This window comes from Rousettus aegyptiacus, unplaced genomic scaffold (assembly GCF_014176215.1).
Source record: "Rousettus aegyptiacus isolate mRouAeg1 unplaced genomic scaffold, mRouAeg1.p scaffold_m13_p_9, whole genome shotgun sequence".
In the NCBI taxonomy this organism is placed as follows: domain Eukaryota; kingdom Metazoa; phylum Chordata; class Mammalia; order Chiroptera; family Pteropodidae; genus Rousettus; species Rousettus aegyptiacus.
Window position 1 is genome coordinate 13,192,778 of NW_023416312.1, and position 68,204 is coordinate 13,260,981.

The 68,204-nt window shown below is 40.1% G+C and overlaps 1 long non-coding RNA gene across 1 annotated transcript; it reads right to left on the bottom strand.

The window, feature by feature from the left end:
• Positions 1–14,337: 14,337 nt before the first annotated feature.
• On the bottom strand, positions 14,338–41,131 carry LOC118607829. Its single transcript, XR_004952868.1, has 4 exons — positions 40,922–41,131; positions 25,426–25,592; positions 21,664–22,809; positions 14,338–20,009 (listed from the first exon to the last, which is right to left on the bottom strand). It is a non-coding gene; the product is annotated as an uncharacterized LOC118607829 (long non-coding RNA).
• Between the last annotated feature and the right edge of the window lie 27,073 nt (positions 41,132–68,204).

A 68,204-nucleotide genomic window follows, 5' to 3' on the forward strand; every position in this document is an offset into this window, starting at 1 on the left:
GGATGTTGAGGGAGGAAGGTCTGTCTTCTGTAACTTCTTCAATGCTGAGATAGGGCCGCCGTCCCTGCCTACAGGGAATGAAAATCTCCGGAAGCCTGTTCTAAGGGCCCCGGAGGCGGAGAACAAACAGGAGGTCCTTCTAGCAGGGAGAAGCGGCGAGGAAGCCTCACGGCCTGGAACGCATGGATTTAGCAAAAAGGTTGAAAAGACAAAAGTCAAAATGTACAGTACAGGCAACTGACGACGGCGCTGCTTGTCCATGGTCGCGTGTGAATTCAGGGTAAAGATAGCTACTGACAGGAAATGCAATCCTTTGGAAGAGAGACTGGGGGCCGAGACGCCCGGCTAAAGGAATCAGTTATTCAGAAAAGTGTTTTTGATTCCCAGGGACAGCTGGACTTCTCCAGAGTCCGGAGGAAGAGCGGAAGATATTCCACGGCTTCACAAGATTGGTCACGCTTCCCAGTCTCTTTCCTGGTGGAGCCTGTAAAGACTCAGAGGAGACCGCTGTGGTTCGAGACAAACGGACCCAGCTGCCGTAGCCTTGCGATGCGACAGCGGTTGCGGGACCCAACCCAACTCTGCGGGGCCCTTTCTGTTTGCACCGAGGGCTGCCTTTCCATAGATCACAGGCAGGGAGCTGCTTGGCTCTGCTCTGCAGCACAGTGACCAAGAAACGGGTTACCTATGAACGGTCTAGGAGCCGTTCCACTTCAGACCACTGCAAGCAAACGAACAGTCAGCTCGGAGCAGTCTTGGGCCCCGTCTCACATCGCTCAGGCGTCCCCGAGCCAATCGAGAACTGAGGAGAGGACAGACAGGTTAAGAGACCAGCAAGGAGAGATCCGCAGAGCTGCTAGCGGGATCCCACCTCCTCCCCACGAGAGTAGCCCCTGGAGAGGGGAGGAAAGGAGAAAAAGCCCGAGGGGCGCGTGAGGTCGGGGAGTGAGCTCGGACTTCATTCCACAGCCCAATGATTCCGCTGTTGTGAGCGCCCGGGCCCAGACGAAAGTCAAGGGGTCAAGAGGAAGGAACACGGGAGACCCCGCGGAGGCTCACCCGTCCTCTGTTGGCCCAGAGGGGCTGTGCAGTCTTGTAACTTGGAGGTCGCACAGGGTCCCTCAGCAGGTCCTCTCTCCGACCCCGACGGTGACGCCAGGTCGAAGAACTTAGAGCAAGAGAAGCAGGAAGAGTGGACAGGACCGGCGGACTCCTGCTCGGGCAGAGAACAAGTCTCCCTGCGGTCCCGCGGAAATGGCGTCAGCCGTTTGCCCACGGCCGGCTCATGTGCATGGCGCCTGGAGATGAACCCTAGCCTATCGTAGATGAGAAAAGCCATGCGGACGTTGGGTGGGAAGAGGTCATGTCCTTCGGTCCCTTCCAGGCTCCAGAAAAGTTGATGCGGGACAGGACAAATCCCCACCCAGATATGGGGAGACCAAGCCCTGCGCCCAGAGAATACTACGGTCCTGTGGCGGAGAGTCAAGAAAGAATTCAACACACGTGCCGACGTCAGAGTTAAAAGGAAAGTTCACGAGAAAAGGGGGAACTCTCTAGGGACGGACGCTGTGGTTGCCTCTCAGAAGCAGTGAGAGACGGAGACTGTGAGAGCCAGAGCGAAGGTCATGACAGGGACCCTTAGCGTTCGCGGGACGGAAAAGGGATACAGGTTCTAGGTCCTTCTTTAGTTCCCATTTCCTTTGGTGTGGACCCCCTCCAGGGAGGAAGGGGAAGGTTGGGCCGCCTCCTTAAAAGGGAAGAGTATGCAGAGTGGAAGGCCTTCTGCCAGTTCCCAGCCTGTGAGCCACAGGCTCCCCAAGGTGATAGCCACGCGGAATGACTCCTGGTTCCCGTTTCCCCCCGCCCCCCTCACAGGTGTGGGGGAATGGGTTCTCAGTAATCCAGTAGCAGTTATCCTGTGTTCCTCAGGTGTCCTCCTGACCTGGCTGCACGGCTCATCAGTATACTGCAGGATCAGATTGTGAGGGCACTAACATTTCTCTTTTTTTGGCCTCCTCGGCTCATGTTACCCAGGCGCCCACAGAGCCCGGGCTAGAGGCCGCGCCACATGTCTGACCAAGGAGTTGTGGCTGGGAACCTCGTTCCCATGCTCCTGCTTCAACGTGCCCCTTGAAGAGACGGCATCGGAAATATCGCCAGGAGGGCAGCCACCGGGCACCAGCCCGCTAGCAGGGAGCGGGACTGTAAATGTAGGAGAGACATTTCAACAATAACACTTGAGAGAAGTTCCCAAAAATTGAAAATAGAGACGAAACGACAACACACTGCCGGCCCGCTTCGGACCACAGCAAGAAAACGAACATCGATTGCGGCCTGACATTTTTCCTTCCCTTGCCTCCTCCCTCCTGTATCTTCCCCTCAGAGAAGGTATTCCCTTATACTTTGGGGGATGTTGAGGGAGGAAGGTCTGTCTTCTGTACCTTCGTCAATGCTGAGATAGGGCCGCAGTCCCTGCCGACAGGGAATGAAAATCTCCGGAAGCCTGTTCTAAGGGCCCCGGAGGCGGAGAACAAACAGGAGGTCCTTCTAGCAGGGAGAAGCGGCGCGGAAGCCTCACGGCCTGGAACGCATGGATTTAGCAAAAAGGTTGAAAAGACAAAAGTCAAAATGTACAGTACAGGCAACTGACGACGGCGCTGCTTGTCCATGGTCGCGTGTGAATTCAGGGTAAAGATAGCTACTGACAGGAAATGCAATCCTTTGGAAGAGAGACTGGGGGCCGAGACGCCCGGCTAAAGGAATCAGTTATTCAGGAAAGTGTTTTTGATTCCCAGGGACAGCTGGACTTCTCCAGTGTCCCGAACAAGAGCTTAAGATCTTCCACGGGATCACAGGAATTGGTCACGCTTCCCAGGTTCTTTGCTGGTGGAACCTGTAGAGACTCAGAGGAGACCGCTGTGGTTCGAGATAAAAGCACCCAGCTGTTTTATCCTTGCCATGTGACAGCGGTTGCAGATCCCAACCCAACTCTGCGGGGGCCTTTCTGTTTGCACCGAGGGCTGCCTTTCTGTGGAGCGCGGGAAGGGAGGTGTTCTGCTCTGCTGTGCTCTGCAGCACACTGACCAGGAAACGGGTTACCTATGAACGGTCTAGGAGCCGTTCCACTTCAGACCACTGCAAGCAAAGTAACATCAGCTCGGAGCAGTCTGGGCCCCGTCTCACATCGCTCAGGCGTCCCAGAGCCAATCGAGAAATGAGGAGAGGACAGACAGGTTAAGAGACCAGCAAGGAGAGATCTGCAGAGCTGCTAGCGGGATCCCACCTCCTCCCCACGAGAGTAGCCCCTGGAGAGGGGAGGAAAGGAGAAAAAGCCCGAGGGGCGCGTGAGGTCGGGGAGTGAGCTCGGACTTCATTCCACAGCCCAATGATTCCGCTGTTGTGAGCGCCCGGGCCCAGACGAAAGTCAAGGGGTCAAGAGGAAGGAACACGGGAGACCCCGCGGAGGCTCACCCGTCCTCTGTTGGCCCAGAGGGGCTGTGCAGTCTTGTAACTTGGAGGTCGCACAGGGTCCCTCAGCAGGTCCTCTCTCCGACCCCGACGGTGACGCCAGGTCGAAGAACTTAGAGCAAGAGAAGCAGGAAGAGTGGACAGGACCGGCGGACTCCTGCTCGGGCAGAGAACAAGTCTCCCTGCGGTCCCGCGGAAATGGCGTCAGCCGTTTGCCCACGGCCGGCTCATGTGCATGGCGCCTGGAGATGAACCCTAGCCTATCGTAGATGAGAAAAGCCATGCGGACGTTGGGTGGGAAGAGGTCATGTCCTTCGGTCCCTTCCAGGCTCCAGAAAAGTTGATGCGGGACAGGACAAATCCCCACCCAGATATGGGGAGACCAAGCCCTGCGCCCAGAGAATACTACGGTCCTGTGGCGGAGAGTCAAGAAAGAATTCAACACACGTGCCGACATCAGAGTTAAAAGGAAAGTTCACGAGAAAAGGGGGAACTCTCTAGGCACGGACGCTGTGGTCGCCTCTCAGAAGCAGTGAGAGACGGAGACTGTGAGAGCCAGAGCGAAGGTCATGACAGGGACCCTTAGCGTTCGCGGGACGGAAAAGGGATACAGGTTCTAGGTCCTTCTTTAGTTCCCATTTCCTTTGGTGTGGACCCCCTCCAGGGAGGAAGGGGAAGGTTGGGCCGCCTCCTTAAAAGGGAAGAGTATGCAGAGTGGAAGGCCTTCTGCCAGTTCCCAGCCTGTGAGCCACAGGCTCCCCAAGGTGATAGCCACGCGGAATGACTCCTGGTTCCCGTTTCCCCCCGCCCCCCTCACAGGTGTGGGGGAATGGGTTCTCAGTAATCCAGTAGCAGTTATCCTGTGTTCCTCAGGTGTCCTCCTGACCTGGCTGCACGGCTCATCAGTATACTGCAGGATCAGATTGTGAGGGCACTAACATTTCTCTTTTTTTGGCCTCCTCGGCTCATGTTACCCAGGCGCCCACAGAGCCCGGGCTAGAGGCCGCGCCACATGTCTGACCAAGGAGTTGTGGCTGGGAACCTCGTTCCCATGCTCCTGCTTCAACGTGCCCCTTGAAGAGACGGCATCGGAAATATCGCCAGGAGGGCAGCCACCGGGCACCAGCCCGCTAGCAGGGAGCGGGACTGTAAATGTAGGAGAGACATTTCAACAATAACACTTGAGAGAAGTTCCCAAAAATTGAAAATAGAGACGAAACGACAACACACTGCCGGCCCGCTTCGGACCACAGCAAGAAAACGAACATCGATTGCGGCCTGACATTTTTCCTTCCCTTGCCTCCTCCCTCCTGTATCTTCCCCTCAGAGAAGGTATTCCCTTATACTTCGGGGGATGTTGAGGGAGGAAGGTCTGTCTTCTGTACCTTCGTCAATGCTGAGATAGGGCCGCCGTCCCTGCCGACAGGGAATGAAAATCTCCGGAAGCCTGTTCTAAGGGCCCCGGAGGCGGAGAACAAACAGGAGGTCCTTCTAGCAGGGAGAAGCGGCGCGGAAGCCTCACGGCCTGGAACGCATGGATTTAGCAAAAAGGTTGAAAAGACAAAAGTCAAAATGTACAGTACAGGCAACTGACGACGGCGCTGCTTGTCCATGGTCGCGTGTGAATTCAGGGTAAAGATAGCTACTGACAGGAAATGCAATCCTTTGGAAGAGAGACTGGGGGCCGAGACGCCCGGCTAAAGGAATCAGTTATTCAGTAAAGTGTTTCTGATTCCCAGGGACAGCTGGACTTCTCCAGTGTCCCGAACAAGAGCTTAAGATCTTCCACGGGATCACAGGAATTGGTCACGCTTCCCAGGTTCTTTGCTGGTGGAACCTGTAGAGACTCAGAGGAGACCGCTGTGGTTCGAGATAAAAGCACCCAGCTGTTTTATCCTTGCCATGTGACAGCGGTTGCAGATCCCAACCCAACTCTGTGGGGGCCTTTCTGTTTGCACCGAGGGCTGCCTTTCTGTAGGAGCGCGGGAAGGGAGGTGTTCTGCTCTGCTGTGCTCTGCAGCACACTGACCAGGAAACGGGTTACCTATGAACGGTCTAGGAGCCGTTCCACTTCAGACCACTGCAAGCAAAGTAACATCAGCTCGGAGCAGTCTGGGCCCCGTCTCACATCGCTCAGGCGTCCCCGAGCCAATCGAGAAATGAGGAGAGGACAGACAGGTTAAGAGACCAGCAAGGAGAGATCCGCAGAGCTGCTAGCGGGATCCCACCTCCTCCCCACGAGAGTAGCCCCTGGAGAGGGGAGGAAAGGAGAAAAAGCCCGAGGGGCGCGTGAGGTCGGGGAGTGAGCTCGGACTTCATTCCACAGCCCAATGATTCCGCTGTTGTGAGCGCCCGGGCCCAGACGAAAGTCAAGGGGTCAAGAGGAAGGAACACGGGAGACCCCGCGGAGGCTCACCCGTCCTCTGTTGGCCCAGAGGGGCTGTGCAGTCTTGTAACTTGGAGGTCGCACAGGGTCCCTCAGCAGGTCCTCTCTCCGACCCCGACGGTGACGCCAGGTCGAAGAACTTAGAGCAAGGGAAGCAGGAAGAGTGGACAGGACCGGCGGACTCCTGCTCGGGCAGAGAACAAGTCTCCCTGCGGTCCCGCGGAAATGGCGTCAGCCGTTTGCCCACGGCCGGCTCATGTGCATGGCGCGTGGAGATGAAGCCCAGCCTCTCTCAGATGAGAGAAGCCATCTCAGCACGGAAGCTGGATCCCGTGCTCCTGCTTCAACGTGTCCCTTTGAAAAGACGGCATCGGACATATCGCCAGGAGGGCAGTCGCCGGGCACCAGCCCGCTGGCGGGGAGCGGGACTGTACATGTAGGAGAGACATTTCAACAATAACACTCGAGAGAAGTTCGCAAAAATTGAAAATAGAGACGAAACGAGAACACCCTGCCGGCCCGCTTCTGACCACAGCAAGAAACGCAACATCGACTGCGGCCTGACATTTTTCGTTCTCTTGCCTCCTCCCTACTTTCTCCCCCCTCAGAGATTTTATTCCCTTATACTTCGGGGGATGTTGAGGGAGGAAGGTCTGTCTTCTGTAACTTCTTCAATGCTGAGATAGGGCCGCCGTCCCTGCCTACAGGGAATAAAAATCTCCGGAAGCCTGTTCTAAGGGCCCCGGAGGCGGAGAACAAACAGGAGGTCCTTCTAGCAGGGAGAAGCGGCGCGGAAGCCTCACGGCCTGGAACGCATGGATTTAGCAAAAAGGTTGAAAAGACAAAAGTCAAAATGTACAGTACAGGCAACTGACGACGGCGCTGCTTGTCCATGGTCGCGTGTGAATTCAGGGTAAAGATAGCTACTGACAGGAAATGCAATCCTTTGGAAGAGAGACTGGGGGCCGAGACGCCCGGCTAAAGGAATCAGTTATTCAGAAAAGTGTTTTTGATTCCCAGGGACAGCTGGACTTCTCCAGAGTCCGGAGGAAGAGCGGAAGATATTCCACGGCTTCACAGGAATTGGTCACGCTTCCCAGTCTCTTTCCTGGTGGAGCCTGTAAAGACTCAGAGGAGACCGCTGTGGTTCGAGACAAACGGACCCAGCTGCCGTAGCCTTGCGATGCGACAGCGGTTGCGGAACCCAACCCAACTCTGCGGGGCCCTTTCTGTTTGCACCGAGGGCTGCCTTTCCATAGATCACAGGCAGGGAGGTCTGCTTGGCTCTGCTCTGCAGCACAGTGACCAAGAAACGGGTTACCTATGAACGGTCTAGGAGCCGTTCCACTTCAGACCACTGCAAGCAAAGTAACATCAGCTCGGAGCAGTCTGGGCCCCGTCTCACATCGCTCAGGCGTCCCCGAGCCAATCGAGAAATGAGGAGAGGACAGACAGGTTAAGAGACCAGCAAGGAGAGATCCGCAGAGCTGCTAGCGGGATCCCACCTCCTCCCCACGAGAGTAGCCCCTGGAGAGGGGAGGAAAGGAGAAAAAGCCCGAGGGGCGCGTGAGGTCGGGGAGTGAGCTCGGACTTCATTCCACAGCCCAATGATTCCGCTGTTGTGAGCGCCCGGGCCCAGACGAAAGTCAAGGGGTCAAGAGGAAGGAACACGGGAGACCCCGCGGAGGCTCACCCGTCCTCTGTTGGCCCAGAGGGGCTGTGCAGTCTTGTAACTTGGAGGTCGCACAGGGTCCCTCAGCAGGTCCTCTCTCCGACCCCGACGGTGACGCCAGGTCGAAGAACTTAGAGCAAGAGAAGCAGGAAGAGTGGACAGGACCGGCGGACTCCTGCTCGGGCAGAGAACAAGTCTCCCTGCGGTCCCGCGGAAATGGCGTCAGCCGTTTGCCCACGGCCGGCTCATGTGCATGGCGCCTGGAGATGAACCCTAGCCTATCGTAGGATGAGAAAAGCCATGCGGACGTTGGGTGGGAAGAGGTCATGTCCTTCGGTCCCTTCCAGGCTCCAGAAAAGTTGATGCGGGACAGGACAAATCCCCACCCAGATATGGGGAGACCAAGCCCTGCGCCCAGAGAATACTACGGTCCTGTGGCGGAGAGTCAAGAAAGAATTCAACACACGTGCCGACGTCAGAGTTAAAAGGAAAGTTCACGAGAAAAGGGGGAACTCTCTAGGGACGGACGCTGTGGTTGCCTCTCAGAAGCAGTGAGAGACGGAGACTGTGAGAGCCAGAGCGAAGGTCATGACAGGGACCCTTAGCGTTCGCGGGACGGAAAAGGGATACAGGTTCTAGGTCCTTCTTTAGTTCCCATTTCCTTTGGTGTGGACCCCCTCCAGGGAGGAAGGGGAAGGTTGGGCCGCCTCCTTAAAAGGGAAGAGTATGCAGAGTGGAAGGCCTTCTGCCAGTTCCCAGCCTGTGAGCCACAGGCTCCCCAAGGTGATAGCCACGCGGAATGACTCCTGGTTCCCGTTTCCCCCCGCCCCCCTCACAGGTGTGGGGGAATGGGTTCTCAGTAATCCAGTAGCAGTTATCCTGTGTTCCTCAGGTGTCCTCCTGACCTGGCTGCACGGCTCATCAGTATACTGCAGGATCAGATTGTGAGGGCACTAACATTTCTCTTTTTTTGGCCTCCTCGGCTCATGTTACCCAGGCGCCCACAGAGCCCGGGCTAGAGGCCGCGCCACATGTCTGACCAAGGAGTTGTGGCTGGGAACCTCGTTCCCATGCTCCTGCTTCAACGTGCCCCTTGAAGAGACGGCATCGGAAATATCGCCAGGAGGGCAGCCACCGGGCACCAGCCCGCTAGCAGGGAGCGGGACTGTAAATGTAGGAGAGACATTTCAACAATAACACTTGAGAGAAGTTCCCAAAAATTGAAAATAGAGACGAAACGACAACACACTGCCGGCCCGCTTCGGACCACAGCAAGAAAACGAACATCGATTGCGGCCTGACATTTTTCCTTCCCTTGCCTCCTCCCTCCTGTATCTTCCCCTCAGAGAAGGTATTCCCTTATACTTCGGGGGATGTTGAGGGAGGAAGGTCTGTCTTCTGTACCTTCGTCAATGCTGAGATAGGGCCGCCGTCCCTGCCGACAGGGAATGAAAATCTCCGGAAGCCTGTTCTAAGGGCCCCGGAGGCGGAGAACAAACAGGAGGTCCTTCTAGCAGGGAGAAGCGGCGCGGAAGCCTCACGGCCTGGAACGCATGGATTTAGCAAAAAGGTTGAAAAGACAAAAGTCAAAATGTACAGTACAGGCAACTGACGACGGCGCTGCTTGTCCATGGTCGCGTGTGAATTCAGGGTAAAGATAGCTACTGACAGGAAATGCAATCCTTTGGAAGAGAGACTGGGGGCCGAGACGCCCGGCTAAAGGAATCAGTTATTCAGTAAAGTGTTTCTGATTCCCAGGGACAGCTGGACTTCTCCAGTGTCCCGAACAAGAGCTTAAGATCTTCCACGGGATCACAGGAATTGGTCACGCTTCCCAGGTTCTTTGCTGGTGGAACCTGTAGAGACTCAGAGGAGACCGCTGTGGTTCGAGATAAAAGCACCCAGCTGTTTTATCCTTGCCATGTGACAGCGGTTGCAGATCCCAACCCAACTCTGCGGGGGCCTTTCTGTTTGCACCGAGGGCTGCCTTTCTGTAGAGCGCGGGAAGGGAGGTGTTCTGCTCTGCTGTGCTCTGCAGCACACTGACCAGGAAACGGGTTACCTATGAACGGTCTAGGAGCCGTTCCACTTCAGACCACTGCAAGCAAAGTAACATCAGCTCGGAGCAGTCTGGGCCCCGTCTCACATCGCTCAGGCGTCCCCGAGCCAATCGAGAAATGAGGAGAGGACAGACAGGTTAAGAGACCAGCAAGGAGAGATCCGCAGAGCTGCTAGCGGGATCCCACCTCCTCCCCACGAGAGTAGCCCCTGGAGAGGGGAGGAAAGGAGAAAAAGCCCGAGGGGCGCGTGAGGTCGGGGAGTGAGCTCGGACTTCATTCCACAGCCCAATGATTCTGCTGTTGTGAGCGCCCGGGCCCAGACGAAAGTCAAGGGGTCAAGAGGAAGGAACACGGGAGACCCCGCGGAGGCTCACCCGTCCTCTGTTGGCCCAGAGGGGCTGTGCAGTCTTGTAACTTGGAGGTCGCACAGGGTCCCTCAGCAGGTCCTCTCTCCGACCCCGACGGTGACGCCAGGTCGAAGAACTTAGAGCAAGAGAAGCAGGAAGAGTGGACAGGACCGGCGGACTCCTGCTCGGGCAGAGAACAAGTCTCCCTACGGTCCCGCGGAAATGGCGTCAGCCGTTTGCCCACGGCCGGCTCATGTGCATGGCGCGTGGAGATGAAGCCCAGCCTCTCTCAGATGAGAGAAGCCATCTCAGCACGGAAGCTGGATCCCGTGCTCCTGCTTCAACGTGTCCCTTTGAAAAGACGGCATCGGACATATCGCCAGGAGGGCAGTCGCCGGGCACCAGCCCGCTGGCGGGGAGCGGGACTGTACATGTAGGAGAGACATTTCAACAATAACACTCGAGAGAAGTTCGCAAAAATTGAAAATAGAGACGAAACGAGAACACCCTGCCGGCCCGCTTCTGACCACAGCAAGAAACGCAACATCGACTGCGGCCTGACATTTTTCGTTCTCTTGCCTCCTCCCTACTTTCTCCCCCCTCAGAGATTTTATTCCCTTATACTTCGGGGGATGTTGAGGGAGGAAGGTCTGTCTTCTGTAACTTCTTCAATGCTGAGATAGGGCCGCCGTCCCTGCCTACAGGGAATAAAAATCTCCGGAAGCCTGTTCTAAGGGCCCCGGAGGCGGAGAACAAACAGGAGGTCCTTCTAGCAGGGAGAAGCGGCGCGGAAGCCTCACGGCCTGGAACGCATGGATTTAGCAAAAAGGTTGAAAAGACAAAAGTCAAAATGTACAGTACAGGCAACTGACGACGGCGCTGCTTGTCCATGGTCGCGTGTGAATTCAGGGTAAAGATAGCTACTGACAGGAAATGCAAGCCTTTGGAAGAGAGACTGGGGGCCGAGACGCCCGGCTAAAGGAATCAGTTATTCAGAAAAGTGTTTTTGATTCCCAGGGACAGCTGGACTTCTCCAGAGTCCGGAGGAAGAGCGGAAGATATTCCACGGCTTCACAGGAATTGGTCACGCTTCCCAGTCTCTTTCCTGGTGGAGCCTGTAAAGACTCAGAGGAGACCGCTGTGGTTCGAGACAAACGGACCCAGCTGCCGTAGCCTTGCGATGCGACAGCGGTTGCGGAACCCAACCCAACTCTGCGGGGCCCTTTCTGTTTGCACCGAGGGCTGCCTTTCCATAGATCACAGGCAGGGAGCTGCTTGGCTCTGCTCTGCAGCACAGTGACCAAGAAACGGGTTACCTACGAACGGTCTAGGTGCCGGTCCGCGTGAGACCACTGCCGGAAAACGAACGTCAGCTCGGAGCTCTTTGGGCCCCGTCTCACATCGCTCAGGCGTCCCAGAGCCAATCGAGAAATGAGGAGAGGACAGACAGGTTAAGAGACCAGCAAGGAGAGATCCGCAGAGCTGCTAGCGGGATCCCACCTCCTCCCCACGAGAGTAGCCCCTGGAGAGGGGAGGAAAGGAGAAAAAGCCCGAGGGGCGCGTGAGGTCGGGGAGTGAGCTCGGACTTCATTCCACAGCCCAATGATTCCGCTGTTGTGAGCGCCCGGGCCCAGACGAAAGTCAAGGGGTCAAGAGGAAGGAACACGGGAGACCCCGCGGAGGCTCACCCGTCCTCTGTTGGCCCAGAGGGGCTGTGCAGTCTTGTAACTTGGAGGTCGCACAGGGTCCCTCAGCAGGTCCTCTCTCCGACCCCGACGGTGACGCCAGGTCGAAGAACTTAGAGCAAGAGAAGCAGGAAGAGTGGACAGGACCGGCGGACTCCTGCTCGGGCAGAGAACAAGTCTCCCTGCGGTCCCGCGGAAATGGCGTCAGCCGTTTGCCCACGGCCGGCTCATGTGCATGGCGCCTGGAGATGAACCCTAGCCTATCGTAGATGAGAAAAGCCATGCGGACGTTGGGTGGGAAGAGGTCATGTCCTTCGGTCCCTTCCAGGCTCCAGAAAAGTTGATGCGGGACAGGACAAATCCCCACCCAGATATGGGGAGACCAAGCCCTGCGCCCAGAGAATACTACGGTCCTGTGGCGGAGAGTCAAGAAAGAATTCAACACACGTGCCGACGTCAGAGTTAAAAGGAAAGTTCACGAGAAAAGGGGGAACTCTCTAGGGACGGACGCTGTGGTCGCCTCTCAGAAGCAGTGAGAGTCGGAGACTGTGAGAGCCAGAGCGAAGGTCATGACAGGGACCCTTAGCGTTCGCGGGACGGAAAAGGGATACAGGTTCTAGGTCCTTCTTTAGTTCCCATTTCCTTTGGTGTGGACCCCCTCCAGGGAGGAAGGGGAAGGTTGGGCCGCCTCCTTAAAAGGGAAGAGTATGCAGAGTGGAAGGCCTTCTGCCAGTTCCCAGCCTGTGAGCCACAGGCTCCCCAAGGTGATAGCCACGCGGAATGACTCCTGGTTCCCGTTTCCCCCCGCCCCCCTCACAGGTGTGGGGGAATGGGTTCTCAGTAATCCAGTAGCAGTTATCCTGTGTTCCTCAGGTGTCCTCCTGACCTGGCTGCACGGCTCATCAGTATACTGCAGGATCAGATTGTGAGGGCACTAACATTTCTCTTTTTTTGGCCTCCTCGGCTCATGTTACCCAGGCGCCCACAGAGCCCGGGCTAGAGGCCGCGCCACATGTCTGACCAAGGAGTTGTGGCTGGGAACCTCGTTCCCATGCTCCTGCTTCAACGTGCCCCTTGAAGAGACGGCATCGGAAATATCGCCAGGAGGGCAGCCACCGGGCACCAGCCCGCTAGCAGGGAGCGGGACTGTAAATGTAGGAGAGACATTTCAACAATAACACTTGAGAGAAGTTCCCAAAAATTGAAAATAGAGACGAAACGACAACACACTGCCGGCCCGCTTCGGACCACAGCAAGAAAACGAACATCGATTGCGGCCTGACATTTTTCCTTCCCTTGCCTCCTCCCTCCTGTATCTTCCCCTCAGAGAAGGTATTCCCTTATACTTCGGGGGATGTTGAGGGAGGAAGGTCTGTCTTCTGTACCTTCGTCAATGCTGAGATAGGGCCGCAGTCCCTGCCGACAGGGAATGAAAATCTCCGGAAGCCTGTTCTAAGGGCCCCGGAGGCGGAGAACAAACAGGAGGTCCTTCTAGCAGGGAGAAGCGGCGCGGAAGCCTCACGGCCTGGAACGCATGGATTTAGCAAAAAGGTTGAAAAGACAAAAGTCAAAATGTACAGTACAGGCAACTGACGACGGCGCTGCTTGTCCATGGTCGCGTGTGAATTCAGGGTAAAGATAGCTACTGACAGGAAATGCAATCCTTTGGAAGAGAGACTGGGGGCCGAGACGCCCGGCTAAAGGAATCAGTTATTCAGTAAAGTGTTTCTGATTCCCAGGGACAGCTGGACTTCTCCAGTGTCCCGAACAAGAGCTTAAGATCTTCCACGGGATCACAGGAATTGGTCACGCTTCCCAGGTTCTTTGCTGGTGGAACCTGTAGAGACTCAGAGGAGACCGCTGTGGTTCGAGATAAAAGCACCCAGCTGTTTTATCCTTGCCATGTGACAGCGGTTGCAGATCCCAACCCAACTCTGCGGGGGCCTTTCTGTTTGCACCGAGGGCTGCCTTTCTGTAGGAGCGCGGGAAGGGAGGTGTTCTGCTCTGCTGTGCTCTGCAGCACACTGACCAGGAAACGGGTTACCTATGAACGGTCTAGGAGCCGTTCCACTTCAGACCACTGCAAGCAAAGTAACATCAGCTCGGAGCAGTCTGGGCCCCGTCTCACATCGCTCAGGCGTCCCCGAGCCAATCGAGAAATGAGGAGAGGACAGACAGGTTAAGAGACCAGCAAGGAGAGATCCGCAGAGCTGCTAGCGGGATCCCACCTCCTCCCCACGAGAGTAGCCCCTGGAGAGGGGAGGAAAGGAGAAAAAGCCCGAGGGGCGCGTGAGGTCGGGGAGTGAGCTCGGACTTCATTCCACAGCCCAATGATTCTGCTGTTGTGAGCGCCCGGGCCCAGACGAAAGTCAAGGGGTCAAGAGGAAGGAACACGGGAGACCCCGCGGAGGCTCACCCGTCCTCTGTTGGCCCAGAGGGGCTGTGCAGTCTTGTAACTTGGAGGTCGCACAGGGTCCCTCAGCAGGTCCTCTCTCCGACCCCGACAGTGACGCCAGGTCGAAGAACTTAGAGCAAGAGAAGCAGGAAGAGTGGACAGGACCGGCGGACTCCTGCTCGGGCAGAGAACAAGTCTCCCTGCGGTCCCGCGGAAATGGCGTCAGCCGTTTGCCCACGGCCGGCTCATGTGCATGGCGCGTGGAGATGAAGCCCAGCCTCTCTCAGATGAGAGAAGCCATCTCACCACGGAAGCTGGATCCCGTGCTCCTGCTTCAACGTGTCCCTTTGAAAAGACGGCATCGGACATATCGCCAGGAGGGCAGTCGCCGGGCACCAGCCCGCTGGCGGGGAGCGGGACTGTACATGTAGGAGAGACATTTCAACAATAACACTCGAGAGAAGTTCGCAAAAATTGAAAATAGAGACGAAACGAGAACACCCTGCCGGCCCGCTTCTGACCACAGCAAGAAACGCAACATCGACTGCGGCCTGACATTTTTCGTTCTCTTGCCTCCTCCCTACTTTCTCCCCCCTCAGAGATTTTATTCCCTTATACTTCGGGGGATGTTGAGGGAGGAAGGTCTGTCTTCTGTAACTTCTTCAATGCTGAGATAGGGCCGCCGTCCCTGCCTACAGGGAATAAAAATCTCCGGAAGCCTGTTCTAAGGGCCCCGGAGGCGGAGAACAAACAGGAGGTCCTTCTAGCAGGGAGAAGCGGCGCGGAAGCCTCACGGCCTGGAACGCATGGATTTAGCAAAAAGGTTGAAAAGACAAAAGTCAAAATGTACAGTACAGGCAACTGACGACGGCGCTGCTTGTCCATGGTCGCGTGTGAATTCAGGGTAAAGATAGCTACTGACAGGAAATGCAAGCCTTTGGAAGAGAGACTGGGGGCCGAGACGCCCGGCTAAAGGAATCAGTTATTCAGAAAAGTGTTTTTGATTCCCAGGGACAGCTGGACTTCTCCAGAGTCCGGAGGAAGAGCGGAAGATATTCCACGGCTTCACAGGAATTGGTCACGCTTCCCAGTCTCTTTCCTGGTGGAGCCTGTAAAGACTCAGAGGAGACCGCTGTGGTTCGAGACAAACGGACCCAGCTGCCGTAGCCTTGCGATGCGACAGCGGTTGCGGAACCCAACCCAACTCTGCGGGGCCCTTTCTGTTTGCACCGAGGGCTGCCTTTCCATAGATCACAGGCAGGGAGCTGCTTGGCTCTGCTCTGCAGCACAGTGACCAAGAAACGGGTTACCTATGAACGGTCTAGGAGCCGTTCCACTTCAGACCACTGCAAGCAAAGTAACATCAGCTCGGAGCAGTCTGGGCCCCGTCTCACATCGCTCAGGCGTCCCCGAGCCAATCGAGAAATGAGGAGAGGACAGACAGGTTAAGAGACCAGCAAGGAGAGATCCGCAGAGCTGCTAGCGGGATCCCACCTCCTCCCCACGAGAGTAGCCCCTGGAGAGGGGAGGAAAGGAGAAAAAGCCCGAGGGGCGCGTGAGGTCGGGGAGTGAGCTCGGACTTCATTCCACAGCCCAATGATTCCGCTGTTGTGAGCGCCCGGGCCCAGACGAAAGTCAAGGGGTCAAGAGGAAGGAACACGGGAGACCCCGCGGAGGCTCACCCGTCCTCTGTTGGCCCAGAGGGGCTGTGCAGTCTTGTAACTTGGAGGTCGCACAGGGTCCCTCAGCAGGTCCTCTCTCCGACCCCGACGGTGACGCCAGGTCGAAGAACTTAGAGCAAGAGAAGCAGGAAGAGTGGACAGGACCGGCGGACTCCTGCTCGGGCAGAGAACAAGTCTCCCTGCGGTCCCGCGGAAATGGCGTCAGCCGTTTGCCCACGGCCGGCTCATGTGCATGGCGCCTGGAGATGAACCCTAGCCTATCGTAGGTGAGAAAAGCCATGCGGACGTTGGGTGGGAAGAGGTCATGTCCTTCGGTCCCTTCCAGGCTCCAGAAAAGTTGATGCGGGACAGGACAAATCCCCACCCAGATATGGGGAGACCAAGCCCTGCGCCCAGAGAATACTACGGTCCTGTGGCGGAGAGTCAGGAAAGAATTCAACACACGTGCCGAAGTCAGAGTTAAAAGGAAAGTTCATGAGAAAAGGGGTAACTCTCTAGGGATGGATGTTGTGGTCTCCTGTTAAGTCCCTTGAAAAGAAGGCATCAGAAATATTGCCAGGAGGGCCGTCACCGAGTACTAGCCCGCTAGCAGGGTGCAGGATTATAAAGGTAGGAGAGATATTTCAATAATAACACTTGGTATAATTTCACCAACATTTATAATGGAGAAGAAAGTGAAAACACTACAGGTCTACTTCGACCACTGCAGTAAAACAAAGATTGCAATAACGTGAGTTATAATATTTTTTTCTGGTTTAGTGTCTCACATTCATTCATGGGAAACGCAGAATTAAGAAGTTAAACATAGTGAAGCCCATGCACACAAGGTATGCCTGTAATTGTTTTATATTAACAAAACCATTTAGAGTAGATACTTTTTTTAAAAATCTTTTTGAATGATTAGGGCACAGTAGGGGCAGTGATTAAATTATGTGTACTAAAACATGCACTAGTTTTCATACATCAGTGTTGGGAAAATCGAATGCTGTCTTTGTTACTGCATCAAACATAGTACAGAGGGCAAGCCTACCTCCCTTACCATAACAGGTAAGGGACTTTTCAGTATCACAAGCTGACATGGCACAGACAACCAGCCATGGTCTGTCACACCCCTTACAGCCTGCCAGCCAGTCAAGATACACTTTCCTTATAAGGAAAGATTCCCAGTGGGGGTTAGTGGCCAAAGATGGGCTAAGTGAGTCCTTGAGCGTATGTGCATTACTGTCAGGCAGGTCGAATATGGGTGGACAAGGGAGCAAGTACACCCCTTTACGATGTACGAGAAAGAGTTTTAAGAAGGGCTTTTCAGGAATTATGGTGTAAACTCACCCCTTCCCCGCCCCCCGAAACTTCGTACTTTTTGTGAGATAGACTGGCTCTCATTTGATATTGCGTGATCATCAGAGGGACCTCTGGAAAAGGCAGTCATAGCCAGGGTCTATCAGGTTATTGTAGGGGATCCCAGTCATCCAGTTCAGTTCCCCTATATTGATGATTGGCAGTAGGTGGTCCTGAGTTAACCCCCTTGCCTGAGAGCCTGTCTAAAAGAGAACTTCAGACTAATGTTGGCTTGGGCCACTGCGACCTCCAAATCCTAACCTAAGGAAAAGAAACCAATCTTGCCAAGTGCTCCGCCACCTCTGGAACCCGACCAAAAGCAGCAGTCTCTAGAGGAGAGGCCCTCCAATTACCCCTGCGTGAAACACAGGGCCCAATATACTATAACTAGGATGGTCACATATAGGGCAGCCAACGTGCCTTTGTGTACCAGCCCTTCACCATCTCTGACCTCTTAAATTGGAAAAATCATACTCCCTCCTTCACAGAGAAGCCTCAGGCCATGATTGATCTACTGCAATCTATCATCCAGACGCATAAGCACACCTGGGCCAATTGCCACCAGCTAGCTCCTCATGACCCTCTTCAAAACAGAAGAATGCCAGCAAGTCACCTAGGCTACTTTAAAGTGGCTAGAGGAACTTGCCCTGGCAGGGACCTTAAACACTCAGGACTATGCCCAAAACCAATTCCTGAGGACCCCCAATGGGATCCCAATTGAGGACAGGGTACTTCAGATGCTCAAGCACTATCAGGAGCCCTCCTAGGTGGTCTAAAAGGAGGAGGGAAGAAAGACATGAATATGCGTAAGACCTTGGAGGTACTCCAGGGACCCGAGAGATGCCCAAGCCAACTTGAATGAGAGGCTATGTGAGGCGTTTTGCTTTTACATTCCCTGTGACCCAGAGGCAGCCAAAAACCAGAGGATGGTTAATGCAGCTTTTGTCGGTCAGGCCCAAGGGGACATCTGGCAGAAATTACAAAAATTGGAGGGCTTTGCTGTATGAACACCAGTCAATTATTAGAAGTCCAACAAAAGTGTTCGTTAACCGAGACCAAGAAGCCTGATGGGAGGCAGACCGAAAAATAAGAAGGAAAGTGGATGTGCTCCCTGCTGTCCTGGTAGAACCATAAGGACACTCCTGGACAGGTGCCTCGAAGGGCTGGTGCCGGGGCCAGGGCCAGGGCCAAGGCCAGAGGAGAAGACGATGGCAAGAACCAACTCACTCAGAGATGAGTTTGGAGGTGGACCAGTGCGCTCGTTGCCACCAAATGGATCATTAAAAAAACAAGTGCCCACAATGGTTGGGCAGTTACTAGCCAGCTCTAGGCCCAAGATGAAGAGGCTAAGTGTTCCAAGGATGGTACCAGCTGACACAGCGAACACCTGAGGCCCCAGAATATGATTTTGTCGGCCTGGCTTCCCTGAGAGACTATGGAGAAGAGTAGGCCAGACTGGGCTCCATTCTGTTAGGCCCCCAGGAGCCTATGGGCAGAATGACTGTAAGAGGACAACCCACTGACTTTACAGTAGATACAGTGGCAGAAGATTCTGTGGTGACTCAACCTGTAGGCACCCTTTCATAGAGACGGGCCACCATTGTGGGGGCTATGGGCAGCCAGACACATCGCCCTTTCCTGCTGCCCTGATGATGCAACCTGGGAGACTGCAAAGTCATTTACAAGTTCTTATACCTCCCTGACTGCCCAGTGACTTTAATGGGTCGAGACCTGTTAGCTTCTGTTTTGGCAAAACCCCTTTAGGAGGCCACAAAGCGGGGCAAATGAGAGGCCCTAGTATGGGAACAGGCATGACAAAAGGCCTTTGACTGGCTATCGACCACAGAGTTCGGAACAGGCAGAAAGCTTGAACAGGACCCTTAAGACTCAGTTGAGAAAACTATGTCAGGAGACACATCTATCTACATTGAGACAAAGTCCTCCCCACGGCACTATTAAGAATCAGGTCGGCCCGAACCAAGAAGACTGGGTTCTCCAGCTATGAGATCCTGTATGGGCAACCAGCCCTTCTCATCAAGGGAATGCGAGGAAACCTAAAGGAAATAGGCAAATTGACTCTGAGATGGCAGTTATAAGCCCTGGGTCCTACTTTGCAGGCTCTTGACCACTAGGTTAGGGAAAGGCTGCCTGTTAGTCTGACTACTGAGGCCCATTCCTTTAGGCCAGGAGATTCGGTGTGAGTCAAAGAAGGGAATCTCCAACCCTTAAAACCTCTTTGGAGGGGCTCGTTCAGTTATCTTGTCCACCTTCACTGCAGTAAAGGTTGCTGAGATAATGCCTTGGATTCACCATAGCAGGCTTAAGCCAGAGGCCGCAGACTAAGAGTGCATTTTAGACTCCACAGAGCCCCTCAGACTAACCCTCCAAAAGAAGATGTCGACTGGACTTGCAGATCAAAAGAGCATCAGCCCCACTTGAAGCTGACTAATGCACCTGCTGCAGAAGCCTGAGGACGGCGACACCCCACCAAGATGGCCAACATATCCTTAAGGACTGTTTGTGACCCTGAGACTATAAATGTAAAGAGGCAATCAGGATAGGTAGTCAGGTCATACAGTATGGAAATATCAGCCTTTAGACCAAAAACAGGATGAAGATGATGCTCTCTGATCCAATCTTGGGCACGAGCATCAAAGTGGGAAACTGGTAGCAGAGGCCGCGCTCACTTCCCTTCCCATAATAGGCAAGGGACTTTTCAGTGTAATAGCTGACATGGGACAGACCACCAGCCCTCATCGGTCACACCCCTTACGGCCCGCCATCCAATCAAAATACACTTTCCTTATATAGAAAGGACATGCAAGTCTGTAACTATGAGGAAGTATAAGAGGTGTATAAAAGGGAAAGCCCTGCTGCGGAACACAGCCTTTAGATGTGAATCCACTGATGCAGTGCCGACACCAATAACGCTACTTCCTGCTTATAACCTCAATGTCCTGTTTCTGTCAGAGTATCCTGCAATAGAAGCATTAGAACATCCACAAATCAAATCAGTAGCAATGAATTGACCTTCCAGAAGAAAGTAAAGCAGCACATTGAAAAGAGATATTTCTACTCTATTAACTCTATTAATACGATTCCCAATGTTTTTTTTTTTTTTAATACACCTTAAGCTACAACCAAAGCCATTATAAATCCATCCAATGGGTATCTGAATTATGGTATCCTTTGATCAGGATTTGCTTAGTTTACACAAACCCAGTGGAGATGCTGATAGGATTAGTTTCATGCAAACTTCATCATTTTAGATTGCAGGAAGGGCAATTCCCACCCAAAAATCTGTTATACAGTTCTCCAAAATAATGAAATGATTTTAAGCAATTAAAGCTAATGATATCCACTAGAGTCCTTCTTTATCTCAACTTGTGGAAAACCAATCTGCTGAACATGAATTTTCCAAGTGAATAACTCATGGCTAATTTGTAAAAGCCTACACTGCAAATTTATCAACTTTTCAAAAACCAATGAACAATTATAAAAGCATACCAAAAATGGTTATAAGAGCAATATTAACATCTATTTTCAATGTCCAAAAACTAAAAACATTTTTTTAGTATACAGTATATTCAAAAAGCATTTCACCATGACACAAATGCAACATATTATGTAAACATGTCACTTTAACTTTTTTCTTTCAAATATTTTTTAAAAAGTTTTAAAATATTTTAGCATTAAAATATAGCATTATATTTTCATCAGTATCTTTTTAATCTGTCCTAGGAAGTCCCATACATATAATTAGTAAATACTAGCTTTAAGGAACTAATTATATGAATCAGTAAGAATCTAAATGAACAGGTTTATTTCTCTTAGGCACACCTTTGAAACTTTCTGTAAACCGCTGCAAAATTAATATATTTCCAACATTTTATCACAAAACAAAGTTATTACATTTCCTAATTGAGTGCATAGCTGCAACTAATTACAGATGTCTTTGGGTATTTTATATGTCAATATATAACATTCCCTACACTAGAACCTCAACCATTTCTCCAGAAATCCCCAGGTACCAATTTATTGTGGCTTTAATTCTCAGATAACTTACATAAATATGGTAGCTCTTGATGTAAACTGGTTGATCCCAAAGCAGGTAAACCCACATCAACTATGAACTTGTTAGAAATGCAAAATCCAAGACCTGACCTCAGATGTACTTAAAAAAAAATTCTGAGAAAAAAACGGGGGTACAGTTTGAATTTAAAAAGCCTTGAGTTATGATAAAACATGCTAAGAATTAAAATGCTCCTTAATAGCATAACAGATAATATCAACTGTGCCGACGTGATGAAAGAGATACTCCATTGATCACTGAAGAGTAATAGCCTCAGCAACAGTCAAATACCACTTCATCCCATCAAACATAAACCCTAAAGTATGCAAAAAAACGACGGAACATTTAAGATCTCGGAGTTGTCTCAGGGTCTGAGACAGTCTGTTAAACACAGAGATAATGTAATAAACAATTTCAAGTATTATCATGGAGTAAATATGGAAAAACCTTGAGACAAAACAAGCAATTTAGGAACCTATTACTTTATAAAAATAGAGGACACAGAAGTGTGTCTGCAGTGCCTATCCAGCTGAGCTGGTCTCACGGTATGTTACTTACTGTGCCTTCAGGAATCCAGAGGGTCTGGTCTGAATCCCAGGAGTCCTGAGACGCTGGAGCCGCCAAAGTATCTTCTCAGAGGGCGTCGGTGTGCACGCAGCAACTGCCACATGGATGACTTCCGTCAGCACATTCTGGCTGTTCTCACGGAAAAATGTCGGAATGGATGGTCTTCAGGACAAACACGGGTCCCAACCTTGAGCAGGGGTCTATGGACCAGGGACATGTCCAGGAGACTTTCTTGACTCAACAAGGTGAAAGGCCGCTCACTGTCTCTGCCATGACTATCTGGTTGAGCCGCCCTCACGTGGCCAACTTTCTAAAGGCCATGGGGCCTGGCCTGATGCCAGGGGAAAGCCAAAGCATCCTCTCTATGGCTCTGGGGAGAACGCCTGCTTGGCAAAAGCCTCTCAGTGTAGGCTTCCCAATGTTGTCCACCTCTTCCCTTGATCCTCTCTGGCTTGAGAGGGGAGCGTACGCCCGCAGAACTGGTTTCTGTTCAGGTCTCCGGTGGGATAAGGGAGTACTTCACTTTAGAAGAGGAGGGTAACTGCTAGACTTGTTTGGGCCTTTGACGTCTGGGGCCAAACTGTCTTCTTAGAGAAAGATGAGGGGGGGCGGGGGGAGGGCAGTTGCTTTCAACATCCAGAGCAATGCAGAGGTTTGCATCTATCTGTGATCCACCACCCCTTCGCTCCGAACACTGATTGCTGGCAACCTCCGTGCTTGTTTACCTCTTCCCGAAGAGGTACACAGAGAGACGAAAAATCTCCACAAAGCCATCGTGGCTGCGTAGGGCTGTAGCCTCAGGTTAGTCCCAGAGAGGACATTGACCTGTCAGCTAGGTCGTTTGGCTCGCACCTCCATCCACATAGCAATTGTGGTTACATATTACTCTACTCTCAGAATTACTGTCGTATATCATTTACTTGCCCAGAAGGTTATAGGATAGGTATCTCAATCTGGTGTGACACCTTCTCCTCAACATTTTCAAAAGCATTATTTGGGCTTCTGCTTTTGTAGGTCTCCATGCATTTGGCTGTGCCATCTATTTATGCTGTGGCTGGGGGAACATCATTTCCTTTGATCCTCATTTTGTTTCTTGCCCAGTAGGAGACATTTAAATACCTTTTCCTTGGACTGAAGCTGAAATTAGATGAAAAATATCAAGCTTCAGTGAGATTTACTATAAGCACACAACATAGTATATATCACCACTAGTCATATTGACAAATGTGAGTTTTAATTTTTGGTCTATAAACAGTAAAAGTGGCATAAACTGGATCTTCCAAGAAATGCAAGTTTCTCTGAGTCCCTCAATGATATGTACCTGCAACAGTTTAGTCTGCCTTGATTTGTCTTTTTTTAATTTTTAATGTTTTCCTCTCTTTAAAAGCAAACCATTTTTCTCACTGTCATATTCAGACTGTTGGTTCTCAAAGTATGATCCTAGAATCGGCATCACCTAGCCAATTAAGAGATACAAATTTCCAGGCCTACCCACTTATAGCTAATGAAATAGAATTTCATATATCTCCTATACATATATGGGTATGGTGTTGTTGGGCTAAACAAGCTGGATTTTATTAAGCCTACCAGTGATTCAGTTGTATACCATAAATTGAGAATTACTATTCTCTATACCAGGGGTTTTCACCTGTCAATTGGAATTCCCTGGGGAGTCTGTAAACACAATGTGGTACAGATTTTTATAAATCAGGAAATTTGATTTACTTGATGTAGTTCGTGACCTGGGTAACAGGAGTTTTAGAAATTCCCTCCGGGATTTATTGTGCAGTCAGTTTGAGAGCAACTGTTCTCTTGTGCAACTTTAACAAATGAAGCAGGAAAAAACCCTTGTCTTTCCATCAATGTCAAGAAAATACTTCATACTGATCTAATGTATATTATGGACTTACCCCTAGACCAAGCACTTTGGCCATGTTGATGGAGGACTGACTGATGGGAATGAGACTTTTCCCCCTGAAGTGTAGGGAAATGTCAGCTTTGCTTTAAATTGGACTGAAATTTGGGGTCGTTTCTTATAGAACCACCAGAAAATTTGGAACTGGACAGTGGCCAGAGCGAAGAACAGATGTCCAAACAATTATTTGCATTTAACTTTTACTGTCATGTCTTTGTTAGTGTTTTCTAGTTTGTCTGTTTTTTGTTTATTGTTTCACCACTTACCATGGTTTAATTGATTTTTCTTCTCATTTCTGAAGCATTTCCTACTTTTTTCCTAGATATATATTACTTTTTTGTGTTTTATCACTTATTGAAAGAGAATTGCATAAGTTGTCACATTTTTCAGTATGTAGTCACAATAACTCATAAAAATGTTTATTTTCTTTTCTATCATGTTAAATTTGTTACATATGCTGAAGAGTTGTCTATTTCCTCATTTATGTTAGCAATGAGAAAGTTATCACCCCCATCATCTAATAGTTTTCCCAGAATTTCAAATCAATTTAATTAGACAAAAAGAAGAAATAAGGCCTAGTGATATCAGAAAGTACTCAAAGATAACTATCTTCTAGATGTGTAAATACATATGATTGCATATACTGCAGGCAACGTTGGGCATCTGAAATTTATTAGAATTGATCAAAGTATTTTATAAAATGGAAATAAAAACTAAATGGACATAAATAATTTTTATATACAACAAAAACCACTAAGACATTATACAGGCCAAAAATAACAAAAACATTTGCATGTACTGTGTAGTCAATGATTAACCCAAAGACCTATATTTGCCTAAGGTCTTCAGAACTAGTGTTTGTTTACCTCCTGGGATGTAACCTGTGAGTCCCTGAAATACCCTTCCTGAAAAGAGTGTGTTCGTATATACCAGATAATGCTAAGAATGTAATATTGGTAAAGGTGTGATTTTGTATGCCCAGGACTTTGAGGCATGTTGTCCCAATTTGACTTCTGTGGGGGCTGAAGACTGAGCTCAGGTCAGTGATGCAGATGTTCCATGCTTACATGACTGAGGTGTCTCAGTGCTGGAAGAATTTAGCACTGTCTGGGTAAAAACGCAGGAAGAGAATAATTGTAAGCTTGTGCCTGATGTCACCTGAACTCCTCCCTTTGCTGATTTTAATCTGGATCCTTTCACTATAATAAAACTATAATTGTGAGTTTAACATCTTTTTTGATTTCTGTGACTTCTAAGAAATCATCTATCCTGAGGGTGCTCTTAGAGATTTCTATCACACAGAGGAATAATGTCCAAATGTGAACCAATTTACCTAATTTAAATAACATGGGGATTACTAATGTGTGTGACACAGTCCTCAATTAAACTCTCCAGACAGTAGCCTTGAATCCACAACTAAATCTGCTGTGGAATTCTTGAGCCCATGCTCCTGCTTCGATGTGCCACAGCATTCTAGAAGAATAATGGTGTAATTCCTACAAATCACAGTATTTGCAAGGAATTAACCTTCTGGAAGAAAGCAAGGCAGCAGATTTAGAAGAAATTTTTCTATCTTAAAGAGAAAATTCCAAATTTTTTAAAATAGATTTTTATATGTCAAGGAAGCCAATATCAATCAATCTAACTGGCAATTAAACATGACACCCTTTTTGATATGCTTGATGTATGCAACCCTAGTAGAAATGAGGATGGGATTATCTTACTTAAACCCCCTAAACTGAGGTCTTGGGATGCATAATTTCCTAAAGGAAAACTGGAGTGTAATTTTTCAACACAGCATCAAAACCAATAAAAATCACATATGTAATATCACTTACTTTGTTCTCCTGTCACTCAAGGATCCTTAAATGACTCAAGTTTGGAGGCTCTAGGGAAGTCAGTATCATCTCCATCCATCATTCAATGTAACCTCGAGTGTGTGTACAGAGGAGAACACACCTTTGACAGCCGTCAGTCCTTTCTGCTTAGACTAACTCTGTTTGTTCTTCATGAATAAGGAAAAATTCAATGAGTATATTTTTAGACCACTTGGATGGAATAGAGCATATAGGCTAAGCATACAATCTCTGGACTCATACTGCCTGGTTTCCAATTCCACATGCACCAATTCCTACTGTCTTAATTTGAGTATATTTCTTACTTTCACTAAGCCTTGTTTTCCTTGTTTATAAATGAAGATAATAGTATTCACCTCATGGTGCTACTGAAGACTAACGAATCATTCCAGGCAAAATACTTAGTACTAGGAAGACAGTAATCGTGCAATACATGTTAAATATTATTATCTTTAACTTTTCTCCATCCTAATATCAGTAGTACTTTTAATTATTTTGCTCCCTTAGCTGCTGAGACATCCCTCTTCTGAATGTCTTTACACTTTCTGGCTGACTTTCCTTAGTCTTTTTTTCAAGATCAACCTCTTCTACAAGGCCAGTAAGTGAATAAATACCTCACGCCTCAATCTCAGGATACCAATTTCTCTTTTCACAGCCTTTTTGAGCAGTCTAGTTTACTTTTATGCTTTCAAAATTAGAAGTTTATATACTAATAACTCCCAAAATACACCTTCCTGTCACAGACCTCACTTTTGAATTCCACATTTCAACATCCAATGACATTTTTTCCATCTCTACCCAGGAGGTGGGCCTTTGGGAAGTAATTGGATCATGAGGGTGGAGACTCATGAATGGAATTAGTACCCTGATTCCCACAGAGTTCTCTCACCCTCTTTCTGCCACATGATATGAGGAAAAGACAATCCTCAACCTGGATGATGACCACATTGGCACTCTGATCTCATACTTCTAGGCTCCAGAACTGTGAGAAATAAATGTCTGCTTTTTATAAACCACCTAATCTATGTAACCTAACTGAACAAGAAAGCAGCCATGAACCCATTCTGTTATGCAAGCCAAAATCTAGTGGTTGATATTAACACTTCTCTTTCATCTATTGTATCCAATCCATTACCAGGTCTGGTATAACTTCCATATATTTCTGTATGTTAGCATCACAATTGAAAAGAAGTCAATGGTCAAGTACACAATAGCAACTGCAACTTCACACATGCAAAATTAATAAACATTAAACTTGAAAATGTCTTCACTGCCTAAGAATTACAAAGCCTGATTTGTTGTCAGTTTCCAAAGTTCCTAAGCTACAGGATTTTATACAGTAATTATGTTACGCTTAAATAAAATGCATTATTAAGGTGTTTAGACATTTGGCTTTTAATCAAAATCATCCATTAGCTATTACAATATAACAAGATTTTGTATCACTAAGAACCGATCTGGTTTCCATTAATGGACTACCAACAGTTACAGCTAGATTTTGCTGCTTCTTTAGTCATTTCTTTTAATGCATGAGTACTCAAGCTAATTACTGACTTAACTTCATTTACATTTTTATTATTTATCGAAATAAAAACCAACCACATGTCTCAATAATTCAATAAATAATGCACATAATAAATAAAATGAAGGGTTTTTTGAGTATGAATTTTATTTTTAAATTAAATAAAACTAATAATTTCATGTGAAACACTGAATTAGCCTATGGTGAAATTCCTTAATCTTAGTGTATCAGCGGTATCTTGAAGGTGTACTGATTTGTAACTATACCTGAGAAAAATATGTGATATATGAAGCAAATTCAACACAAATTTATGTTCAAATAATATCTTTTATAATTACTGTAGTATACTAGAAATCTTTAGTATTTCATATCACATCTGTTATTCTAATAATCTAGGGGGCAAGGATTATATACTTCTGGTATCTCCTCTCAAAAGATATTAATATTTTTATTTAAATAAAGGAAAAAAAACAAGAAAAAAATCAATTTGACATTAAACATTACAGCAGGAAAGTAGAAATAACTTAGTAGATGAACTTTTCTGAGCACTGGTTAAAGATAAGATTATCTAAACCTTTCTGAAACTGGTGATTTAAGATTTTACAATCTTAGAATCTCACTGGTACTATGAATACACAACCTAACTGCTTATCTAGAAAGATAATCTGTTTTGTAACCTTTCTGAAGCATAGCACTGCTCATAGTACCACCTTTAAAATAACACTTCACTGGCTCCAAATTAACAACAAAATAAAATCTACAATCTAATAGCTAGTATTCAAGATATTCTGCCATCTGGCCTCCAATTGTCTTTCCAAAATTATGGCCTACTGTTTTTTTTTTTTTTCTCACACATTCTATGTTCCAGCCAAAAATTTTACCTAGTTTTCCCTGAACATATACTGAGTGTCTGTACCTAGTGGCTTTATCTCAATTCTTCCAGTGATGCCATCTCATCAACCCCAAATCTAAACCATCTGTCAACGTGTAGCTCAAAGGCCAAATCAACAATGAACTCATACCAGATTGCTGTATGACAGCAATTTTGCCCTCCTCTAAAGTTCCATCACTCCAGTGACTCTTTCATTTTGGCATTTACTGCATTCTAGTATGCACTGAAAATATTTATGTAGATATCTTACAATTGAGAGTAAAGTATTCTTTAAGCAGAAACCTCTCTTGATTATCACTTTTTCTTTTCTTTCCCCTTAATGCTGCTTTACTCACTGAGTATAATTGAGTGAATAACTGTCTAGCTTACAGAGGAAAAAGTAACATTTATGGTAACATTTCAAAGGGAAACACCACTCTGATTTCTTTTCATTTTAATAAGTGTCAGTTTTTCTTTGCTGAATATAAAACTGTAACTCTTATATATCCAGAAATCTTTATGTATCAATCTCAGGAGAGTTAAATCATTATGAGCTACAATTTAATTGCCAAAACAGTAGCATGGTTTATTTCTTTGTCCTTATTCCTAAAAGAACATTTAAAGGGATACAATTATACTGAGCTAAGTAATGGTAGTATTATATTTAGATACTTATTATTTTATGACCTGGCAAGTGCAATATTTTAGTAACTCAGGTATTTGGGGGGAAACACCTCTATTAAGTTGTACTTTTTTTTTCTCTAATGGAAGAAGGCCCAGTACATAAATGAGGAACAGAATATTTTTCTGAAAAGTGGTTACTGACTCTCCTTTCCTACCCTGCTGCCCAATTTGCTCTACAAATACCTCTTTTGAAAAGTGTGCATTTTGTTCCAATAAGATTACTTTCTCATTAACTAAAATGAATACAAAATTAATGAGAATAAAGAGGAAAGGAAGCATAATAGAATTTTGGAAATTGAGATTTTAAGAAACCTCAGCTAATATATAATAAAATTATTATCTAATCCAAACAAAAGGATGGTAATAGTATATAAATAGATCAGTAAAATGAGTTAGCCCAGAAATAAACTTTGCTATATATAAAATTTTAAGCTATACATGTAAAACCCCCAGTCTTAGTGGGTTAAAAAGATGACTTTTACATAGTGTTAAAACAAACAGTTGACTGTTGGGAAAAAATACTATCTATTCTTAACATATGATATCAAAATATATATTTTGAGTCACCTTTTTAAAGAGATGAAAATAATTAAAAAGATAAATAACTGTTTATCACATTTTAGATATTTGAGGAATAGTTCTGAAAAGAAAATGATAAAAATCTGAACACATCAAAATAAATTTTGTACTCCCCAAATTCTAAATTCATTTTGGATCTTAGAAAATTTCACTGTGCAAATTATAAAGATAAAGACTAATGGAGTGACTTGTTCTGTGATACAAAGAAAGCATGAAAGCATCTACAGAAGGACAGTCTTTTAAAATATATGCTTCAGGTTCTGCTTAATAAAGAAACCTAAATAAATACAGAGGAAAGTAAAATATTTTCCTATAACTGAAATAGTCAGGACTATATAAAACTTGAAATCAGCATAGCAAAAATACAGTGGTTGTTTTACAACTGAAATTTATGTTATTAACTAATGTTACCTGAATAAAATAACTAATTAATTAATTAAGGTTAGGGGAGAAAAGGTGTTTCCCTGTTCTAGGAAGAAGACCTTGATCATCAGAATATGCTGGCTGGTTATATATCAATAAACTCTGTTTTGGAGGCTTGCAAATATTTGCACATTTTCTCAGGTTTATGAAGGCATAATTATTATCTCCACTTTGCCAATAAAGCATGTTGAGATTTGCAGAAATTTAATTATATGCTTAAGGACTCATTAAGCCTCAACCCAAGGTTTGGACCCCTGTACTATGACTACAAGTATCATTACCACTACTCAAACAAGTCAGTATGATTTAGATCTTCCACAGAAAAATAAACTATAACAAACTTATAAAATAGAAAATAAAACTACAAATAAGATTATAAAATGCTGTACCAGTGTTCATAATTGGTCTTTTAGTGTATTCAAAACAAGTAGATTTGATCCAGTTCCGGCAAGCATCTCTTACAGGGAAACGAGCTGAATCAAATCAGGAGAACCATATGTCACATAGTGATATGGTCTTTTTTTCTTTGATAGATCCTTTTCACAATGGGTGGGTCGGGTGTGTGTGTGTGTGTGTGTGTGTGTGTGTGTGTGTGTGTGTGTGTATGTGTGTGCGTGTGTGCGCGCGCGCGGGCGGGCTCTGAAAAAGTGACTACAAATTGAACAAATTCTGAGTCAATGACCCAAAAATTTAATTTTGTCTCCCTAAAGACTATAATACACTGAAAAAAATTTTATAATGAATTCTAGAAGACAAGCATACTTTACTAATTTTTAGAATAAAAAGCAGTATTTTGGTAAACAGTTATGCAAGAAATTCTGGGTAGCAAGTGGTAAACTGAGAAGATAACAAGCTTGTAGTCGTTGCTTAGCAACAGTCTAGGATGACTGCCCAGGAAATAATTGCTAAGTAGTAGAGACAGGTAAAATTTAGAGAGGATAAAATATATCATGGTTGAAGTTTCTGAAAAAAAAAAATGCTTTGTTTCTCAGCTTAGATATTACTATTGAATACTATGTAGCACAGTTTTGGGGTTTTTTTCCCCTTGATCTATTCCCATTTCAAGCCCTAGTTATTTCCACTGATTTTAGTAAAACTGCATAACTTATTTCTGATGACTAAAAGGAGGTCTTCCTTATTCCCAAATTCCTATCACCTTGCATACTGAGAATAACAATCAAACTAAAATCTTAAATAAACTCAGATATATGGAATGTTAAATGTTTACTGAGTAAAAGTATAATTTAATAATTCCATAGTTTCTCATAGTTTATAAAACCGTTTCCTAAACATCATAACATTTAATTGTAACGACACCTAGAGTCCACAGTTGTGCGCTTTCCTATTTAACATATGTGCACATATAATAATGGGCATAGTTGGAAGACACATTAAATAAATAAAAAATGGTCAATATTCTGTGGTATTAAACAGCCTGAGGGATAGTCCCAGTAAATATTTAAGATAGCTTCCCTGTTCTAAATCTGCTGCTGAGGGATAATTTACAAACACTTGAACTCAGCAATTATAAAGGTGCAAGTTGATGAAATCTTAAAAACCAGCAACAAAAAGGAATTGCCTCATCTTAAGTAAATCAATAAAAAATATAAAGTTCGCATAGTATCTTAAAGGAAAAGACTGAATAATTTCCCACAGGTTTGGGAACACAGGCAAGGATATTGGGTCTTCTCATTTCTACTCAAAATTAAAATGGAGGTCCTTGGTCACCAGTAAGAAAATTGAAACAATCATCAAAAACCTACCAAAAAGTAAAAGTCCAGGACCAGATGGCTTCACCAATGAATTCTACCAAACATTCAAAGAAGATTTAATACTTATTCTCCTAAAGCTCTTCCAAAAAATCGAAGAGGAGGCGATACGTCCCAATTCATTCTATGAGGCCAATATTACTCTGATACCAAAACCTGGTAATGATAACACAAAAAAAGGAAAACTACAGACATTGCAAAACCGAGGCTGAGCCACAGCCCCCAACTCTCAGCCCAGAGGGCCGCTCCCCCCATACCCTCCGAGACTGATCACCACGGAGTCCCAGAAGAATCTGAGCAAATGCTGATGAAACCGTTTGCTAACACTGACAGGGACTGAAACTGAGAGTAGTGAGTGTGATTAAATCTCTACAAGAAAATAATAACCATATAAAAACATTATTTAGGCTTTATATAAAAAGCAGGGATCCAAGAGGCTTGGACACCACCTACTGGAAACCAAAAGAAAAATACCTTCTTTGTAGCAGGCTAGAGAGACTTTATATAATTAATCTTCATTCTGGAAAAACAACAGAATACACTCCATTAATGCCCAGGCAGAGAAATAGTCCATTAAACACCATGAACAACCAAGGTGGCAAGCCATCTCAGAAAGAAAGAGAAAAAAATCTCCAGAAAAAAAGCTTACAGACATAGACATATGTGACTTAAATGACAGAGAATTCAGGATGGTACTTCTGAAAAGACTCGATGAGTTCTGAAATGAGTCATAGCAACAATTCCAGCAATTGGAAAAACACCTAGATGAGCAGAGCAAGGAGACTGAAACCCTCAAGAAGAGAATAGAGCTTCTGAAGATAAGAAACACGCTGCATGAGTTAAAAAATGAAATAGCACGCTTGGGAAATAGAGTCGACCAAATGGAGGAAAGGATCAGTGATATTGAAGATAGTAATCTAGAAATAAATCAGAAGGAAGAGAGAAACCGAGGTATGAAAAAGAATGAAAGAGAAATTCAAGAACTAGCTGATACCATCAGGAGAGGAAACATAAGGATAATGGGCATTATCGAAGGCGAGGAAAAGGAGCAGGGACTAGAAAGCATTTTCGGACAAATAGTGGACGAGAATTTCCCAAAATCTAAGGAATGAGCTGGAGCTTGGAATTCAAGAAGTCGCCAGAACACCCAACTATCTCAACTCAAAAAGGCCTTCACCAAGACACACTGTAATAAAGTTACCAACAATCAACGACAAAGAATTCTCAGGGCAGCCAGGGAGAAGAGAACGGTAATTTATAAAGGAAAATCCATTAGATTATAATTGGACTTCTCAGAGCAGACTTTACAAGCTAGAAATAATGGAATCAAATATTTAAACTATTAAGTGAGAGGAATTACCAGCCTAGAATAATGTATTCAACTAAACACTCCTTTAGATATGAAGTGAAAATTAAGACCTTTCCAGACATACAAAAATTGAGGGAATTCTCTAATACAAGGTCTGCACTACAAGAAATTCTCAAAGGGGTCAGCTCACCTAAAACAAAATGACCAAAAAAAATCTACCTAATTAGGAGTAAAGTGACTATCAGGCACGTAGAAGCAGCGGAGTGCAACCCTTACGAAGAACAGGACATTATAAGCTTAAATAATAAGGAAAGAATCGCTATAGCAAGATAGTAATGAAAGTTCAGCATACATAGGGACAAACTGAGATAACAATAACTGAAAAGGGGGGGATTCAAAGATCCAAATTTGCAAAAGGGCAAAGAGAAAAGGCACACACAGAAGAAAATGGACGACTGTATATTTATAACTTTTTCATATTCGTAATGGTAACCACACACTGAAGATTCAGAACTGAAGTATATAACATAAAACAAGAAGAATCAGAGGCAAAACCCACAAAAGCCAACCAAAATATAAAAAAAAAAAATCAGAAACACAAGGACAAGGAAGCAATGGAAACACCGAGCTATCATAAAGCAAAAGACAAAATGAATATAAGAAGACCTCATATTTCAATAATCACCCTAAATGTAAATGTATTGAACTCACCAATAAAAAGGCACAGACTTGCAGAATGGATCAAAAAACAAAACCTAACCATATGTTGCCTCCAGGAGACATGTCTCAGTTCCAATAACAAATATAGAGTCCAAATGAAAGGGAGGAAAATGATATTTCAAGCAATGGCATTCAGAGAAAAGCAGGAGTAGTGCTATTAATATCAGAGGAAACAGACTTCAAAATAAGAAAGGTAAAGAAAGATACTGAGGCACACTTCATAATTATAAAGGGAATCATGTGCCAAGAAGACATAACACTTATTAATATCTATTGCCCCAATCAGGGAGCCCCAAAATATGTAAAACAATTACTATCAGAAGCAAAGGGAGAAACAGACCAAACACTATCATAGTAGGGGACCTAAATATCCCACTGTCGGATATGGACAGATCATCCAAACAGATAATCAATAAGGAAATAACATCCTTAAATGACATAGTAGACTAACTGGATAAAATTGACATTTATAGCCTTCCATCTAAAAACAGCTGCTTATACATTCTTCTCTAGTGCACATGGAATATTCTCAAGAATCGACCACTTACGGGGACAAAGACATAGCCTCAACAAAAATAAGAGGGTTCAAATCATACCAACCATATTCTCTGATCATAATGCTTTGAAACTAGAGATCAACTACAAAAAGAAATCAGAAAGAACCACAAATACATGGGGATTAAACAACATGATACTGAAGAATAACTAGGTCAGGGAAGAATAAAAAGAGAGATCAAGAGATACATAAAAATGAACAATAATGATAGTACAACATATCAAAATTTTTGGGACACAGCAAAAGTAGTCATAAGAGTCAAGTTCATATCATTACAAGCCTATCTCCAAAAACAAGAATGAGCCCAAATAAACAACCTAATGCTTCATCTCGAAAAACTAGAAAAGGAAGAACAAATGAGGCCTAAAGTCAGAAGGAAAGAAATAATCAAAATTAGAGCAGAAATTAATAAAACTGAAAACAAAAACAAATAAATAAATAATACAACAAAAGCTAGTTCTTTGAGAAGGTTAATAAAATTAACAAACCCCTGGCTAGATTCACAAAAGAAAAAAGAGAAAGGACACAAATAAACAAAATCAGAAATCAAAGAGGAGAAATTATGACATCACAGAAATACAAAGGATCATACAAGAATATTATGAAAAAGTATATAATAAGAAATTTAATAACCTAGAGGAAATGGATCAGTACTTTTAGAAACACACAATCTTCCTAGAATGAATCAAGGAGGACTGGAAAAGCTGTGTGTAAATTGAAACAATCAACAAACCCCACCAAAAAGTGGGGACCAGGACCAGATGGCTTCACCAATGAATTCTACCAGACATTCAAAGAATATACTTATTCTCCTAAAACTCTTCCAAAAAATCGAAGAGGAGGCAATACTTCCCAATTCATTCTATGAGGCCAATATTACTCTGATACCAAAATCTGGTAACGATAACACAAAAAAAGGAAAACTACAGTCCAATTATCTTTCATGAACACAGATGCAAAGATCCTAAATAAGATACTAGTGAACCGAATACAGCAATATATTAAAAAGATTATACACCACGATCAAGTGGGCTTCAGCCCGGGGGCACAGCGATGGTTCAACATACGCAAATCGATTAATGTGATACCTCTCATAAAGAAATTAAAAAATAAGAATCATGTGATCATATCAATAGATGCAGAAAAAGCCTTCAACAAGATACAGCATCCATTTATGACCGAAACACTTAACGAAACTGGTATAGAAGGAAAATACCTTAACAGAATGAAGGTCATCTATGGCAAACCCTGAGCCAACATTATACTTAATGGTGAAAAACCAAAAACCTTTCCTCTAAAATCAGGAACAAAGGAAGTCCACTATCGCCACTGCTATTCAATATAACATTGGAGGTCCTAGCGAGTGCAGTCAGACAAGAGAAAGATATAAAAGGCACCTAAATAGAAAACAGAAAGAAAAAACTGTCACTATTTGCAGATGATATGATTCTCTACATAGAAAACCCTAAAGACTCCACAAGAACACTACTAGAAACAAGCAACTACAGTAAAGTTTCTGGATACAAAATCAATGTTCAAAAATCCATAGCATTCCTATACTCTAATAATAGGCGTCAGAAAAAGAGGTGGAAAAAATAATTCCTTTTGCAATTGCAACAAAAAGAATAAAATATCTAGGAATATATCTAACGAAATATGTGAACGACCTATATAATGAAAACTACAAGACACTATTAAAAGAATTTGAAGAAGATACAAAGAAATGGAAAGATATTCTGTATTCTTGGACTGGAAGAATCGACATAATTAAAATGACCATGTTACCTAAAGCATTATACAGATTTAATGCAATCTCCATCAAAATGTCATCGGCATTTTTTAAAGAAATAGAACAAAAGTCATCAGATTTGTATGGAAGCACAAAAGACCCAGAATTGCCAAAGCCATCCTGAGAAAAAAGAATGAAGCTGGAAGCATCAGTCTGGCTGACTTCAACTTATACTACAAAGTGACAGTAACCAAAATGGCATTGCATTGGCAGCAAAACAGACACACGGACCAGAGGAAGAGAATGAAGAGTCCAGAAGTAAACCCATATTTATATGGGCTAAGAATTTTTGACAAAGAAACCAAAAATATACAATGGAGAAAGGAAAGTCTCTTCAATAAATGGCACCGGGAAAACTGGAAAGCCAGCTGCAAAAGAATGAAATTAGACTGTTCTCTATCACCACACAGCAAAATTAACTCAAAATGGATTAGGACCTATACATAAGATCTCAAACAATAAAATGCATAGAAGAAAACATGGGAACTAAACTCAAGTACCTTGGACTTAAAGAGGATTTTTTGAATTTGACCTCAAAAGTAGGGGCAGTAAAAGCTAAAATAAATGAATGGGACTACACCAAACTAAAAAGCTACTGCTCAGCAAAAGAAATCATCAACAAGGTAAAGAGGCAACCATCTGAATGGGAAAATATATTTGCAAGCAACACCTCTGATAAAGGCCTAATAACCAAAACATACAAAGAACTCATATGACTCAATAAAAAGAAAAAAACAAATGATCCAATCAAAAATTGGGCAGAGGATCTGAACAGACACTTCTCCTTAGAGGACATACAAATGGGCAACAAATACTTGAAAAGATGCTCAATATAGCTAGCTATTAGGGAAATGCAAATCTAAACCACAATGACATACCATCTCACACCTGTTACAATAGCTATAATTAACAGGACAAGTAACAACAAATGTTGGAGAGGATGCAGAGAAAAAGGAACCCTCATACACTCCTGGTGAAACTGCAAACTGGTACAGCCGCTATGGAAAATAGTACAGAGGCTCCTTAAAAAAAATAAGAATTAATCTACCATATGATCCAGCAATCCCTCTACTGGGTATTTACCCCAAAGACTTGAAAACCCATATCCAAAAAGATATTTACACACCGATGTTCATAGCAGCACTATTCACAGTGGCCAGGACATGGAAGCAACCGAAGTGTCCTACAATAGATGACTGGCCAAGAGAAGCTGTGGTGCATATATACAATGGAATATTATTCAGTCATAAGAAAAGATGAAATACTGCCATTTGCAACAACATGGATGGACCGCAAGATCATCATGATAAGCGAAATAAGCCAGCCAGAAAATGTTGAAAATCACATAATATCACTTGTATGTGGGATATTAACCTAAAAGCACCAAATGAACAGGACAAACAAACAGAGACTCGTGGACACTGACAATAGACTCATGGTTACCAAAGGGAGGGAGTGGGGAGAGCGGGGAGGTAGACTGGGTAAAGGGGGTCAAATATGTGGTGACAGAAAGAAATCTAACTTTGGGAAGTGGACACACAGTTTAAATATATATATGCCTTACTCTTAGGGTGTACCGCTGAAACTTATTGGATTTCGTTAACCAATGTCACTATAAAGATAAGTAAATAAAATAATAAAATAAAATAGAGGTCCTAATTGTTTAATAAGGCAAGGAAAGGAAATAAAATATATTAATATTGGGAAAAATGATTTATAAATCTTTTCTTCACAGATGGCATTATCATACATACAGAAAATCTGAAGGAATATACCAAAAAAAGGAAATAGAACTAAAAAGTTAATTTATCAAATTTGTAGGAAACAAGCTCAATACGCAAAAACCAATTGCACACCTACACGCCAGCAAATAACCATTAAAAATGAAATTAAAACATTATCATGTACAATAAACACAAAATACCTAGGGAAACATTAACAAAATGTATGCAAAACCTGTAGTGAAAACTACAAACATTACCAAGAAAAACAAAAGGCCTAAAGAAATGTTGTGATACAAAATTTTCTTGGACTGGAAAACTCTACAGTATGAAGAGATTAGTCCTTGAAAACTATAACTACTTAGTCCCAATATTAAGTATTTGCATGTCTGATATTGTCTTACACCTTCCCACCTTCCCTGCCGGACCAACTATGGTAGTTTCTAATGCCTATTGATGGTAGAAAAAACAGTTTAATAAACTTTTATTTTTATATCATTGCTTGAAAAAAAAATCTGTCCTTTCCAAACTGATTCACAGACTCACCCTCAATAAAACTGTCAGCAGACTTTTTATGTAAAAATTTACAAAACTATTCTAAGTTTAACATAAAAGTGTAAAGGATCTATAATAGCTGAAATTTTAAAAAAACGAATTGAAGTATCCTTACTACCTGATTTCAGGATTTCTTACAAAGCTCCAAGATTGAGGAGAGTACAGTACGGGCATAAGGAGTCTAGAAACATGGCCAATTAATTTTTGACAAGGGTGCCAAGCTAATCTAATGAGAGAAAGAAGAGTTGTTTCAATAAATATTGTAACAACTGAAAAATCACATGGAAAAACATATCTGGACATGAATTTCGCGCTACACAAATTAACTTGAACTCGGCCTTAGACCTCAATATAAAAGTATAATCTATAAAACATAAAGAAAAAAATCTTTTCTGTAGAGAAAGCGTTCTTAGACAGGATTTTAAAGAGAGAGAGAAATTGTATTTCATCAATTACATAAACCTCTCTTCCTAAAAGTTAAGAAATGAAAGACAAGTCACAGACTTAAAGAAAATATTAAGAACAGATACATCTGAAAAAGGGATCTGTATCCAGAATATATAAAGAATTGTTCCAATCAATGATTAGAAGACAACTTTAAATATATGGACAATTATCTTTTGTAAGTACTTCACTAAAGAACATCCAATAAGCACATAAACTTCCAACAACTTTAGTCTTCAAGGAAACACAAATAAAATGCACAGATACCAATTCGGCACCTTCTACAATGGCTAAGTTTTAAAAGTGTCACAAAACTAAAAATTGGAGAGGATATGGAGCAACTAAAACTTCCTACATTGATGCTAGGACTGCAAAATGGTACGATAACTTTGGAGAACATTTAGGCAGTTTCTTAAAAAGTTAAACAGACACTAGTATATGATCCAACCCCTCTACTCCTAGATATTTATCCAAGAGAAATGAAAGCTTATGTCCATACAAAGACTTCTACAAAAATGTTCATAACCACTTTAATTTTAATTAATATCTGGAAAGAACTATAATCTCCATCACCTCATAAATGGGTAAACAGCAAGTGAAATAACCATACAATGAAATTATAATTCAGCAATGAGAAGGAACCGATTTCTGATATATGCTAGAATATGAATGAATCTCAAAAACATATGCCAAAGGAAGGAAGCAAAACAAATTAGACCATATATTGTATGACTCCATTAACATGAAATTACCAGAAAAGGCACTTCTACAGAGACAAAAAGCAGAATGAAAGATACTTCAAAATAACTTTTAGTAATATGCCATCATGTGACTATTTCTTTGGCTTTTATATTATTAATTACAAATATGGCACGTACTCAATGTAAAACTTCCAAAAAATGCAAATGCATACCCCTTTCAAAAAGAAATCATGATCTGCCATCAAATGTGTATATTAGAAAATGCAAATATATGTATACATTTACATAAATAATATATACATTTGTGCACTTATCTGAAAGTCTATAATTTACTTTTTTATTAGTAGTGTATCTAGATGTTTTTGTAAGTATATATAGATTAACCAAATTGATTATAAAAGTTGTATAGTAGTCACAATAGGGATACACTATAATTTCACGATTGTTTTGCCTTTTATGGATATAGACTTTTTTTTTTTTTATCAGTTTCAGGTTTAATCGAGGGTATAGAGGGTGCTACACTCCATGGCAGACAGCTGTGACCCCACAGGGAGCATTTGTTTTTTGCAATTAAATAAAGCAACATGGCATAACCAGAAATGACTTAAGGCCTTCCTTGCCCCATCTGGACTGGTGGGGGTGGGGGACTGAGGGGATGGTTCAACTGACTAGTCCTTCTCTTTGGGACAGGTCACCCCTACTCCTGGGTCTGAGAGCTTCTCCACTTCCACTGCCCTTCTAAAGTCAGTTGGTAAAGGGGGAAGGGAGCCTGGCATGGACAGCCCTAACTGGAATGGACAGAGAGCTGGGACCACAGAACCCTCAAATGGTGATGAACACACCTTCCCCTCCCCGCCCACCCAGCACATGCTTAAGTAGCTGTGTCAGATATAGTTCTAGAAGTGGAATTGCTGTGCAAAAGGCATGCAAATTTAAAATTTGTGGAACAGTGTCAAATTTTCCAAAAGGAGAGTTAACATTTTAAACTTCTTCATAATTTGACACTGGGGTAAAAATATAAAATTTATCTTATTTAATTTACATTAAATATTAAGCATATTTAATATACTTATTGGTCTTTTATACTTTTTTGTATTTGTCCTGATTTTTTTTACAAATACTATTTGTTAAATAAGCTATCATTATTTGAAATACCAAAATTATTACATATTAAGCATACATATGTACACATTTCATTTTACTTTCGCTCATAGTCTATAAATTGTTACTGCATTGATTCTGACTTGAACTTTCATTTTATATAAATAAACTACTGTATACAAAATGTTTTGTGAACGCTGGATATTGTTGGAATATTATGTAATTACTGTAGATATAAAATTTTTGCTACAGGTAATACAAATGTCATTTCATTTTCTTTAAAAGTTTTTGCTATTCTTTTACAAATCCTTATCTAGGACAACATTAGCACCAGAAAACCAATTATAAGGAAAAAAGTTTTAAGATGTTGAGCATGTTCTTGGAAACATGCTTAAATTATTATAATTTGTATATAATTTATTCAAATATATATTTTAATAATAAATAAAGAAAATTTCATTTTTTGGCTGTTATTTTTATGATAGCACTTTTTCCTTTTGCTTTATTTTATTGTTATTGTAAGATTAATTTATATAAATTATTTATATAAATTTATATAAACTAATTTTAATTGAAACATCTATACGTTTTTGAAATATTTTAGCATATTATATATTCAATACATACATGAAAAATGAAGATTAATTAAGTGAACAAATGTATTTCCACCAATATTGCCAGAGAAATAAGGTCACGTTATCAATAGGTGAATAGTGACTTAAATGATAACTAACCTCTTGTTAGAAACCACGCGACATTCCACCGGGAGATATCCTCATGGGCTTTGAGAAGATGGCTGTCTTCTCAATAGTATCCACAAAGAACTACAACCAGAGTAAAAAAATAAAAATAAAACCGTCAACGCGCAATTCTATGTGCAAAAAGAGTATACTTCCAAACTGAGAGTGAAACAAGACACACCCAAAAATACAATCCTGAGACAACTTGTCTCTTGTCAATCTGTAATTCACGATTTCTACAGGAAGTGCTTCTAGCTGAAAGGAAGTGACACGTGGTGGACGCTGAGAACCAATGAAATATGTGGAAAGAAGACTGAGGGGAGGGCCAATATGGCGCTCTCTATCGGTGGCAGTTGGTAATGACAGTTGATGGTAATTTCAGCCCGTGAATGTGGCAGCCAAACTGCTGCTTTCTATTAAAAAGTCATGTGGTTGACCCAGAATCCTGGGAAGAGCCATAAATCTTATCTCTTGAAAGAAAGAATGTCAAAGCATGTGCGGACCTGTTTTTAAACAGCCTCAGATAAAAAGCCAATGGAGGAACTTAATATGAATAATAAAAAATGTTCAATAAACACAAAATTGACACAAAAGTAGGAACAGAGAAATGAGATGGGAAAATCGAAAATGAAGAGTAAGAGTGTCAACTTTAAAACAAAATAAATTAATAAAAAATTTAAAAAGATCTAAACATATCAATTAAAAGTGTAGACTGTCAGACTAAATTAAAAAAAAAAACTAAGTCTCAATTATAGGCTGTTTATACGAGAGACACCTTATATTTAAAGATATGATTAGGTGTAAAATAACAGTATGAAAAAAATCACAAACAAAAGTAAGCATAAGAAAGCTAGAATGGGTACATTAATGCTAGACAAAATATACTTTAAGAAAAAAGCTCAGAGATAAGTAAGAAAGGATGTTCCATTACAACTAAAGGATCTATTTATCAGGTGTGCTACAAACCTAAAACTTTGGTACCTAATAATAGAACTTCAAATACATAAAACAAAACCTGTTGTTTTCTTTCCAGTTCTCCACTAAATTCTTAATCTTGTATTTTATTTCTTTGGACATACCAGGCATTATTAATTGTATGTCTTTTAGCTGTTAGCTGGCTATTCTATGTGTATATTTCTATCTGTTGTGAGAGTTGGGTTTTAGTCACATCTCTCCCTCATACTTATCCTACTCATTTTTAATTGTGTGCCGAAACTACATATGAAAATTACACAGATAATTAAATTTAATTTTACTCTTGCTAAGCAACTAACAGCATTATCATTTCCAGACACCGTTGATCCAATCAGAGATTCAAATGGTCCAAAATTAGACTTTAGGACCTGGTTAAAGTTAGCTGACTTACGTTCACTGTAGCTTCCAAACACAGCTTTCAGTATCCCACCCAAACCCTGCAGAATTTATATCTCATCTCTCACTGTGCAAAGACACAGATTAGTGACTCGGGAACTCTCACTTTCCCTGTGTCCTGGTGAAGCAATTGTAAGTTAGTTTTGTTCAATGTCCAGTCTCTAAGTTAAGCCAGCTAAACCTGTAGACTCCTCAAGGAGAGATAGTTGAAAATGCTGTGTTCACTTTTATAAATCTTTACACTGTACCATTTATTTGCCTTTGTTAGTTCTCCAATCAACCTTCCTCTCCCCACAACCCCCAGATGGAGCTTCTCAAGTTGTACTCAGAAAAGAGATGGTTTGATTTACCTAGTCTGCCTTGATCAGAAGAGCTCCAACATACAAATGACCACAAAGTACAAACTGCAGATTTTCATGTCACTTGACAACTTGATCAAAAATTGTGATTTTTAAAATATAATTTCCTAGAAATCTTTGATATTTTTATTAGGCTAGCATATGATTTTGTTGCATTAATACGTGCTAATATAAGAACAGGTACACACGTGTATTTGTATTAGATATTCTATTTACTGGACCCTTTTTCCACCTAGGTGGCACATCTGAAATGTACCTCCAGCAGATGGACCATACCGGGTATATCAATATTGAAGAAACATTTATTTGCTAGAGTAAATAAAAGTAATTGAAAGAATCTAATCGAATTATGACAAAAAGATCCATTGCTAGTGAGTATTATGTACCTTAAAATAAATCGTTTATCTTCTTAATTTTATATTAATTGGCTTTGTGGATAAAAAGCTACAAACTAAAGCATACTACAAAAAATATAGAGAGAGTCTGTGAAGATGTCCGCTTCTAGTAATGGCACAATACCCTGTTTCAGCACAATCTTCATGCTGAAGAAATCTAAAACAACTGAAAAATTATTAAAATCCAAAGATGTAAAGAGTTGAATGGACAATATCTCAGGAAAAGTCCCCTAGTGGTAAAAATGAAATTTGGTCCTACTTTTCCTCTCAAGGTTTCTGATGAAAAGTTCATGAATGAGAACAACAGATGCTAAGTAAAAAGTTGTAGTTGAGAAGCTGAGCAGCTAAGCAAGTCTTCAGTAGTCATCCCAGCCTAGAAACACAGATTGCCAGACTCAGGGTCCACTAAAAGACAAGAGACTCTGGAAAACATTTCAAGGGTTCATCTGGCATCTGATGGGGCGGGGCGGGGGAGAAGAGTGCTATGAATTAAAAATAGAAAACTCACAAAATCGAGACTCAGCTTCAAAATTTCTTAGTCACTGATTGCTATGAGATGAACCATCTCACCTCTTAGAAGCAAAAGCAAATGTCCCTTTCAGGAAGACAAAATCAAGCAAAATCTCCAATTACTTCTATGCTATTTTAAACAGAACATCCAGCATACAATCAAAACTAACTATACATGCAAAATACAAAAAAAAATTACTTTGAAAAAATTTTGTGGGCAACTAAATTTCTAGCTAATTCATAGTTTGATTCCATTCTGGTCATAAAACATAACGCATATTGGTCATTTGAATTTTGTCAAATTTTGTAAATGTTTTCAAGGTGTATCTGAAGAATATGTACTCTGCAGCTGTTGAGTCTATTCTTCTATATATACCAACTAGGACGAGATTGTTTAAATATTCTTCTTTCTTGCTATTTTTGTTTTTTCTCTTGTTTTGCTATTAGTTTCAGAGATTAAGTTAAATTCTCATACTGATTATATGTCTGTATTCTCTTTTAGTTCTGTCACTTCCTGCTATGAAAATTGAAGCTGTATTATTATCTAAATACAAGGTGAGAAAGTTTATATCTTCCTCTTGGGTTCAGCCTCGTATTATATTAAAATAAGCCTATTTTTTTTCCTAGTAATAATTCCTTCCCTTCGATCTACCTTGTCTGATATAAGAATAACACCACCAACTTTCTTTGATTATACACATTATTTCCATTCTTTTCTATAGGCCATGTAGTTCACTTTTAAGAATATATGTGTGTGTGTGTATATATATATATATATATATATATATATATATATATATATAGAGAGAGAGAGAGAGAGAGAGAGAGAGAGAGAGAGAGGGAGGGAGGAGACAGAGACAGAAAACTTTAAGCTTTTAAAATGGAGTATTTAGTCTATTTCTTTTTAATTTAATATCTGATATATGTGGGTTTGAATATTCCATATTATCATTTCTTCTGTTTTTTTTTTCTGTAGAATACTAACAGGATATGCTGAATAGAAAACAACCAAAGAAAAACAGAAACAAGAATAAAACAAAACAACAAAAAGAAAAAACCATGTGTACTACATAATCCTAGAGAGAAAAAAACTTACAGAATTACAACATTAAACTGAAAACTTTGCCATACCATTATAAAAAGAAAAAAAGACTTGAATCTGGGGAATCATTGGACAAACCATTAGACAAATGTCTTAGTCGAAGATTGTGTCACATTTAAATAGTAACTGGGATTTCTTGTAAATCCATCTAATTATTTAAAAACATGCTTCATTTAAATAAATTCCTTCTCAATTTTATGTTAGAAGTTATTTTAATTACAGTGAAATCAATATTTAAAATTCTTATTGCAGATTACAGATGACTCACTTAAGAGCATAATATTGAAATCATTTTCTACTACAGAAATCGCCTGCAGGATGGCAATCTTTAAAGTTGGGTTGCTTAGTGTTGTATGTGCACCTTATTAAGATAGTTCTACTAAACTATGAGGCTATTTCCCTTAATGCTAATTAACTTATTTCATTTAAGAATTTTTCTATGTTAGCAGACCGGATCCACTTTTTTAACCATAATAATAATATGTTCAACTTACTCTCCACTAGGACGGTAATATAATTAACTTTACTAGATTCGTTTCATTTTAAAACAATTCTGGAGTGGGAGCCCACTCATTCATAATATTGTAGCTTTATTAACATCTTTTTCAATACAATAAATCCAGCAATGTAAGAGTTATTGATTCCAGGGCGGTAATGCCCAGCTATGTTCTAATTTTGACAAAAAAAATATTACATTTTAAGTTAATTTCTATGTAAATATGAAGTTACAGGTATCAATACTCATATATCGGTACTTTTGGCTGGTTCTAAATAATAAGTATTTTAGATTTAGGGTTTTTTTTATTTAATCCAAAAGATGGCCAAGTTAAAATTAATTTGTTTCAACCAGATGCCTCAAATGCATCACCGAATTTTTTAGAAGTCATATTTATCAAGATTATAAAAACAAAATATCTTTTATTCCTTTAACTGTTAAAAATATAGGATGCATACAAGTAGAGATTTTCTTGTGAGGCTTGTGAAATTATTTATAAATTGTATATATAGTATAAGTACCTTTTAAGTGGAAAGGGATGCAGAAAGATCAAACACTATAAGTTTTTAAAATGAGTTCATAATGACTTGTCTAAGTGCTATATTCAAAAGGTATCAATACAAATGAAACGACAAAATAAAATAAATTAAAAAGCTAAGGTTTTAATATTTTTAAAATATATAAATGTATATTTCGGTTACTAATATAGATTCATTAGTACAATGCTAAATATTAATTATAGCCTAGCATTTCAAATCAGGCCCTCAGAGTTCTCCTGGTGCTATCTATACCATTAGTGATTTTCTCGTTGTCCTAGAGAGGCTGCTAGTGCCATGTCTTCTAGTAGAAAATGTGAGGTGTCATTAGAATCTTTGAAAATAAATGTGGACACAGTTGGGTATTGGAATTTTTCAGGTTTCTATATAAGAAGAGAAAATAATTGGCTTCTTTGGAGAAGTATGATCTATGATCAAGAAACAAAGTTAAAAGAAAGTATAAACAAATAAAATATAAGATTAAACTAATGGATGTATATTTATTCAAGCTTTTATGAAGCTGCTAATTTGTACTAGACATGGTGGAATAAAAAGCAACATATAAGCAAAAGAAGTTGTAAAAACAGTACAGAGTTCCTTTATCTTTATAAAGCTGCCCCAGCTGGTATCATCTGATATAACCATAGTGCTACTGCCAGAACCGGAAAATTATCACTGAAGAATACCACTAATCTACAAAATGTAATCAAATATCGCCAATTGTCCCATCAATATTTTTTTTACTATTTTAGGAACCAATCAAGAACAGTACATTGCATTTAGTTGTCATGTCTTCCAACCTCGGCAAGTGTCATGATCTTGACACTTTAGAAGAGAGCTGGCCAGTTATTTTGTTGACTGTTCCTCAATTTGGATTTGTGTGATCGTTCTTCATGTTGAATTTCACTTTTACATTTTTTTGCCAAGACTACCACAGAAGTGAAGGGGAATTCTCCATACATCACCTCAAGGGGTTCGTGATGTCAGTATGGCTTATTATTGATGACATATTAACCTCGATCACTTGATTAAGATGGCATCTATCAGATTTCTCCCTTGTAAAGTTACTATTTTCTCCTTTGCAATTAATATGTAGTTTGAAAAGAGAATAATTATGAAACTATGAATAGATACTTTATGGAAGAACTTGCAATGCGTCATCAGTTCATACATATGTTAAGTATTATACATATTACTCTATGTAAAAATTTGCAGTGAAAGCATGAAGAAGTAATATATTCCAATGAAAGTAACTTTAAAATACAATTTCACTTTTCCTGCCAACAGAATATTTTCCATGGTAATATTCATTTTTAGAGATAGTCTGTTGCTATTTCTTACATACTTTATTAGTACATCTGCAGAAGCAAAGAGAAACAGCTGAGTAGAGAAGTATAACAGAACACTGCCAAGCCTATAGCAAAATATCATTCCCTCAGAGCATGCTGATCAAGGAAACACCACCACCAGAGAACTTGGTGCAGCAAAAACCAGAGTGGAGGCTTGGCCCCCTTTTCAGCCTTCTGTAAATTGCAGGAAGAGTCTGCTTGAATGCTAATCTTTTTATCTGTTATTTTGTATAAAAATAATCCCTATTAAAACTGTCCATAACAAGTCCTTCTTTCTCTTTCCCTTTCTCTCTCTCTCTCGTTCGTGCACTTGCTCGCTCTCTCGCTCGCGCTCTCTCTCTCTCTCTCTCTCTCTCACACACATACACACACACACACACACACACACACACCCATAGGTATTATACGTAAGCAAAGTTCCGACAAAACATTATTTACAAAGACAGGCAGTGGGCTGGATTTGGCTAGCAGGGCCATAGTTTGTTGCTCGGACCCCTGACAGCAGGATATTCTCAACCTCAGCACTACTGATATTTGGGCCAGATAATCCTTTGTCGTGGTGACCTGTCCTGTGCATTGGAGGATGCCGAATTCCTGGCCACTATACACTAGATACCAGTAGAATTCCTCCACCAAAGCTACCACCACAAATGTCTTTTAATATTGCTAAACATCCTCTGGGGGACAAAATCACCCCCAGTTGAGAACCACTGGTCTCCCAGTCTCCTGGCCAGAAAAGAGCAGACTAACTCTGATTTTCCCCATTGTTCTTTGGGTTTTTTCAGCACCTGTTGGCATTTCTGAGTTGATAACTTCTGCACTCAGGTTGGGATATACAGAAGTTGAAAATAATCTCCAGGGGACCCAACCCTAGCTGAGACGGCCTTCTTTTCACCATCTTTCATAGTCTTCTGCTGTTTGTTTCATTTGTCTTATCCAGATTTTATTTTTACTTTTTTATTTTTATTCCCCCCCTCTCCCCACTTCCACCCCTGACCTGTGGATGTTGCACTCTCCCCTTAAGAACTGGATCTCTGAAGGTGGAGCGTGGGAGTCTCCTCCCATGTGCTTGTGGCAGGCCCCAGCAAAGTGCGGGGGCAGGCTGTAGCACCTGCGGTGCCCAGCGCACCCAGGGCCTGATGTACCAGGGTATGGTCTGTGGCTCCACCTGAGGTGAACTCAGGACCTTCTGCATGTAAAGCAGATGTGCTAACCATTACACTATAGAGCCACCCTCTTATCCAGGTTTTAGGTATAAGAAGGATGAGAGTGACATATCTTATTCTCCCAGATATGGCTCCTATCCAAAGATGTGTAGTTTCATGGTTAAGAGTGGTTAAGAGTTCAAAAGACTAGTATCATGAATCATGAATTCAACTCCTGGCTCTACTATTCAAGGGATGTGAAACCCTGGGCAGGATATACAGCCTCCTGCTACTCAGTTTTTTTCAAATGTAAATTTACAGCAGTACCAATATACAACTCACAGTTGCATGTAATATAATCCTCATTTAACTCATAAGGGTTAAACAAGTTACTACATATAAATAAGATGGATCAGTGTTTATTTTCACAGTAAATGCTCACTATGTATTAGGTATCATTTGTAACATTTTTTATTATAATTATCTGGAGAATCACTGACAAGTAACTTTATAAACACTATGCCAATGATTATTAACGCTGCATGCCACAACCCCCTCCCCAAAGTGAAAGCAAGAATCATCAAAAAGCAGATTTTTTCAAAACTGGAAGAGATGAACTTGAATTTGAACTAATTTAATATATTATTTTAAAGAGTTAGAAAAGTAAGGCCTTTGATATCTTAAGATATTTCAAATCGCAAAGAATTTAAATGCTGGAACTACAAGGACCCTATTATAGTGTTTTTCTTTTAAGTAATTCTTTTCCCCATTCAGGGACAATAACAAAGAAAAGACTAGTGTTTCATTAAGGCTATATCTACTCTCACTCTCTCTAGAATAACATTTGCCTCCTGTGCAAGGGCACACATTAATCTCTCTTCGTGGAAGGACTTTCACCCCTTGTCAGCCTGGATAGGAGAAGTTCTTTCCATCCTTCAGAAATTCATCATATGTCATCTAAAGTTATAAAGCTAAACACCAGAACAAACCAATCTATACTCACATAATTCGCACAGCAAAAGAGTGAAAACAAAGAAAGCCTTGAATATAGAACATAACATAAAATGAAATGAAAGAACTAAGACCAAATATTTGTATATCAATAAGTAGAAATGGGATAAGTTCACATATTGGGACTAAAAGGCTGAGCAGATAAAATAACACTAGCAAATATATGCTGCATCTAATAAGTGTATCTAACACGATTTAAAAGTGGAAGTATAAACCAAGTTATGCTGTAATATTAATTCAATATAGGATTTTTAAAGAAGGAAAAAAAGGGACATATTATAATGATAAAGAATACTGTCTACATTGATAATAAAACTTTATGATTAATATTTAGGTATGGAATAACAAGATGTTGAAAATATGAAACGTTGACTATGTGAACAAAATTAAGCAAAACAATGATTGAGAAACAGACTTTAACCCACCATAATTAGCTAACGAATAAGTCTCATAATCTTTTTGAGTAGTTTACCATATAATCTATCAGGAAAAAAAATGTATAAATGAGATTGGTATTGTCTTATTTTCAATTCCCCCAGAAGCTAGTCCTAAGACAAGGATTCCAGTGAAATGTGTTTATTAGGGAAGACAAGGAGCACAGGTAGGGAAGACAGAAGTCACATAATGAAGGGAAAGCATCCAATAAAGGGTACATAATGAAACTACTTGTCACAGATTAGTTACATGGAAAAACTCTGAGAAATGCATAAAATATGACTAAACTTTCCCACACAGTTGGGGGTGGGGGAAGGGAAGCAAGAACATTCATATCCCATACCCTAGCAGTCATTGGTTGAGGGCTGCTGGGCATGTGTTAATTCACCAGAAGTGGCCTGCTGCATGGAAACAGAACAAACAGTCTTGAAAGATTTCAAAATGAGCTTTGTGTCAGAGAGATAGAGACATTAGCAGTTGGAAGTTCAAAGGCACACACTGAAGACTGCAGGGTGTGAGGGATATGGGCATCTGCTATAGCCATTTAATATTCCATATAACCTGAAAACACAAAATTTTACCTGATAAGGCAACCACTAAAACTGAGCATATGTTAGAACACAAAATCACAATACACTTTAGAATGTACAAAAGAGCTACATTTTCCAACCAAAATATTGTAATATTTAAAATTAAAGAGGAAAGAAAATCCAAAATGATCTAAAAAAATTTTAAATTATAAACAAAACACTGTTATACAACTCTTAAAGGTAAAATAGAAATCAATAATGCATGATACAGAGACGGTAATGATTAAAAATGCACATGTTTTAAAAATGGATAATGCTAAAGCTATTTTTAGTGAAAAAAATCCATACTATTTTAAGTCATACATTCCTAAATAAGAAATCATATTTTTAAATTGTTAGTTTTAATTTAAAAGTTTTGAAAAAAATAAAATATAGCCATGAAAATAAAGAAGAAAAATTTTAAAGGCTTAAATCAATAGTATTAAAAATCCCCAAATAGTTTATACATATATATTTTTTAAATGGGTAAAAAAAAGGGTAAAATGCTATGCTGAAAAATTATAAATGAGAAAAGGAAAAAGGTAGAAAACAAATTAAAAGATATATATTAAAAATCTTTAGAATGATTTGTGTAAATTCTTTGAAAACCAAGATTAAATGTATTTTATTGTAGAAATAACATAAATTGTCAAAATTAATTCCAAGAGAGATGGAAAATCTAAACAAGCCAGTAACTGAATAAAAATTAATTTTTAAATATTGATTTAAAAACCCTACTATAAATAAAAAGGCCCAGATGGTCTCAGAGTAATCTCAAACCAAGAATTTAATTCCAATGCAATTTAAAATTTTCCAGAACAGTAATTAAGCTGACATTTAAAAAGATTTTTTTAATGTCAGAATAACACTGATAACAAAATTCAATTCAGCATAACTTATTAAGATCAATATCCACGTAAGAAATCAAGTGTGAGAAAAGAGAAGATACTCATATGTTAAAATAACCATGTAACTTTAGGGCGAGGACTTTATGTGTTTTATTTGAGTCACTAGCATCTGGGAAAATGCCTGCCACATTTTAGGCACACAATAAATATTGATGTGAATGAATAATGACAGGAATACAAAGGTGGTTCAAAATTAGCAATTTTAGTAAAATATGTAATATGTATATTATATAAATTATATATGTATAATTTAAGTAGACCGTAGGAAAAATTTATGATTACCATTTGCAATTAAAAACACAAATAATAATATTCAGTCCTGGTTTTTTATTGAGATATAATTGACATGTAACATTGGGTAAGTTTAAAGTATACAACATGTAGATTGATATTTATATGTTGCAATATGATTATCACCTTAGCATTAGCCAACACCTCTATTACGTCACATAATTACCATTTTCTTTTTGTAGTGGGAACAATTAAGATCTAGTCTCCTAGCAACTTTAAAGTTTATAATACAGTGCTGTTGACTATAATCACTATGCTGTACAATAGATCTGCAGGACTTATTTATGTTGTTTAAGATTAAAACTGGGAGCTAGTAGATAAATATGTCTTGCAGTCCTGGTTTTTAAAAATAATTGTCTATATCTATATTAGAAATCAAGGAAAACATTAACACTTAGTGACAAAACACCAGAATAAGTCCATGAAAATTTAGAAAATGAGAGCCCTGAATAACACTATTATTTAAACTTGTTCTAAAATTCCAACTGCTTTCAAATGTAAGCAGCAAATGTGTGTGTGTGTGTGTGTGTGTGTGTGTGTGTAAAAAGATATCGAATAGAGAAAAAATGTACAGAATTTATAATCAGGTAGTTAAAACAAAATACAAATGACTAAAAATATAAAAGGACATTTAAATTAAATTGCAAACAACAATTTTTCAATTAAAATATTGGTAAAATTTATAAAGTTAAGTAAAATTATGATTTAGCACAGATGTGGAAAAATAGCCAATTTTAAAACTAGTCATGAACATCTAAGTTTAACATTTTTGGAGGCCAATTTTTCAATGTCCAAGAAAATTTAAAATCCAGAAACACTATGACCTACCAATTTTTTTTCCTGGGGAATTACCCCATAGCCCTATTAAAAACTATGACAAGCTAATTATAATGTTACTTAATTTTGCTTTAATAGCAAAAAAAAAAAAAAATCAACCCACATGTCCAACAACTTAAAAATGATTAAAAGCTTGTGTGCATCCATTTAATGGAACAAAGTATAAAACTTTAAAAAAAATTCAGGGAGAGTTCCACGTGCTGCTATGGTTATGTTCTCTATTACAGATATATACAGAAAATGTTAATAATATCTTTTAGAAAAGGAGCTAAGGGTCCTTGTAGTGAAGCATGATATTTATATTTTCACATGGTTTTTATCCTGTGCATATAAAATATATCATTATGCTTATATATGTATATCCATATATACATATTATTTTTAGAATTAGAAAAGAGCTTACTGTGACATTACTAGAAAAAGATTAATTGCACATTCCATTTAAAGTACTTATATTACCTGTTACTGAGAATAAAATAAATTTAATACATCATCCTCAAGATCTACCACACATATATGTAATCATGTTCCCACAACACAAGCAATCTCAATCTAATCAACCCTAGAAAACTGCAATTAAATTTGCTTGGTAGCTTTTCTAAGGGGGTTAAAACTATGTTTGTGTTCTGATAATGATGGAAAATTAGTTTTCTATAACAAGAGCCACTTATTTGAAACTCTGCTTTCAGAAGTTTCAGGTTGTGAGATGTGCAGCAAGGTCTTCCTGATGTATATAGGTCAATGGCTTTTTCAGATGTTTTGACGAAGTAGACAAACGTGCAGTTACCTTTTAAAGCAAATGCATAGAAATATCTTATAGTTTTTTTCTGGAAGATTATCTAAATTTGATTGAGAAATAAAATTCCTTGCTAATAGATATAAATGAGCCCCTAATTTTAGTACCAAAGATTCGGGAATTTCACTGTGGATTTACAGAAGTAATGTAAGAGTAGGGAAGCTCTGGACTTTACCGATGTTTCAGATTTATTTTTCTATTCTCTCTTATTAATGCATCATAAATCCAAATATTAGAGTGCACAATATAACAAATCACAATCTCATGTTTATTTTATAAAAATGTATTTAATTTCTGTTGTGTAATATCATCAATATTATGGGCATTATCTGCTTTTAGTATATTTCTGAGAAGTTATATCTAACTATAGCTAAAAATAATAACTGGGAAATCTATCCCTGGACCAAAAGCCCAAAATAGCTATCTGCCGTTAATGAATAAAACTAGCAAGATGCAGAACTGACTGAGACCTTAAAGAAGAAATTAAAGCTACATCCCTGTAGGTATAAAATATGAACGGTGACTCTGACTACATCCTAGAACATACAGTCCTAAGTAAAAGATGGATAGATAAAATGTAAAACAAAACCAATCTAATTACAGCCAAAATAGATACTACTGACAGTCCAGGAAAAAAATATATTTCTAATATCCTAAAAAAACCCCAAAACACTAGTTAGATAGTATTATGATATTTTATCTTCTATAAGTATTTCTATTGAGAAAATTTAAAAGGTTGATTTGAAGATAATTATGCTCTCCCATGTTCAATGCAAATAGCCTTGTGTAGCTGAAATGATAATACTAAAAATAAAAGATCAGCAAATTTTCATGTGTTTTCCAATTAGAGAATAGTTTCGGCTATAGATAAAACCATTTTATGGTTTGTCAATCTTTTCTGATATTACTTGCTTAAATACTATCAAGAATCCTAAAATAGCAAAACTTTAAAAATTAACACATTCTAGAACTGCAAAAGATATGAGACACAAAATTATATTCTATGATAAACATGAGTCCATATTTTTTAATATTCATAAGGATAAAAAATAATATGTTTAAAAAGACTTTTCATTCAAATTTCTTACCCAAATAAAGTCATTTGAGACACAACATGGCTTTTGAGGGGAGCTGTACTATTAAATCTATGTTTGTCCAAATGTATAAATATGTTTAAAGCATTAGCATAAAATGTGTATTGCTTGTGTCTGTCAAAGACAGAAAAAAATCCTGAAAACCTGGTCAATATGGTATAGTAAACTCCATGAAAACACAAACCAGATAAATGTTTTTCAATGTATTTCAAAAAGTATGGTACCCAGTGGCTTATTCAATGCCTATGTGTTGAACAAAGGACTGAATTACATATATTTGCCAGTTATATTCATATCTCATTGACCATAATTATGTGAAACAAACAAAAAAAACAGAAGAATCTGTTACATTTTTAAGCAAATAAGACTAAAAATACAAATGAATTTCCTATTATCCTCAAACCAATATTTGAACTGCAGCAGAGTAAGGGACTTAAGAAGGGTGTTACAAATCTTTGTACACCCACTGCATAGCACAATACCTACAAAGACATTTGGTGGATAAATGCATGAATAAATGAAACCTGAATCAAGAATGAGAAAAAAATAGCCAAAGACTGTTGTACCACAAGAATCCAATAAGTCAATACAATGTGATAAATTTAATAGCAGGTAAGTCGAATGTACTAGGGGGAAACCTATGAAAAGTGTGTAATAATGAAGTTCAAGAAAACCTTCAACCAGAGGGATATTATCATAAGCTAGAATTTGGTAGATGAAATTAAAAAGAAATTCTAAGAAAAGAAAATATTGTATTTGAGAAATAACATGTTAGCCATTGCTGTAGCAGATCATTTAATAATCATGATGCAGAATTTAGAAAAAAAAAAACTGAAATGATCCTTGAAATAAAGCATTATGGAAAGCACTGGTAAAGTTAGTGTCTGTGAGCATTTTTCATTTGTATTTTTTTTAATAACTGTAGACTTAACTGTTTTAAACCTATAGATCAATTTGGGGAGAATTGACATCTTTACTATGGGCAGCGTTCCAATCCATGAACATGGCATGTCTCCATTTATTTGGATCTTGTTTGATTTATTTCATCAGAGTTTTGTAGTTTCCCACATAAGACCCTGCACAGATTTTGCTAGTTGTACATAACATCCCCTTATCCATCCGTAACAATATCACCATTTCATTCCTGATATTAGTAAATTTTGTCCTCTCCATTTTATGGTTGTTATAAACTTTATTGATCTTTTCAATGAATTGCTGTCCTCTGTTGTTTTGTGTTTTTAATTTTTAATTTAATTGATTTCTGCTCTTATCTTTATTATTAATTTCTTTCTGCTTGTTTTCAATTTTGTTCTTTTCTGATTTCTTGAAATGGGTGTGGGAATTATAAGAATTTTCCTCTTTTGTAATGCAAATATTTAGTGCTATAAATTTCACTCTCAGTACTACTTTAGCTACCTTAGCTGGGTCTTATAAATGTTGACATGTTGCATTTTCATTTTCCTTCAGTTTGATGTATTTTTTTTTTTTACTTCTCTTGAGACTTCTTCTTTGATCCATAAAACATTTAGAAGTGTGTCATTTAATTTCTAAGTATTTGGAAATTTTCCTTTTTCTTTCTATTATTGATTTCTAGTTTGATCCCATTATGGTAAAAGAGCATACCTTACCATGATTTTAATTCCTTTATATTTTTGACATTAGTTTTATGGGCCAGGATATGACCTGTCTCAGGGAGAACAATGTGTATTCTGCTGTTCGCTGGAATGTTTTAAAAGTTTCTAGTATATTCTGTTGTTTAATGGTATTGTTCAATGAAATAAGACCTGAATCATGCAATTCAGTAGGAGCCCTGGCAATGCTGATTGATTAAGAAGGTTTATCCTGTGTACCTTATTTTGTTTTATAGTTTGAAGCTTGATACATAGTTTATAACAGCAAGGTAATTTACCATGATTGTCATATTAAGACTTTAGTTTAAAAGTCTAAAACTAATCTGTACTTTATTTTGCTGTTTCCATATTCTATCCCTACTTCTGGATTTAATACAACTTTGGGGGAGATAAAACAAGAAGCAACAGGCATAGTTGCATAGCATAACAAAATCATTTTCTCATGAAGTTTTTCAACTATCCCAGTGGATACTGTCAGAGGAGACTAGGAAAATCATAAAGGAATTCATCTTTGTCTCCATTTTGTGACTAGTATTATCTCCCTCCCCAAAATGTGTTTACCATAGATTCATTTTGTTTGTAGCCAAGAATGATTAATTTAGCATAGCAAAGTAAACTACAGTATATCCGGGTTGCTTATAATGATCAATACACAGGACAAATTAATTAATATTAATTGAATGTGAGGATAAGAAATATTGAAGAGAAATGTAATAGCTTTTGAGCCTTCAATATCAAGGGTAGGATGAAAAAAATTTAAACTTGATCAAGTATTACACTTTTAGAAAAATATTAAATAAAATATATCATGTATAACATTGTTATAAATGTATCTAGTAGCTTTATTTGGCTTCTGTATTTTTCAATACGGTCCGCAAAAACTGAAGGATTAGAGGAATTGCATTCTATTGTCATGCCTCTCCCATTTAAACATGAGCTTAATTATAAAGCTCCTCACGAAGTACTATAAAATACACCGAAGGTTTTATTTAGGCTAAGGCAGGCTTATAAAACAGATAAATCTATAATAACTGTTTGTACGTTAGTAGTATCATTTATTAATATACGTAGTTGCAATACCCCATCACTGTAGAAGCTTTATTGAAAAAATCTGCAGTAATATACAAACTGCAGAATACTATATAAGCCTTCTTAATCAATTAGAGTGTATTTGGTCAAAAAAGCACATAGGACCACAACAGCACATTTCATTTTTTCCCTAGGAAATCAATATCCACAATAGAAAATAGAAGTCAAATTGAAGCCTTAAATTTTGTGGCCATGAGGTATATTGGAAATACCTCTGGGCTGGTGCTCAAAGTTCTAATCCAATTTGGTCACTATCATTGACTTTGAAAAGTAACACCTTTTGAAAGACTTAGTTTCTCTTCCTAATTTAATTCTTGACCTTGTTACTGAAGTGTCATTGAATGCGCATTTCTAAGAGAAGATCACAGGATTTAACCTGTAGGAATGGATTCACCATAATTATTGCCTGTAATCTTTCAAAATTCCAAGTCAGACTACCAATTTGAGAGATTTTGTTATTGTTGCTCAACACAACAGTGGAAATGTGTATGAAAGCATGGTCAACATATAAGAATCTTTATTGCCTTGCTAGTGTTATAGGGTAAGAGTAAGCAATTTCTGTGAATCCAAAGCCAAAAATATATATTTCAATAATATATTTTATAAACATGAAATTGGGTACAAAAATAGGTCACTGCTTCTGTCTATATACTCACTCCAACTACCTAATTCCTTCTACATAACCTTCGGTAATATTATTTTTTTGGACTTAACTCCTCTTTGTTGCTTGGATTCCTTACCCCTACCTATACAATAAACTTCTATGCATCTTTATACACAAATCAAATATTCTAGGATGATATTAAGATATCTGAATGACTGAAAATTTTATTAGCCTTATTCCTAATTGCCCAGAAGTGTTTGAAACCAAAAATAAGAAAAGAACATATTCTGAAACCAGAAGTATTTTATATGACCTCCTGCAACAACAGAGATAATTAAGACAAACACATGTTAACAGCTAATTTAATATTAACCACCCAAAGTAAATCTGCATAACTGGGATAACAATATTAACCAAGAATACAATTAAGCTTTTTAAATATGAGCATATGTCCCATCTTAATAAATAAGTTCTTATTGGCCTCAGTGACTGGGAAAGAGCCAAATTCAATCAACGTATCTTGAGTGTCTTCAAACACTGGGTATAGACAGATTTTTGCTGTTGATTATTTTCGAGGATGAGTCAACAAACAATAACTAAAGCATGGGTTCTATGAGACTATACTACATCTGAAGTGAAGAGAAACAGTCTAGAAATAGTCATAAATATGAATGCATGAAGAAAGTCATATGAAAGAACAGTTTAGCACTCCACAGGAATTGATATATACTCAAGTTGTCATTCAAGTGTGGAAACATAAAAAAAGTTATTTTTAGATTCCTGGGATTTCGGTAAATAGAACCAGGTACTAGTGCTACGGAAGTTGATTGAAAATATTTTCAAAGGTCACCAGAAAAGAAAAACAAAATAACAACACAAGAATTGTAAAGTGCAGTTGAAAAGTACTGGCAGTTATTAATAAAATCACCTTGAGTCTTTGACAGACTTATATATCCAACTGTCAACTTGATGTATCTACTTGGATGTTTAATTGACATCTCACACACAACACAGTTCAAACTAAATTCCTGAAATTCCCCTCAAAAAATTTCACTTACAGCCTTTGCCATCTCAGTTCTAGTTGCTCAGGCCAAAAACATTGGATTCATCCTTGATGCCTCAATTTACCTCACACCTCTCATGTTATTAGCGAGAAAACCCTTTTGGTTCTATGTAGTGGATGCTGTGATATACCACCTGGATCCCCCTCAGGACAAGAAGATTTACTTCCCCAGCTGCTATGAGTGGTGCTGACAGACAATCCTAACCTACCAGCCCTCTTCAAGATTTGTCTCCACTGACAGAGTTATGTTGCGTAAAGTCACTCACTCCCTTGCCCCAACTCTGGACGACATTACAGGGCCATGCCTCCCAGTTTCAGAGCTCCCCATTCAGTTGTATAAAGCCTTTTTGACACTGTATCCTGGACACTGTTCAAAATAGAATATATGTGAGTGAAAACAGAACAAAGTCCTGATACATGCTACAGCATAGATGAAACTTGAAAACATTATGCTAAGTGATAGAAGCCAGTCACGAAGGCCATATTCTGTATTTTTCAATTTGTAGAAAATCATGAGGGGAAAAAAACTATAGCTACATAAAGAAGATGTGTAGTTGCCTGAGGCTGGGAGTGGGGAGTGGAGATTGAAAATAGGAAAATGAAAACATTTTTGGTGTTGTGGAAGTGTTCTAAAACTGCACAGAATTACTAAAAAAATCACTGAATTGAACATTTACAATAGGTGACATCAATGATACATAAATTATACCTAAATGATTTTTTTTTAATAGAAAAGCAAGCCCAAAATACAGAAAATCAAATGGGAGAGGAAAGGGAGGGAGAGGTCAAATGTTAACACTTCATGTGAATTTTTTCTGACTGCCTTTGGCCACACTAGTCGTCCCTCTTTATTCATCCATTATTGTTTTTATTCATCCATTGAAAAAAACATTTATGGAGAACTACTAAATGTCGGTCTTATGCTAGTTATTTGGAATACAAGGAGAAAAAGGATATAATTTATGCTCTAAACGCATTTATAGTTAGTGTGGAGATATTCAAGAAAATTAGCCTGTATGGGATAGTGTATTACATTCCCTGATATTGTTATGAAGAGGAGTTAAAGGAGACAATGAAAGTTTTTTTTAAAATACCTATATTATACTATTTACCTGATTGTATATTGATTAAACATATTATATATTTTAGTCTATTATTCACACTAATATCATACTACTGTAACTTTAGTGTAGCAGCGTATGTGAAATCTTTTAGAAATAAAATTATATTTTATATTTCCTGAGACAATTCAGATAAGAGAGTGACTTGAGATAAAGCTTGAGATTTGAGAAATAGTAAGCAGCATCCACATGGACATATCATCCAGGAAAGAGCTGTGTTATTTTATATAACTATAAATATATTTATATATTCATACATCATATCCACATATCCACAACACTAGAACATTTCATTTATTCAAGTTTCACACTTCTTAGATTTCATCTTTCTGGAACTCAACCAGGTGCCAGAAGGTAATTACACAAATAGTAGATGATCCAGATCACTCCAAACAAGGCTACCACCTCACTGCACTGCTACTGCCTCTTGTTTCACACCAGAGCTTTTAAATTACAGTCTTATTTATTTAATGCAAAAATTTCAACAAGCTGCTAAGGTAGTTTGCTTTTTTGTTCAATTTTTATTTTTAGTGCCCAGTACATCTGAAACAGCAGACTGTAAGTAGGATATAAGTGCAGGAACTGCTGAGTCTAGTCCTATGACAGCAAGAACAGTGACAGTGGTACAATAGATTAGAAAGGAAGGAGAATAAAGCATAAAAAGAGAGAAACCATATTCCAGCATAGGATGAAAATGAGGGTTAATAACCAACATTTGTGTACTGGTCTTCTGGTTGCAAATTATTTGCAAATTCTTGCTCATTTAATCATAATAAATATCCTTTGAGACAAACATCATTATCTTTATTTCACAATTGATCTGAGCCTCAGATTGCCAGATATTGCACAGCCAAAAACACTAGGAGGAGGCCTAGGTCAAATCAAAGATCAGTATTTTGTCCAATTACTATACTCTGATGATGACCCACAAGCTGTTATGAAAAACTGAAAGTGGAGTCAATATTATATATTTATAGAGCATGAAATTAATACCACATATTGATTTCTAAAACAATCTGTTCTAATTTATACATAACAAGGTATATTTTAGATATCTTGAAATTTCTTTTATTGACTAGCTCTTCTGCCATTATTGACAGAGACATGGTACCATTCCAGAAATCTAAAGTACTTATTCATAATACTAAATAAAAACCATGCTGCTGCTTTTTTTTCTTTTTTTTTTTTATGATTCAGTATTTTTACTTAATTTGGACCTCTTAAACAGTCATTTCCATTTCAACTCCTTTAGAATATCAATATGAGCTATTATGATTCATTTGCTTCATCTGCCATGTTAAATTTTCCAATACAGAGGTTTTATAATTATTCTATAAAACATGACAATTAGCTCTGTCACAAGGAAAGATAAGTATATATGTGTTTTATGTTAACTGTGTGATTAAAGATCATATACACAAACACACATACATCCATAATAACAAGGATGTGGGATCTATCTGTAAACTGAAAAAATTTGTGACATTTGAAAATAAAACAAAATCAATTATCCAATTTTCTTTCCCTTCTCAGATTCTGAATTCTTCCTTCTGCCTCTACCAATGACAGATGTCATTAACTTAATCTATGTTAGTAATGTACCTCTATTTTCTCCAAGTTCCCGAAATGGTAAAATACAGATCTCTTTTTATACTCCTTATTATTCAACTCACCTCTTTTTTTTCTCAGCTGGTAAGCCATCTACATGGGAATTATTTTTATAGTTATGCTCTTCTAACAACAAAAAAAGGTAAACCTATATTCATGAGAATCAAGGTATGATCACAATTTTTACGGTTTTTTTTGAATAACAAGTAATGACAATTAAAATTTTAGCCAGAATACTTTCTTTGGGGTCCTCTTTACAGTAGGTAAAATGACTTAAAGATTATTATGATTGCATTTTATGCAAATTACATTTTTACACCATCTTAATGGGTGTATAATGATAGCTACTAAGTACTCCAGCTGGAAATAGACAATTATACCACCTGCCCCTCAACACTAACTGAAAAAAAAGACCTTACTGTTTCGAAGCAAATATACATAGAACGTTTTCTCTTTCCTCTCTTGATATAACCTGAAAATAACATATATTCCAATAGCATATCGTTTTCTCTTTCGCTGATCTTTTTATCCACCTTTTCCCAATGTATACAGTGCTTTTAAAAGTTGTAATCAGATGAGCAGACTTGTTTTTTTTTTTGTTCTAGATAATGTTCTGAAAAGTATAAATAGAATTACTCTAGTAGGGCGTGCCCTCACCAGTTAATCTCGGTCCTCTCTATTCTCTATTATATTTGTGGTAACTAGACTCTCAGATGTTCCCCAGGGATTCCCTTTTTCCTGGTATTCATGTCCACATTGTATCAAGGTTGCCTTGTGTGACCATTACGATACAGCAGAAATAATGGTATATCACTTCTGATATTAGATTACAAAAGACCGGCATTCTCTCTTGCCTCATTTCCTATGGAGGGAAGCTCACTGCTTTGTCATGAAGACACTCGTAGAAAAGCCTATGGAAAGACACACATGACAAGGAACTGAAGTCTGCCAGTAACCACGAGTGAGTTCGGAAGTAGATCTTCCAGCTTCAAATGACTGCAGCCCCAACCAACCTCATTAACGCAACCTCACGAGACAACTTGTGCCAAAACCATCCACCTAAACCACTCCTGAATTCCTGACCAACAGAAACTGTGAAATAATTTATACTATTCTTTGAAGGTCCTAAGTTTTGGTGTATATATATTACGCAATAGATAATGAATACATTATTATACCTAAAATATTCATGTGCATGGTGTTTAAAAGATTTTGAGAATGTAACCTTGTATTATTTAGGATAATTAATGTTAGCTGCCACGATATTAAAATAGACCAAAGTTTATTTCTTGCTCATGTCCAGGTCCAATTCAGATCCAGTTGTTCTGCTTGGTGACTTTCCCTCAAAAGTGCATTGTGGAGCTGGGATTGTTTTTGTAAAAAACAAACAAACAAACAAATGAACATGCACTACTAAAATGTATTCACTTTCAGCTGTATGTGAGGGAGAGATAGTGAACATGGAGAACCCATACCCATCCTTAATTGCCTTTAATCATAAATAACGCATAACTTCTCATATCTTTACAGGTGAATACTCAAATTACATGACTCTAGCCAAACTATAAGGAAAGCTGGTAAATGAAATCATCTGGATCCAGGAAGAGGAAATGTTTTACAAGTAACATTGTCTCTGGCACTTGACTCCTGCTTTAGAGCCAAAGTAGTGAGGGAGGAATGCTCAATACATGCAAAGAGAGACTCTGTGCTAGGAAATACTCCTTGAATTACCTTTTTTTTTTCTATTTTTTTTAATAATCAGAATATTTTTATCACCTTGTTCAACTATTTAAAGAAATCGATTTCTAGTTTGTCACTTACATTAGAGTAACTTTTCAATGCTTCAGAAACTACCTTGAAAGAATGAACTCCAAGTACAGAAAGAATTATAATGTACCAGTTATCTTTTTCTGCATAAGAAACAACTATAAAACTTCAGTGGCATACAACAGTAAGCATGTATTGCTCAGTCAGCTAAGCATCCCTGCCTATCTTGACTAGCCTTACTCACATGTTCTGAGTGATCTAGTGGTCAGCTGATGCAGGCTAACCCTGGCTGGGGTGACCTAGGTGACTTGGCAGTAGACTAGGTCAGGAATTTTTTCATGGTAATGACAGAGGCACAAGAGAGTGCATAACCTGCTTACATTATATATGCTAATATCACATTGGCCAGAGCGGGAAGGCTACAAACAACATGGTCAGTTGCATGGATACAGGCAGAGGTGAAGAATCAGGACATCAATGTAATCTACTACATATATGCATGCTCTGAAATGTGAATAAACAAACAAAAAATAAATTAACATAAAAAACACAATCTTCAATAAAGGCAATCAGTAACTAGCCATTCCTAAAGATGGCACTGTCGGAAGGAATTGGATTTCTTCACATCCAATTTTACATAGAATGAAACTCAATATCCTTATTTGCCAAAATTGAGGATTGATATGCACTCTTTTAACTCTCAATAATAGTTCTGGTCAAAAACAATTCAGTGATACTGAATTTGCCTTAATTAGAAAATAATAAAAATTTTATATGGATTTATGATTAAACAAAAATAGCATTTAAAGATATACTAGCTAATCAGTTTCCCAATAATATTAAGAATTTATCCTCTTCGTCTTCTTGGTTTTTTTTTCCAGGACAATTTTTTTAAGGAAATATAATATGTTCTGTCTCTTTTGGATGCTAAGACAATCACAGGCAATGACAACACCTAATAAATCAACTAAGATGTTTTAATTAATTAATTAGAGCAATTCTTATTGAGGACACTATACTTGCCATTTTGATAGCTGCTAGCTTTTCAATAACAAGGAAGATTCAGTAATTCAGTTTATAACCTAGTGGAAAATACAAACAATAAATAAACATTTGCCATACAGTGCCATAAACTGTAATTATATACATATATCTATGGTGCTTAAGAAAACAGGAGACCAACTAAGCCAGACATGAAGAAAGTTTTCGAGAAGAGATTAAAATCTGAATTTGAATCTGGTAATGAGTAGTCAGCTCATGGGAAGTATGTCGGTTTCTTCCAGGCAGTAAATATTGATAAAAAGAAAGACAGATTTATAAAGACAGTGAAAAATGTATAATCGACAGACTAGGTCAGTGGTCCCCAACCTTTCTGGCACCAGGGTCCACTGCTCTTATGAGACTCTAAAGCCTGATGGTCTGAGGTGAGGCTGAGGCAGTGATGCTAGCTAGCACTAGGGAGCGGCTGCAAATACAGATGAAGCTTCGCTTGCTCCCTCACCTGCCACTCGCTTCCTGCTGTTTGGCCCGGTTCCTAATAGGCCACAGACTAGTACTGGTCTGCCTGAACCAGGTGATTTATTGGAAACTGGACATAAAGTAGAGAAATTAGGAAAAATATGTAATTTTATTGCTAGGGTAACTGAATTTATTATTTGATCAGATATACTTTGTGAGAAGTAATTCTAGTGGTAAAGAGAATCCTACGACCTGGATGTGATCAGTTTGAGATTCTTGTAAGACATTCAAGTGGAAATTATCTTTAAGGCTGTTGGCTTCTTGTACCTGAAGACAAATGGAGGTAAACATTTGGAAACATTAGGTCTCACATTAGCTTTATGCAAGACAGCCATTGAAATCCTGGGAGTAGTGGAATGCTGACAAAGAGGGTTGTCCAGCAAGCAAAGAGAGCCTAGGACCAAAACCTAAAGACTTCAGCATTCAAGGGATGTGTAGAATAAAATTCGTCCACAACAGGGAAAAAAAAAAATGAACAAGCAAAATTGGAAAGTGAAAACAAAATAATATGTTGTGATATAAACCGAAGGAAGAGATTTCTTAAAGGAAAAGAAAATATTCGATATTTTTGAATGTTATATTTATAAAATAAGGTCTGAAAAATCCTTTGGTTTTATCAACAAGATGGCTGTTGATGTCCGTGACAAGAGCTGTGTGGCAGCGGTGCGAATGAAAACTAAAATGTGGTTGATTGAAAATAGATGGATTTTTTGGAAACAGAGACTGCAAGTATACCTAACTTGTTTAATAGAGATAGTAAATATTTCATGATTTTTTTTTAATGATATGAGAAACCTGAATGTTTTAAAACCTACTGGTTTAAAACCTACAGGAAAAGGTTAAAGACCCAAATGCTGAACAAGGTAAATAAGAAAGCAATCTTTCAGAAATGAAAGCAGATAGGAGGCAAAGCATGGATGAAGAAATTAACCACATTAAAGAGGATCGCCAATTCTAAGGCATCAATAGTGTAACAGGAGAGCATGTGTATGAAAACAAAGGTGATTTTATGATTAATGTGATTAATGAAGATACTTAAAAACATTCCACCAGGAGTTATGTAGAAGAAAAAAGGTATCCACAGTCAGTACTATTAATTAATATTGCTTTAGAGGCAATAACGAAAGCAATTTGATATAGGAATGACGATGGCTTATAGAAAAATAATCAAAATACTTTTGAGTGAAAAAGTAGAATAGTTTTTCTACAGGACAGCAATGAATTTCTCCACAGCAACAAAGGAAGCTAAAGAAAATGAAAGAAAAAATCTGAGGGACAGTTGTTTCAAAGTATATTCAGCCAAACCATGCATCAAAGATGAAAAGAGAACGAAGATATTTGAGACACGGAATAACTCATACTACTTTTCCTTCAGGCTCTTTTTCAGCAAACTATGTAAGTAAATTAAGTAAGAAACCAGTAAACGGCAAGCCCAATAAAGAAGAATGAGGAGGAGGAGGAGAACGAGGAGGAGGAGGCGGAGGAGAGATTAGGAAATTATCTAATGCATTTGCCTATACAGAAAACATTAAATAATTTTTTACTAAGCTTGTGGACGATTTAGGAAGGATTAGCAAAAGGTACTATGAAAAATAAGCAGACAAACAATAATATGAGGTAACATCGGACTGCAGGTTTAAGGCTCAGTCCTACAGCTCCGCCCCACTTCCCCCACTTTCAGAAGCCAGTCCCCAGTTCAGGTTGTCATTTATGCTTCAGACCTGCTATAGCACAGAGGTTCCCATGGCCCCCTCCTCATATGATTGGTTTGAGGGTCTAGATCAGCTCCTAGAATTCTGAGAAACATTTTACATACTAGATCACCAGATTATCATAAAAGGATATAACTCAGAACAGCCAGATGGAAGAGACACATCAGACGAGGCATGGGGAAGGGACAAAGAGCTTCCATGACCTCTCTTGTGCACCACTCTCCCAAAATTTCCACCTGTTCACCAACAGGGAAGCTCTCCAAACCCTGTCCTTCTAGTTCTCAGGGAGACTTCATTACATAGTCATGAATAATTAAATCTCTGTCCATTGGCAACTGATTCAACCTTCATCTCCTTCTCTAACTCCCTCGGGTTGGAAGTGGGATATTCATAGATCCTATCTTCTAATCACATGGTCAACCAGCTCCCATTCTGAGGTTAACTAATGGCTTTCTAAAAGTCATTTGGTTAACATGACAAAAAACACCTTTATCCTCCTTATCACAGGAAATTCCAAGGGTTTTAGGAGCTTTGTACCAGAAATGGGTGGCAGGCTAAATATATATGACAAAATTACAAGATCACAATTATAATGAGATGGTGGAGGCACAAGAGCCTGTCCTGAAATGCAACTAGGATGGAGGACTGAACTTGGTATTAATGGACACCATGAGGGAATCAAATGGTGGATTAAAAATGAGGGTTCCTGGTTATCTTGCTCTAAGGGTTAATTTCAGCAGGCCTGGAATTGGCCTGAGATGTTCTGCTGAAGTATGATATATCTGCATGGTACTGACCCAGGGTCAATGAAATATAATGATTAATAGAACTGTTTTGTAACCATGGGTCCAAGGCAAGTTTCAGCATGTTTTGTGCCAGCTTGCCAGCATTGTTTATAAACTGAGATTGATGGTTTGCACCTGATTGATGGTTTACAACTGATAACAGCAGCAATACTGATGGCTTGCACAAGGGCTCTGCCACTGGGATTGGTCATGTAGCAATAACGACCAGAAAGGTTTAAGAAGCACTGATCAAGGCTGCATCTTGGGACCCATGCAAATGTTGGTGACACCCGATCCAAGTGATACAAGATTATACCTTAACGATCCTTCCAACTTTTCTAGTCCCTTGCTATGATGCATATCATGATGCTAAAGCTTTGGTTTATTATAGCCTCTCCCTGCAAAAAATGATAGATTTAGAAACCTTGTCATTTCGGGTCCTGTGAGTCTTCTTTAACGATCTAAACTTGTGTGACTACCACCATTAACACAGTTATAGAAAAGTATATAATTATATGTAATTCTGTGCACATCTACTTTGAGACCTATGGGGAGGATGGCTGTGATGGGATAACTGCAAAACTACTTCCTTTTTCTGACTCGGCTGCAGGAGTACTCTCCTGAATTAGAATAAAATCCCAGTTTCCAAGTTTTCAGAGAAGATTTTCTCTCTGAACTCAGGGTGAAAACTGAAAATATCAATTATGTCCATCCATTTAGTATAACTGAAAGTATCCTGAACAAGCGGCAAATTTGAACATCATGTCAGTTTTCTGGTTCAACTGACACTGCCTCTGCTGACACTGGTACAGTATACTTTGTCTCTTTCTATATATCCCAACTTATATCTTCCTTGGGTCTCATATATCTTCTTCATCACCCTCAATTTGTCCAAAGCCCTGCTGCAACTGATTGTACTTTCCAGCATGTGGGTGCTGGCTCAGTGCACCCAGTCTGTTCCTTTCCCAGAGATCCAATTCATCTGCACCTAGGCCAGCTCTCAGAGGTCCCAGTCTCAAATTATTAATGGTTGTCCTTTTTCAACAGGTATATCTCTTTGTGTAGCTGGGTCTGTTCTTTCGGGAGATGGCTATATAAAGTGTCCAATTAATTCAAATATTTTTGCTGCTTTCTCACACCCTGAAGTGTATGGGAATACTGACTGTTGGGGTTCA